The sequence below is a fragment of the Symphodus melops genome (genome assembly GCF_947650265.1).
Source record: "Symphodus melops genome assembly, chromosome: 16".
Classification (NCBI taxonomy): domain Eukaryota; kingdom Metazoa; phylum Chordata; class Actinopteri; order Labriformes; family Labridae; genus Symphodus; species Symphodus melops.
Window position 1 is genome coordinate 24,682,810 of NC_136706.1, and position 72,089 is coordinate 24,754,898.

General features: G+C 43.6%; 3 protein-coding genes across 12 annotated transcripts in view; 2 read left to right on the forward strand and 1 right to left on the reverse strand.

Annotated features, from left to right (window-relative positions):
- fktn (fukutin) overlaps window positions 1-116 on the reverse strand; it is a 14,134-nt gene extending 14,018 nt beyond the window's left edge. The window contains exon 1 of the mRNA XM_079364954.1: window positions 1-116. This exon is cut by the window's left edge and continues 154 nt beyond it. The gene's annotated coding sequence lies outside the window, so the exon portion shown is untranslated.
- A 7,064-nt stretch (window positions 117-7,180) lies between these two features.
- On the forward strand, window positions 7,181-40,308 carry apc (APC regulator of WNT signaling pathway). 3 transcript variants are annotated; one of them, XM_079364939.1, is made up of 17 exons: window positions 7,181-7,489; window positions 17,915-18,067; window positions 20,243-20,330; window positions 20,436-20,634; window positions 24,086-24,194; window positions 24,338-24,451; window positions 24,587-24,649; window positions 24,984-25,034; window positions 25,115-25,201; window positions 25,291-25,468; window positions 25,543-25,743; window positions 25,815-25,910; window positions 26,779-26,918; window positions 26,991-27,068; window positions 28,266-28,382; window positions 28,580-28,794; window positions 35,388-40,308. In XM_079364939.1, exons 2-17 carry the CDS (start codon window positions 17,933-17,935, stop codon window positions 40,273-40,275), a joined length of 6,759 nt encoding a protein of 2,252 aa, XP_079221065.1. In that variant the 5' UTR covers window positions 7,181-7,489; window positions 17,915-17,932; the 3' UTR covers window positions 40,276-40,308. The 3 variants fall into 3 exon arrangements, with proteins under 3 accessions (XP_079221065.1, XP_079221066.1, XP_079221064.1); XM_079364940.1 differs by lacking the exon at window positions 7,181-7,489 and adding an exon at window positions 7,537-7,775; XM_079364938.1 differs by lacking the exon at window positions 7,181-7,489 and adding an exon at window positions 10,828-10,892.
- A 16,575-nt stretch (window positions 40,309-56,883) lies between these two features.
- fsd1l (fibronectin type III and SPRY domain containing 1-like) overlaps window positions 56,884-72,089 on the forward strand; it is an 18,536-nt gene continuing 3,330 nt past the window's right edge. The window contains exons 1-12 of one of the 8 annotated variants that reach the window (XM_079364631.1): window positions 56,884-57,028; window positions 58,354-58,449; window positions 58,547-58,678; window positions 59,617-59,715; window positions 59,799-59,821; window positions 62,623-62,744; window positions 63,002-63,223; window positions 63,333-63,431; window positions 63,534-63,663; window positions 66,084-66,172; window positions 66,314-66,568; window positions 66,896-66,984. In XM_079364631.1, coding sequence (XP_079220757.1) covers window positions 57,011-57,028; window positions 58,354-58,449; window positions 58,547-58,678; window positions 59,617-59,715; window positions 59,799-59,821; window positions 62,623-62,744; window positions 63,002-63,223; window positions 63,333-63,431; window positions 63,534-63,663; window positions 66,084-66,172; window positions 66,314-66,568; window positions 66,896-66,984 — 1,374 coding nt within the window. In that variant the 5' untranslated portion in view covers window positions 56,884-57,010. Of the gene's footprint in view, window positions 57,029-58,353; window positions 58,450-58,546; window positions 58,679-59,613; window positions 59,716-59,798; window positions 59,822-59,957; window positions 62,745-63,001; window positions 63,224-63,332; window positions 63,432-63,533; window positions 63,664-65,751; window positions 65,784-66,083; window positions 66,173-66,313; window positions 66,569-66,895; window positions 66,985-72,089 lie in introns of those variants that run through there. The other 7 variants (XM_079364632.1, XM_079364630.1, XM_079364635.1 and 4 more) reach the window with 7 other exon arrangements.

A 72,089-nucleotide genomic window follows, 5' to 3' on the forward strand; every position in this document is an offset into this window, starting at 1 on the left:
GTGTTCAGGATCAAAGGCGGAAAAGCCGACAAACCGCCCGAAAAAAATTGCCTCACTGCGGCTTCAAGTCGCGCCGCCATCTTGAAAATAAACAAACAAGAAGAAAGCCGACTTCTTCCTTCTGGGACCTTCAAAGTAAAAGCATAGAGCTCAAAATGTTTTTTCCTCTGTGGTGTTTTATCGGCTACATCTTAGTTTCTCTATAGTTTATGTTTTATATATGTGTTTTATACAAAGCTGTTACATGAATAAACAGCTGTGCTCACTTTCTGCTTTGGATCTACAACCAAACACAGACTGCAACGGACAATCATGACTGCAGAAAAGATCATCGATGTCGACCTTCCCATAGATATATACTATATATATTTATGGACCCCATCCAGGACAGAAGCCTAATTTATACTTGGTTATACTACGTGGTCGACGCGGACCCTACACATAGATATAAACACATATGACCCTACACATAGATATAAACACATATGACCCTACACATAGATATAAACACATATGACCCTACACATAGATATAAACACATATGACCCTACACATAGATATAAACACATATGACCCTATACATATATAAACACATATGACCCTACACATAGATATAAACACATATGACCCTACACATATATATAAACACATATGACCCTATACATAGATATAAACACATATGACCCTATACATATATAAACACATATGACCCTACACATAGATATAAACACATATGACCCTATACATATATAAACACATATGACCCTACACATAGATATAAACACATATGACCCTACACATATATATAAACACATATGACCCTACATATAGATATAAACACATATGACCCTACACATAGATATAAACACATATGACCCTATACATAGATATAAACACATATGACCCTACACATAGATATAAACACATATGACCCTACACATAGATATAAACACATATGACCCTACACATAGATATAAACACATATGACCCTACACATAGATATAAACACATATGACCCTACACATAGATATAAACACATATGACCCTACACATAGATATAAACACATATGACCCTACACATAGATATAAACACATATGACCCTACACATAGATATAAACACATATGACCCTACACATAGATATAAACACATATGACCCTACACATAGATATAAACACATATGACCCTACACATAGATATAAACACATATGACCCTATACATATATAAACACATATGACCCTACACATAGATATAAACACATATGACCCTATACATATATAAACACATATGACCCTATACATATAGATATAAACACATATGACCCTATACATATATATAAACACATATGACCCTACACATAGATATAAACACATATGACCCTACACATAGATATAAACACATATGACCCTACACATATATATAAACACATATGACCCTACACATAGATATAAACACATATGACCCTATACATAGATATAAACACATATGACCCTATACATATATAAACACATATGACCCTATACATATAGATATAAACACATATGACCCTATACATATATATAAACACATATGACCCTACACATATATATAAACACATATGACCCTACACATAGATATAAACACATATGACCCTATACATAGATATAAACACATATGACCCTATACATATAGATATAAACACATATGACCCTATACATAGATATAAACACATATGACCCTACACATAGATATAAACACATATGACCCTACATATAGATATAAACACATATGACCCTATACATAGATATAAACACATATGACCCTACATATAGATATAAACACATATGACCCTACACATAGATATAAACACATATGACCCTATACATAGATATAAACACATATGACCCTACATATAGATATAAACACATATGACCCTACATATAGATATAAACACATATGACCCTATACATAGATATAAACACATATGACCCTATACATAGATATAAACACATATGACCCTACATATAGATATAAACACATATGACCCTACACATAGATATAAACACATATGACCCTATACATAGATATAAACACATATGACCCTATACATATATATAAACACATATGACCCTACACATATAGATATAAACACATATGACCCTATACATAGATATAAACACATATGACCCTACACATAGATATAAACACATATGACCCTATACATAGATATAAACACATATGACCCTACACATAGATATAAACACATATGACCCTACACATAGATATAAACACATATGACCCTATACATAGATATAAACACATATGACCCTATACATAGATATAAACACATATGACCCTACATATAGATATAAACACATATGACCCTACACATAGATATAAACACATATGACCCTATACATAGATATAAACACATATGACCCTACACATAGATATAAACACATATGACCCTACACATATATATAAACACATATGACCCTATACATAGATATAAACACATATGACCCTACACATATATATAAACACATATGACCCTACACATAGATATAAACACATATGACCCTACACATAGATATAAACACATATGACCCTACACATAGATATAAACACATATGACCCTACACATAGATATAAACACATATGACCCTATACATAGATATAAACACATATGACCCTACACATATATATAAACACATATGACCCTACACATATATATAAACACATATGACCCTACACATAGATATAAACACATATGACCCTATACATATATAAACACATATGACCCTACACATATATATAAACACATATGACCCTATACATATATATAAACACATATGACCCTATACATAGATATAAACACATATGACCCTACATATAGATATAAACACATATGACCCTACACATAGATATAAACACATATGACCCTATACATAGATATAAACACATATGACCCTATACATAGATATAAACACATATGACCCTACACATAGATATAAACACATATGACCCTACACATAGATATAAACACATATGACCCTACACATAGATATAAACACATATGACCCTACACATAGATATAAACACATATGACCCTACACATAGATATAAACACATATGACCCTACACATAGATATAAACACATATGACCCTACACATAGATATAAACACATATGACCCTACACATAGATATAAACACATATGACCCTACATATAGATATAAACACATATGACCCTACATATAGATATAAACACATATGACCCTATACATATATATAAACACATATGACCCTACATATAGATATAAACACATATGACCCTACACATATATATAAACACATATGACCCTATACATAGATATAAACACATATGACCCTATACATATATATAAACACATATGACCCTACATATAGATATAAACACATATGACCCTACATATAGATATAAACACATATGACCCTATAGCTGCAGCTTTATGTTGATTCTTTGAAACTTATGAAATCAAGGAAGGCTCTCTGTCTATGTGAGAGCTTGTCAGGTTTTGATTTTGATTGGACCTTTTATTACGTTTTTTTCTTTCTTTGTTGTTTTGTTGTATTTTTCTCTTTTTAATGAAATATATATATATATATATATAAATATATATATATATACAGTATATATTTATATATATATATATATTTATGTCTATGGCTCACGGCTTCACGTCGACGCGAACCACAAGGACTGTGATTGGTCCGCTCAGAACGTCATTTCAAGCAGTTTCTTTCCGGTCACAACGGAAATATTAAAAGTCTGTATACGGTGAAGAAAATTAGCCGAACAGGTGTATATGATGTAAACAGGTGAACAGGTGTATATGATGTAAACAGGTGAACAGGTGTATATGATGTAAACAGGTGAACAGGTGTATATGATGTAAACAGACAGGTGTATATGATGTAAACAGGTGAACAGGTGTATATGATGTAAACAGGTGAACAGGTGTATATGATGTAAACAGGTGAACAGGTGTATATGATGTAAACAGACAGGTGTATATGATGTAAACAGGTGAACAGGTGTATATGATGTAAACAGACAGGTGTATATGATGTAAACAGGTGAACAGGTGTATATGATGTAAACAGACAGGTGTATATGATGTAAACAGGTGTATATGATGTAAACAGACAGGTGTATATGATGTAAACAGACAGGTGTATATGATGTAAACAGGTGAACAGGTGTATATGATGTAAACAGGTGAACAGGTGTATATGATGTAAACAGACAGGTGTATATGATGTAAACAGGTGAACAGGTGTATATGATGTAAACAGGTGAACAGGTGTATATGATGTAAACAGGTGAACAGGTGTATATGATGTAAACAGGTGAACAGGTGTATATGATGTAAACAGGTGAACAGGTGTATATGATGTAAACAGACAGGTGTATATGATGTAAACAGGTGAACAGGTGTATATGATGTAAACAGGTGAACAGGTGTATATGATGTAAACAGGTGAACAGGTGTATATGATGTAAACAGGTGAACAGGTGTATATGATGTAAACAGAACTATAGTGCAGTAATAGAGTATAAATATATAACTTTAAGCTATCTGCAGATACTAAATAATAAAGTGATAGTGGTGCATGGCAGGAAAACAGCAGTCTGAATATATACGAGCTCTGTGTAAACAAGAAGAATACTGAAGAATAAAGTGACCATAGTGCTGTGATGGATATAAGAGCTGATATATCAGACTGAATAAAGTGACCATAGTGCTGTGATGGATATAAGAGCTGATATATCAGACTGAATAAAGTGACCATAGTGCTGTGATGGATATAAGAGCTGATATATCAGACTGAATAAAGTGGAGTAGTGCATTAAGACCATAAATTAACATAATAACAGAATCAAGTGGCTTCAGACCAGTACGAGCATAGTAACAGAATAAGTCTGGTGTGAACATAATAACAGAATAAATAAGTAGAGTAGTGCAACAGACCGGAGCGGACCGGTTCTAGATTTTTCATACTGTGAAAATATTTCTTTTTTTTTATATATCCTGCTAAAATTACATTCATACTGTGTAAATATCTATATTTTTATATTATATATACTGCTAGAATTACATGTCTTACAGTGTAAATAGTTGTATTGTTGATACCCTGCCATAGTTCACGTCTCATATAATGCACTATTTATATTTGACACCCTGCTACAGACCTGATGTCTCTACTGTGCAACAAGAAATCTGAGGTCTGTTTATCTATTTAAATGTTATTATGCTGTAAACTGTAAAGAGTCCTACCACACAGATCTTCCTTTAACCATCTCTTTTCTTTTTGACCTGGACGCTTCTGTTGTTGTTTAGTTTTTAGCTGTTTAGCTGCTTTAAGGTGAAGCCAAGTCATCTCATTGTACAATTTATATAATGACAATAAAGGCTTTCTATTCTATTCTATTCTATTCTAGTCTATTCTAGTCTTTATACTTGTCCAGGGTCAGGAAACAGGCAGGTAGCATCACTTCGGACCCCTCACACCCTGGACTCAAACTGTATAAGCTCCTCCCCTCCGGCAGGTGGTACAGATCATTGCACGCCAAAACAACCCGTCAGAGGAACGGTTTCTTCCCCCACACTGTCACTGTGGTTAAATAACCTTGTTGTTGTTGTTGTTATTATTATTATTATTATTATTATTCCTCCAGACTGTCACTGTGGTTAAATAACCTTGTTGTTATTATTATTATTATTATTATTATTATTATTATTATTATTATTCCTCCACACTGTCACTGTGGTTAAATAACCTTGTTGTTGTTATTATTATTATTATTATTATTATTATTATTATTATTATTCCTCCAGACTGTCACTGTGGTTAAATAACCTTGTTGTTATTATTATTATTATTATTATTATTATTATTATTATTATTATTCCCCCAGACTGTCACTGTGATTAAATAACCTTGTTGTTGTTATTATTATTATTATTATTATTATTATTATTATTATTATTATTATTATTATTATTATTCCCCCAGACTGTCACTGTGATTAAATAACCTTGTTGTTGTTATTATTATTATTATTATTATTATTATTATTATTATTATTATTATTCCCCCAGACTGTCACTGTGGTTAAATAACCTTGTTGTTGTTGTTATTATTATTATTATTATTATTATTATTATTATTCCTCCAGGCTGTCTCTCTGATTCAATTACCCTGTTATTATTATTATTATTATTATTGATTATATTTTTATTGTTTAATTCAAATGATCATCTACAAACACTATGATGTAAATACTACCTCATGTTTACATTACTAACCACTGCAGTATTATTTTATTTCATCTTCTACATAAATCAATCACAGCATACACACACACACACACAGCATACACACTCACACACAGCATACACACACACACACACACAGCATACACACACACACACACACACACACAGCATACACACTCACACACAGCATACACACACACACACACACAGCATACACACACACACACACAGCATACACACACACACACAGCATACACACACACACACACAGCATACACACACACACAGCATACACACACACACACACAGCATACACACACACACACACACAGCATACACACACACACACACAGCATACACACACACACACACACACACACACACAGCATACACACACACACACACACACACAGCATACACACACACACACACAGCATACACACACACACACAGCATACACACACACACACACACACAGCATACACACACACACACACACACACACACACAGCATACACACACACACACACACACACACACACACAGCATACACACACACACACACACAGCATACACACACACACACACACACACACACACACAGCATACACACACACACACACACACAGCATACACACACACACACACACACACACACACACAGCATACACACACACACACACACAGCATACACACACACACACACAGCATACACACACACACACACACACACACAGCATACACACACACACACACAGCATACACACAGACACACACAGCATACACACACACACAGACACACACACACACACACACAGACACACACAGCATACACACACACACACACACACAGACACACACACACACAGACGTACACACACACACACACACACACACACACTCACACACACACACACACACACACACACACACACACACACACACACACACACACACAGACAGACACACACACACACACACACACTCAAGATGGCGGACCGCATCAGCAGCAGTTTCTTCACAACAAAAAGGCCGAGTTAAAACTTCTGCCGGACTTTGATGAACTTTGTCGGGCTGAGCGGAGCCATGAGCGGCCCCCGCCGCCTCTAGCGGCCCGCGGATCGACTGTGTCTCCCCGCAGTGATGTTCTTTGAATCTGCGGAACTCTGAACCTTTTTAAACTGGCAGGTAAGAACGGCCGTGTTAGCTTAGCTCCATGCTAATAATTTGTTATTGAAGGATGTCGGCGTTTGGGCAGACTGCTGGCGGTAAACGACTTTAATGGAAACTGAGAGCTCAGTGAAGTTAGACTGACAGACTGCCTTTATTACCGGATTCTTTATAGTTTGGGTCAGACTGACAGGCTGCCTTTATTTATAAGATTCTTTGGTTAAGGAGCGGCAGAGAGTGCAGGACGGTGCTGTTGATGTTTAGCTAGCTAACGGAGCAGCTATAGACTACTGCACTACTTCAGGTACTAATACTGTAAACTACAGGTACGAATACTGTAAACTACAAGTACTAATACTGTAGACTACAGGTGCTAATACTGTATACTACCAATGCTGTAAACTACAGGCACTAATACTGTAGACTACAGGTACTAATACTGTAAACTACAGGTACTAATACTGTAAACTACAGGTACTAATACTGTAAACTACAGGTACTAATACTGTAAACTACAGGTGCTAATAATGTATACTACTAATGCTGTAAACTTTAGGTACTAATACTGTAAACTACAGGTGCTAATAATGTATACTACTAATGCTGTAAACTACAGGTACTAATTCTGTAAACTACAGGTGCTAATGTATACTACAGGTACTAATACTGTAAGCTACAGGTGCTAATAATGTGTACTACTAATGCTGTAAACTTTAGGTACTAATACTGTAAACTACAGGTACTAATACTGTAAACTACAGGTGCTAATACTGTAAACTTTAGGTACTAATACTGCAAACTACAGGTACTAATACTGTAAACTACAGGTACTAATACTGTAAACTTTACGTACTAATACTACATGTACAAATACTGTAAACTACAGGTACTAATACTGTAAACTACAGGTGCTAATAATGTAAACTACTAATACTGTAAACTATAGGTACTAATATTGTAAACTACAGGTACTAGTACTAATACTGTAAACTACAGGTGCTAATAATGTAAACTACTAATACTGTAAACTATAGGTACTAATATTGTAAACTACAGGTACTAATACTGCAAACTAAACCAATACGGCAAACTTTAGGTACTAATACTACAAACTACAGGTACTGATATTGTAAACTACAGTTACTGATAGTGTAAACTACAGGTACTACCATAAATTGATGCAGTACTGCAGGAACTTATACTTTAAGCTACGTAATGCTGTAAACTACTGCACTATTACAGAAACTAAAACTGTAAGTTACAGGTAGCACTACTGATTACTGTAAACTACTGCAGTACTTCAAATACTAATACTGTAAATTACAGGTATTAATACTGTAGGCTACATGGTACTAAAAATTACTGCAGGAACTTGTACAGTAAATTACATGTACTAATAACGTAAATTACAGGAACTAGTATTGGAAATTACATATACTGATGCTACAAACTAAAGGTACTGATACTGTAAACAGCAGTAATATAGTTACTAGGTCTCTGACAACAATGCAGCAGCCAGTATGTCCTCCTTCTAACTTTAGGTTCTGCTCCTGAATGCTCTGGATCTGTTTGGACCAGAGAAGGTAGGCGGGGCTTTGAAGGCCCCCCACACACACACAGCTGTTTTGGACGCCCCTGGGTTTGCCAGATATGAGAGCAGAGCAGGTCAGGTCAGGTCAAACAACAACAGGTGTTGCAGTGATGGAAGCTGGCAGTGGAACTGGTTCAGATAGAAGTGATTGTACCCGAGCTACAAAGCCTCTGCATGTTTCTAAAGCCCTGTTTCCACACAGCAGTCCGATACGGATCAGTATACTTTGGTACAGTTTGGTTTGATTAAGCCTGATCCCATTTGCGTTTCCACAGCCACTCTTGCCCTATTTGGTTGGCGGCGTGTAAGCCGGTTGATGATAGCCGCTATGTAAATAGTGTTATATAACCACTAACGGCTAACCGTTAACTAATAAATTCAACAAAGGAGAAAAACGCTACATAAACCAAACCAACGAAGAAGACATCCAGCAGGTCATCTCCTCTGTCACTGTCATGTGACTCTTTATTACAAGAACTCAATCCAGCTTTGTTTCAGAGAAGGCTGTGAGCGGCGAGGACAAATACACACGCTAACAATCAGCTGTGTATGGTTGAAACACAGGAGGGATTTGTTTACTGTATAGTCACATAGGAAGTGACGATTCTTTCGACCAATCAGTGGACTGCAGTGTTTAGCTCCACCTTTTCGGGTCGGCTCGATATTCTTGGCACCCCAACAGAAGGGTCCCAAAAAGTGGGACGGTACGGATCGGTTATTTGGGAATCTTTCCCAGGATTAGTGTATGGAAACACCGCAAAATGCGCGCTGTACCGAGATCTGATTCGAACCGCTCGGTGGAAATGGGGCCTATGGGAACTCTAGACTGTTATGCGCGCTGTACAGAGACGTACCGTCCCGGACCGCTCGGTGGAAACGGGCTTAATAAGCTCCAGCAGCAGAAAGCTGCTCAAACTAGGATCAATGTTGGAGATGAAACATGGAGAGAGGTTAGAACGCAGAAAGCTTTACAGACCCATGCAGAGCTGGCTAAACACTGAAGCTACAGTGTCCACCACATGCAGAGCTGGCTAAACACTGAAGCTACAGTGTCCACCACATGCAGAGCTGGCTAAACACTGAAGCTACAGTGTCCACCACATGCAGAGCTGGCTAAACACTGAAGCTACAGTGTCCACCACATGCAGAGCTGGCTAAACACTGAAGCTACAGTATCTCTACATGCAGAGCTGGCTAAACACTGAAGCTACAGTGTCCACCACATGCAGAGCTGGCTAAACACTGAAGCTACAGTGTCCACCACATACAGAGCTGGCTAAACACTGAAGCTACAGTGTCCAGCACATGCAAAGCTGGCTAAACACTGAAGCTACAGTGTCCACCACATGCTGACCTGTGTGAGCATCCACTCTGGAGAGGAGGGGGCAGCTATATTGATCTGTTAAGTCAGACAGAGAGAAAAGGCAAGCTTCAGTCAGACTGGATAGAGAGAGAGTGTGTTATGTGCTTTAATCACAGTACGACATAAACTTTAATGTGTGATGAGGTGAATACCATATGATTATATAAAGTCTTGTTATTTCCAGAAACACATGAAGAGGAGTCCAGTATTGATTAGTGTGTGTGTGTGTGTGTGTGTGTGTGTGTGTGTGTGTGTGTGTGTGTTGGTAACCCAGTCAGTCTGCCTGCAGCAGCTACTGCAAAGAATCCTGGGAGCAGGAGGGGGAGGAGGAAGCAGCCCACCCCTCCTCTCTCTCTCCCTCTCTCTCTCTCTCTGTCTCCTGATTGGCTGCTTGTTTGCCCAGCTGACTGCCTTCTGTCAGACAGAGAGAGAGAGAGAGGGAGGGTGATGGAGGCTTCAGCGATGGGGTGAGCTGCCATTTTCTCTCTTTATCCTGAATCTATTCTTCCTCTTTGCATCACTCTTTTCTCTCTGCTTTGATTCTGGGATGGATTTTCTGACGGCATGGGAAGGAGGGATGGAAGGGAGGAGGGGGTAGAGATTAAGGATGGTGCGAGGATGATGGAGAAGAAGGATGGGGGGGGTTATGTTTTTCGTCTTTCATTGTCTATTGTTCCCCTTCGAGGTTTTCTTCTTCTGTGGCTGTTTACATTTTTATCTGTTTCCTGTGATGGAGAATGGAGGGGAAGGAGGAGGGGTGGTGGTGATGGAGTGAGGAGAGGAGGTAGAGAAAATGGCCGACGGGTGATGCAGGGAGGAGACGGGGGGAGGAGATAAAAAAAAGGAGAGAGGGGACAAGGCTCAATGATGACCATAACTTATTAGAATTAATGCTATTAATGCTAAACAGTCTTGTACTGTGAGATTCTGTAGCTCTTTAAGGTTCTGTAGCTCTGTGAGGTTCTGTAGCTATGAGGTTCTGTGAGATTCTGTAGCTCTTTAAGGTTCTGTAGCTCTGTGTAGTTCTGTGAGGTTCTGTAGCTCTGTGAGGTTCTGTAGCTCTGTGAGGTTCTGTAGCTATGAGGTTCTGTGTAGTTCTGTAGTTCTTTAAGGTTCTGTAGCTCTGTGAGGTTCTGTAGTTCTTTAAGGTTCTGTGAGGTTCTGTCGCTATGTGAGGTTCTGTAGTTCTGTAGCTCTGTTAGGTTCTGTAGCTATATGAGGTTCTGTTTAGTTCTGTAGTTCTTTAAGGTTCTGTAGCTCTGTGAGGTTCTGTAGCTCTGTGAGGTTCTGTAGTTCTGTAGCTCTGTGAGGTTCTGTTTAGTTCTGTAGTTCTTTAAGGTTCTGTGAGGTTCTGTCGCTCTGTGAGGTTCTGTCGCTCTGTTAGGTTCTGTCACTCTGTTAGGTTCTGTGTAGTTCTTTAAGGTTCTGTAGCTCTGTGAAGTTCTGTGTAGTTCTTTAAGGTTCTGTGAGGTTCTGTCGCTCTGTGAGGTTCTGTGTAATTCTTTAAGGTTTTGTAGCTCAGTGAGGTTCTGTCGCTCTGTGAGGTTCTGTCGCTCTGTGAGGTTCTGTCGCTCTGTTAGGTTCTGTGTAGTTCTTTAAGGGTTTGTAGCTCTGTGAGGTTCTGTCGCTCTGTTAGGTTCTGTGTAGTTCTTTAAGGGTTTGTAGCTCAGTGAGGTTCTGTAGCTCTGTGAGGTTTTGTGTAGTTCTGTAGTTCTTTAAGGTTCTGTGAGGTTCTGTCGCTCTGTGAGTTTCTGTGTAGTTCTTTAAGGTTCTGTGAGGTTCTGTCGCTCTGTGAGGTTCTGTGTGGTTCTGTAGCTCTGTTGGGGTCTGATCTACCAATTGAGAACCTTGAATTTTGTCCCGGCATTAATCAGGGTTCTAAGTATAATGAGGTCCTACTGGATCATGTTCAGGTGTTCAGTTGATCTGTGGAGCTCCAGCTTGGTTTAAACTGATGAAGGGTTAGGGTTTAAATGTCTCTGATGAAGGGTTAGGGTTTAAATGTCTCTGAAGGGTTAGGGTTTAAATGTCTCTGATGAAGGGTTAGGGTTTAAATGTCTCTGATGAAGGGTTAGGGTTTAAATGTCTCTGATGAAGGGTTAGGGTTTAAATGTGTCTGATGAAGGGTTAGGGTTTAAATGTCTCTGAAGGGTTAGGGTTTAAATGTCTCTGATGAAGGGTTAGGGTTTAAATGTCTCTGATGAAGGGTTAGGGTTTAAATGTCTCTGATGAAGGGTTAGGGTTTAAATGTGTCTGATGAAGGGTTAGGGTTTAAATGTCTCTGATGAAGGGTTAGGGTTTAAATGTGTCTGATGAAGGGTTAGGGTTTAAATGTCTCTGATGAAGGGTTAGGGTTTAAATGTCTCTGATGAAGGGTTAGGGTTTAAATGTCTCTGATGAAGGGTTAGGGTTTAAATGTCTCTGATGAAGGGTTAGGGTTTAAATGTCTCTGAAGGGTTAGGGTTTAAATGTGTCAGATGAAGGGTTAGGGTTTAAATGTCTCTGATGAAGGGTTAGGGTTTAAATGTCTCTGAAGGGTTAGGGTTTAAATGTCTCTGATGAAGGGTTAGGGTTTAAATGTCTCTGATGAAGGGTTAGGGTTTAAATGTGTCTGATGAAGGGTTAGGGTTTAAATGTCTCTGATGAAGGGTTAGGGTTTAAATGTCTCTGATGAAGGGTTAGGGTTTAAATGTCTCTGATGAAGGGTTAGGGTTTAAATGTGTCTGATGAAGGGTTAGGGTTTAAATGTCTCTGATGAAGGGTTAGGGTTTAAATGTGTCAGATGAAGGGTTAGGGTTTAAATGTCTCTGAAGGGTTAGGGTTTAAATGTCTCTGAAGGGTTAGGGTTTAAATGTCTCTGATGAAGGGTTAGGGTTTAAATGTCTCTGAAGGGTTAGGGTTTAAATGTGTCTGATGAAGGGTTAGGGTTTAAATGTCTCTGATGAAGGGTTAGGGTTTAAATGTGTCTGATGAAGGGTTAGGGTTTAAATGTCTCTGATGAAGGGTTAGGGTTTAAATGTGTCTGATGAAGGGTTAGGGTTTAAATGTCTCTGATGAAGGGTTAGGGTTTAAATGTCTCTGATGAAGGGTTAGGGTTTAAATGTCTCTGATGAAGGGTTAGGGTTTAAATGTCTCTGATGAAGGGTTAGGGTTTAAATGTCTCTGATGAAGGGTTAGGGTTTAAATGTCTCTGATGAAGGGTTAGGGTTTAAATGTGTCAGATGAAGGGTTAGGGTTTAAATGTCTCTGAAGGGTTAGGGTTTAAATGTCTCTGATGAAGGGTTAGGGTTTAAATGTCTCTGAAGGGTTAGGGTTTAAATGTGTCAGATGAAGGGTTAGGGTTTAAATGTCTCTGATGAAGGGTTAGGGTTTAAATGTCTCTGATGAAGGGTTAGGGTTTAAATGTCTCTGAAGGGTTAGGGTTTAAATGTGTCAGATGAAGGGTTAGGGTTTAAATGTCTCTGATGAAGGGTTAGGGTTTAAATGTCTCTGAAGGGTTAGGGTTTAAATGTCTCTGATGAAGGGTTAGGGTTTAAATGTCTCTGATGAAGGGTTAGGGTTTAAATGTCTCTGAAGGGTTAGGGTTTAAATGTGTCAGATGAAGGGTTAGGGTTTAAATGTCTCTGAAGGGTTAGGGTTTAAATGTCTCTGAAGGGTTAGGGTTTAAATGTCTCTGAAGGGTTAGGGTTTAAATGTGTCTGATGAAGGGTTAGGGTTTAAATGTCTCTGATGAAGGGTTAGGGTTTAAATGTCTCTGAAGGGTTAGGGTTTAAATGTGTCTGATGAAGGGTTAGGGTTTAAATGTGTCTGATGAAGGGTTAGGGTTTAAATGTCTCTGATGAAGGGTTAGGGTTTAAATGTCTCTGATGAAGGGTTAGGGTTTAAATGTCTCTGATGAAGGGTTAGGGTTTAAATGTCTCTGAAGGGTTAGGGTTTAAATGTCTCTGAAGGGTTAGGGTTTAAATGTGTCTGATGAAGGGTTAGGGTTTAAATGTCTCTGATGAAGGGTTAGGGTTTAAATTTCTCTGATGAAGGGTTAGGGTTTAAATGTCTCTGATGAAGGGTTAGGGTTTAAATGTCTCTGAAGGGTTAGGGTTTAAATTTCTCTGATGAAGGGTTAGGGTTTAAATGTCTCTGATGAAGGGTTAGGGTTTAAATGTCTCTGAAGGGTTAGGGTTTAAATGTCTCTGATGAAGGGTTAGGGTTTAAATGTCTCTGAAGGGTTAGGGTTTAAATGTCTCTGATGAAGGGTTAGGGTTTAAATGTCTCTGAAGGGTTAGGGTTTAAATGTCTCTGATGAAGGGTTAGAGGACAGCTGTGAAGAAGTCTCCAGGCCTCACTGAACGTTCTGACAGAGAGCAGAATAGAACAATGAACTTGTAACAGATGGGGCACGCTCACACCGTGTCAGAACGCAGAACCCCTAAAGTCCAGTTCGTTTGGTTGGTGTGAGCGCTCAGAGACTTCCCTGAGTGTTTGTCTGTCTCTCACTAACGTGTCTCACATGTTCTGCGTGTTGTTCTCAGATGTGCAAACTTGGACTTGTCACCTCGTTCCTGTGATTTTTTTATTGTTTTGAGTCGGCTTGTTGGTAAACTATGCGTGTGTTGTTTTACAACGTTATATACAACAGGTGCTCAGGCCAGGATAGTCCTGCAGTGTGAGTGCAGTGAAACAGGGAGGGGCCTAGTGTGCCCTTAGTGTGAGGTCAGAGTTCACCCTGAAGATACCTCCAGAATCACAAGTCCTGATCACACATGACTGTTGTTGTTTTATAACAAACTAACCCTAACCTCATGAGTTGGGTTTAAAGGTACAGTCAGCTGATCATGTGACCTTCAGACAGTGGGACAGAGAGGACACATCACATGTGCACACAGTGGGACAGAGAGGACACATCACATGTGCACACAGTGGGACAGAGAGGACACATCACATGTGCACACAGTGGGACAGAGAGGACACATCACATGTGCACACAGTGGGACAGAGAGGACACATCACATGTGCACACAGTGGGACAGAGAGGACACATCACATGTGCACACAGTGGGACAGAGAGGACACATCACATGTGCACACAGTGTGACAGAGAGGACACATCACATGTGCACACAGTGTGACAGAGAGGACACATCACATGTGACCTTCAGACAGTGGGACAGAGAGGACACATCACATGTGCACACAGTGTGACAGAGAGGACACATCACATGTGACCTTCAGACAGTGGGACAGAGAGGACACATCACATGTGACCTTCAGACAGTGGGACAGAGAGGACACATCACATGTGACCTTCAGACAGTGGGACAGAGAGGACACATCACATGTGACCTTCAGACAGTGGGACAGAGAGGACACATCACATGTGACCTTCAGACAGTGGGACAGAGAGGACACATCACATGTGCACACAGTGGGACAGAGAGGACACATCACATGTGCACACAGTGGGACAGAGAGGACACATCACATGTGACCTTCAGACAGTGGGACAGAGAGGACACATCACATGTGACCTTCAGACAGTGGGACAGAGAGGACACATCACATGTGCACACAGTGATATTTCAGCACCTCCTCCTAACCCTAAACCTGCGCTAAGCAGCACCTCCTCCTAACCCTAAACCTGCGCTAAGCAGCACCTCCTCCTAACTCTAAACCTGCGCTAAGCAGCACCTCCTCCTAACCCTAAACCTGCGCTAAGCAGCACCTCCTCCTAACTCTAAACCTGCGCTAAGCAGCACCTCCTCCTAACCCTAAACCTGCACTAAGCAGCACCTCCTCCTAACCCTAAACCTGCGCTAAGCAGCACCTCCTCCTAACCCTAAACCTGCACTAAGCAGCACCTCCTCCTAACCCTAAACCAGCGCTAAGCAGCACCTCCTCCTAACCCTAAACCTGCACCAAGCAGCACCTCCTCCAAACCCTAAACACCTGAATGTGACACCGTAGCCCTGTCGTTTCAAGCTGCCATATTTACATACTTTTGACATTTTGCCTTTTGCGATCAACTTGAGGTGTAACATGGCGGTGAAGTGACCCCTCTCTGTACCGCCTTGAGAGGTAGTAGCACAGGCGTTACAAACGAGAGACGGGATCAGCCGAGGCAGTGGGGGATGAACAGTGCTGTGTGTGTGTGCACGTCTGTGTATGTGGAGCTCCCACAATGTTTTAACACAGTATGAATTCACAGACTGGGACACCAATATTAACCGTCACCGAATCAATATGTAGTCCTGACTGGAGAACTTACCATAGTCCAATATGTAGTCCTTACTGGAGAACTTACCATAGTCCAATATGTAGTCCTACATGTAGTCCTGACTGGAGAACTTACCATAGTCCAATATGTAGTCCTTACTGGAGAACTTACCATAGTCCAATATGTAGTCCTTACTGGAGAACTTACCATAGTCCAATATGTAGTCCTACATGTAGTCCTGACTGGAGAACTTACCATAGTCCAATATGTAGTCCTTACTGGAGAACTTACCATAGTCCAATATGTAGTCCTTACTGGAGAACTTACCATAGTCCTACATGTAGTCCTTACTGGAGAACTTACCATAGTCCTACATGTAGTCCTTACTGGAGAACTTACCATAGTCCTGCATGTAGTCCTTACTGGAGAACTTACCATAGTCCAATATGTAGTCCTTACTGGAGAACTTACCATAGTCCAATATGTAGTCCTTACTGGAGAACTTACCATAGTCCTACATGTAGTCCTTACTGGAGAACTTACCATAGTCCTACCTGAAGTCCTGACTGGAGAACTTACCATAGTCCTACCTGAAGTCCTGACTGGAGAACTTACCATAGTCCTACCTGAAGTCCTGACTGGAGAACTTACCATAGTCCTACCTGAAGTCCTGACTGGAGAACTTACCATAGTCCAACATGTAGTCCTGACTGGAGAACTTACCATAGTCCAACATGTAGTCCTGACTGGAGAACTTACTTAGTCCTACCTGTTGTCCAACCTTAAAGGGATACTTCACCTATTTGCATTAAGCTTTGTATCGTGGTATTATTTTTGAATGGTCGTGCATTGCGGCCTCATTTTGTATTTCATTTCTGAAAATGAGCCTCTGATGAAGTGAACATCTTCCATTTATGTCATCAGAAGCTGCTTTGGTTAGAAGGGGTGAAACAAAGTCACTGGTACCTCATGTTTTGGACCACTGAAGCTACAGACCTATTACAGAACTATGAGCAGGACCTCTGCCATATTGCTTGGAAGTGTGCTGTGCATTCTGGGAGTAGTTGCCTTTCATCCACATGAGCCAAAAAGACACTTTCTGCCTTTTTTTCGGTCAAGAAGGCACCAACATCAAAAATGATTTCACATTTCTACAACATATATGACCCAATGATAAAACAGATTTCATGTTTCAACGGGTGAAGTGTCCTAATACAGTTAAATATAGTTTTACAGTACTTCACAACTACAGCTGTGATGGATGTGATTGGGTTTCTGCAGGTCAGCCACGGATCAAACATGGCGGCAGCGTCGTACGACCAGCTGCTAAGACAGGTGGAAGTGTTAAAGATGGAGAATTCCAACCTGAGACAGGAGCTGCAGGACAACTCCAACCATCTGACGAAACTAGAGACTGAGGCGTCCAACATGAAGGTCGGTCCTCACACATGATTGTAATAGTTATGTTAAACTCACTCTGACACATGTGATTAACATGTTATTCTCAAACTGACATGTGATTAACATGTTAAACTCACTCTGACACATGTGATTAACATGTTATTCTCAAACGGACATGTGATTAACATGTTAAACTCACTCTGACACATGTGATTAACATGTTAAACTCACTCTGACACATGTGATTAACATGTTAAACTCACTCTGACACATGTGATTAACATGTTATACTCACACTGACACATGTGATTAACATGTTATACTCACACTGACACATGTGATTAACATGTTAAACTCACTCTGACACATGTGATTAACATGTTATACTCACACTGACACATGTGATTAACATGTTATACTCACTCTGACACATGTGATTAACATGTTAAACTCACTCTGACACATGTGATTAACATGTTATACTCACACTGACACATGTGATTAACATGTTAAACTCACTCTGACACATGTGATTAACATGTTATACTCACACTGACACATGTGATTAACATGTTATACTCACACTGACACATGTGATTAACATGCTAAACTCACAATGACACATGTGATTGACATGTTATACTCACACTGACACATGTGATTAACATGTTAAACTCACTCTGACACATGTGATTAACATGCTAAACTCACAATGACACATGTGATTAACATGTTATACTCAAACTGACATGTGATTAACATGTTATACTCAAACTGACATGTGATTAACATGTTAAACTCACACTGACATGTGATTAACATGTGATACTCACTGACACATGTGATTAACATGTTATACTCAAACTGACATGTGATTAACATGTGATACTCACTCTGACACATGTGATTAACATGTTATACTCACACTGACACATGAGTAACATGTTATACTCACACTGACACATGAGTAACGTGTTACACTCACACTGACACATGTGATTAACGTGTTACACTCACTCTGACACATGTGATTAATGTGTTATACTCACACTGACACATGTGATTAACGTGTTATACTCACACTGACACATGTGATTAACGTGTTATACTCACTCTGACACATGTGAGTAACATGTTATACTCACACTGACACATGTGATTAACATGTTACACTCACACTGACACATGTGATTAACATGTGATACTCACTCTGACACATGTGAGTAACATGTTATACTCACTCTGACACATGTGATTAACATGTTATACTCACACTGACACATGTGATTAACGTGTTACACTCACACTGACACATGTGATTAACGTGTTACACTCACACTGACACATGTGATTAACGTGTTATACTCACATGTGATTAACGTGTTATACTCACACTGACACATGTTATTAACGTGTTATACTCACACTGACACATGTGATTAATGTGTTATACTCACACTGACACGTGATTAACGTGTTATACTCACACTGACACATGTGAGTAACATGTTATACTCACACTGACACATGTGAGTAACATGTTATACTCACACTGACACATGTGATTAACATGTTACACTCACACTGACACATGTGAGTAACATGTTATACTCACACTGACACATGTGATTAACATGTTACACTCACACTGACACATGTGATTAACGTGTGATACTCACTCAGTGAAGGACTCAGTCACACACATTGTTAAGTTTTCTGGAGAACCAGCAGGCGCTGTGCTGCTGTTTACGTCCACTTGCTAAGTTATTTAGTTTCCTGTATCTGTTATTTGAATTTCTTCACATAATATATCAGCTTGATCGTTTCAGAGATCGTTGGAATTATTAGTGGATTTCAGTCTTTTTAGTTCATGGTTTTGTGTTTGGTTGTTTTTACCCTTGGTTGTTTCTTTCTATTGTCCTGTCGTTTCCTTTTCCTGTTTCCTGTATTATGTGGATGAGCAGAAACACACACATGCACTCACACTGACTGAGTTAGATGAGTCTGCATCATGTCGCTATTCGAACGCTGTACTTTCATCGTGGTGAGTGAAGAACAAGACGCACAGATGTTACTAATAATGTTGATGTTTGATGAGTATCTAACAGGAGAATAGTGTCTCGTCTGTGATTTAGATGTCCCCAATGTTCATATCAGGAAACATGCTGCTGTATGCTGTGATGTCACATGACTTTACTCCTCAAACAGGAAGTGCTGAAGCAGCTGCAGGGCACCATAGAAGAAGATTCTGGGGAGGCTTCTGGATCTCAGCTCGAGCTCATCGAGAGACTGAAGGGTGAACATACAAACACACACACACTACATAACATACACTTTGTATACACACAGTACATGTATAACAATATCCTAAATGTATGACCTAATGTTTTCTAACCTCTAGAGATGAGCCTGGACTCAAAGCCCAGATCGAGGCCTTCTCTACCCCCTTCTTCCTCCTCCAGCTCAGCTTCCTCTAGTTCTGGAGCTACTGCAGGACCAACCGCAGGCCCCCCCACCCCAGCTGCATTCTCCAGAAGAGGGCTGCCATCTGCAGGCAGAGACAGCCACGACCGCTGCCTGGAGGAGCTGGAGAAGGAGAGGTAATGTTGGTTGTTGTTCTTATCATGTAAGTACTTTCACTGCAGCTTTAAGAGCACTTTGACTGTGTGCTACAATCACTGCAGCTTTGAAAGTACTGTAACTGTTTTCTTAAAAAAAATTACTTAGAGCTTCAATTTGTTATATTTGGTTGATCTCGAGGAATTGGAGTGGAGGAGCAAAGATAAATAATTACTAAGAATATTATTGGTGGCCTGTAAGAAGTCCATATCCAAGAAATGGCTGAAGAGGGAGGTTACCAGTGTAGATGAATGTATTATTATTGTGCACAGCATCTATGTGATGGAAATAATTACTTTTAATCTAAGAACACAAAAGGAGGTATTTATTTTAAAATTGGAAAAAATGGATTACACATGTCTCTACCATTAGACCAGACTTCAGGTAATCTTTTTCTGTACTGTTATTACTTTGATTTACTTAACTTCAATTTTTATTTCATTTTATTTCTTTTTTCTTCACTGTATTATTTTATAACTGGAGGTGTTTACCAGTCTCCTTGTGTATGTTTGTACCTTTCTCCCTGCTGTTTTAGCACTTTACTTAAGGTGGTTTTGTTCATTGTTTTGTTCTTTTGTGTGTACAATTAATAGTCAATAAAAAGTAAATGACCAAAAAAAAGTACTGTAACTGTGTGCTACAGTCACTGCAGCTTTAACAGCACTGTAACTGTGTGCTACAGTCACTGCAGCTTTAACCGCACTGTAACTGTGTGCTACAGTCACTGCAGCTTTAACCGCACTGTAACTGTGTGCTACAGTCACTGCAGCTTTAACAGCACTGTAACTGTGTGCTACAGTCACTGCAGCTTTAACAGCACTGTAACTGTGTGCTACAGTCACTGCAGCTTTAACAGCACTGTAACTGTGTGCTACAGTCACTGCAGCTTGAAGAACACTGTAACTGTGTGCTACAGTCACTGCAGCTTTAACAGCACTGTAACTGTGTGCTACAGTCACTGCAGCTTTAACAGCACTGTAACTGTGTGCTACAGTCACTGCAGCTTTAACAGCACTGTAACTGTGCTACAGTCACTGCAGCTTGAAGAACACTGTAACTGTGTGCTACAGTCACTGCAGCTTGAAGAACACTGTAACTGTGTGCTACAGTCACTGCAGCTTGAAGAACACTGTAACTGTGTGCTACAGTCACTGCAGCTTTAACAGCACTGTAACTGTGTGCTACAGTCACTGCAGCTTTAACAGCACTGTAACTGTGTGCTACAGTCACTGCAGCTTTAACCGCACTGTAACTGTGTGCTACAGTCACTGCAGCTTTAACCGCACTGTAACTGTGTGCTACAGTCACTGCAGCTTTAACAGCACTGTAACTGTGTGCTACAGTCACTGCAGCTTTAACAGCACTGTAACTGTGTGCTACAGTCACTGCAGCTTTAACAGCACTGTAACTGTGTGCTACAGTCACTGCAGCTTTAACAGCACTGTAACTGTGTGCTACAGTCACTGCAGCTTTAACAGCACTGTAACTGTGTGCTACAGTCACTGCAGCTTTAACAGCACTGTAACTGTGCTACAGTCACTGCAGCTTGAAGAACACTGTAACTGTGTGCTACAGTCACTGCAGCTTGAAGAGCACTGTAACTGTGTGCTACAGTCACTGCAGCTTGAAGAACACTGTAACTGTGCTACAGTCACTGCAGCTTGAAGAGCACTGTAACTGTGCTACAGTCACTGCAGCTTGAAGAGCACTGTAACTGTGTGCTACAGTCACTGCAGCTTTAACAGCACTGTAACTGTGCTACAGTCACTGCAGCTTTAACAGCACTGTAACTGTGCTACAGTCACTGCAGCTTTAACAGCACTGTAACTGTGTGCTACAGTCACTGCAGCTTGAAGAACACTGTAACTGTGTGCTACAGTCACTGCAGCTTTAACAGCACTGTAACTGTGTGCTACAGTCACTGCAGCTTGAAGAACACTGTAACTGTGTGCTACAGTCACTGCAGCTTTAACAGCACTGTAACTGTGTGCTACAGTCACTGCAGCTTTAACAGCACTGTAACTGTGTGCTACAGTCACTGCAGCTTTAACAGCACTGTAACTGTGCTACAGTCACTGCAGCTTGAAGAACACTGTAACTGTGTGCTACAGTCACTGCAGCTTGAAGAGCACTGTAACTGTGTGCTACAGTCACTGCAGCTTGAAGAACACTGTAACTGTGCTACAGTCACTGCAGCTTGAAGAGCACTGTAACTGTGTGCTACAGTCACTGCAGCTTTAACAGCACTGTAACTGTGCTACAGTCACTGCAGCTTGAAGAGCACTGTAACTGTGTGCTACAGTCACTGCAGCTTTAACAGCACTGTAACTGTGTGCTACAGTCACTGCAGCTTTAACAGCACTGTAACTGTGTGCTACAGTCACTGCAGCTTTAACAGCACTGTAACTGTGTGCTACAGTCACTGCAGCTTGAAGAGCACTGTAACTGTGCTACAGTCACTGCAGCTTGAAGCGCACTGTAACTGTGTGCTACAGTCACTGCAGCTTGAAGAGCACTGTAACTGTGCTACAGTCACTGCAGCTTGAAGAACACTGTAACTGTGCTACAGTCACTGCAGCTTGAAGAGCACTGTAACTGTGTGCTACAGTCACTGCAGCTTTAACAGCACTGTAACTGTGTGCTACAGTCACTGCAGCTTGAAGCGCACTGTAACTGTGTGCTACAGTCACTGCAGCTTGAAGAGCACTGTAACTGTGTGCTACAGTCACTGCAGCTTTAACAGCACTGTAACTGTGCTACAGTCACTGCAGCTTGAAGAGCACTGTAACTGTGTGCTACAGTCACTGCAGCTTGAAGAACACTGTAACTGTGTGCTACAGTCACTGCAGCTTTAACAGCACTGTAACTGTGCTACAGTCACTGCAGCTTTAACAGCACTGTAACTGTGTGCTACAGTCACTGCAGCTTTAACAGCACTGTAACTGTGTGCTACAGTCACTGCAGCTTGAAGAGCACTGTAACTGTGCTACAGTCACTGCAGCTTTAACAGCACTGTAACTGTGCTACAGTCACTGCAGCTTGAAGAGCACTGTGATGGATTAAGCTGGGCTCTTGTAATATAGTAATAAGTAAGGTCCTTTGCCTGGTTTTTCTTAAACGTAACGATGAGCATGGTCTTTTTACCTGCTCTTTTGTAATGTTAATAGACAAAGAGTAATGTCCTCTACTTGCTGTTTGTAAAGTGTCTTGAGATAACACAATTGACGCTATACAAATAAAGATTGATTGATTGATTGATTGACTGTGCAACAGTCACTGCAGTTTTAAGAGGATAATAAACAGAACTACTGTTTTCTACTGTTTGTCTTGTTTTCAGTTATTAAGACTATGACTATAGTTTAGTGGCCATGTTTGTAGTTCTTGGCATGTTTGTAGTGGCGGGGCCCTCTGTGACTGGCTGCTGTGTCACAGGTCTCTCCTATTGGCCGAGCTGGAGAAGGAGGAGAAGGAGAAGGACTGGTATTACGCTCAGCTGCAGAATCTCACGAAAAGGATCGACAGCCTGCCGCTCACGGAGAACGTAAGTCTTAAATCACATAACTTTTGCCTACTCTTAAAGTTTCCAGAGTCATACTATAGTTTGCTCCAGTTTTCCCTCCCTACATACTACAGTTCCAATCATCTCAAGATGATGTTGCCACGGTTACACTGTGTTGTTTGTAGTTTACTCTGCAGACAGACATGAGTCGTCGTCAGCTGGAGTTTGAAGCTCGTCAGATCCGCTCAGCGATGGAGGAGCAGCTGGGATCATGTCAGGAGATGGAGAGGAGGGCTCAGGTAAGACTCACTGAGGCACAGCAGTGGGCGGGGCCAAAGGAAAAAAAAACAATAACTTGATTGATGCCAGACGTTCAGTACAACCCAGGTATCTGATGTTGTATCAATGCTTTTCAAACCTGCTGGTGTGTGCAGGCTCGTGTGTCTCGTATTCAACAGATAGAGAAGGACATCCTGCGACTGGGAGCTCGTCTACATGTGAGCTTAACAACCTTTCTCTTTTGTTATGAGGGTTAGAGTTTCACACAACTGCATTCACAACCATAAATATGAACACATAGGTGCATCCTGGACAATTGCTGTTCACAGGAGCAGTATGTCTATGTGGCCGCCATCTTGGAGAGGTGAATGTCAGTCTATGACGGCAGGACGTCCATGAACAATTAAAATATTCACATTGCTATGAAGTATGACAGCCGAATTGTATTTATAAATCAGAAACTTTGTCAAATAAAAATGGATGTTACAGATCTTACAGAATCGTACATTAAATACACTACTTCAACTTTCTTTTTTTCTCTCTCTTTGTCAGGTGGAGGAAGCTCAGGGGGCGAGCGACAGCAGTGGATTAGCAGGAGCTCAGGTGAGAGCTGGCATTTTTCATCTTTTTTTATATTATTGTGTGTTTGACAAATGATCATTGGCCTTTTTTTTTTGCCACAGACCTCCAGCAGCCGATTGGACCATGAGCCAGCCAATGAGGCGAGCTACTCTGTTCCTCGACGAATTACCAGCCATCTGGGAACAAAGGTTGCTATTTCATAACTCATAACACTGCATAGAAAACTTGTTAGCTTCCAACATTTTTAATCACCTGTTATCACTGTCGCCCCCTGCAGGTGGAGATGGTGTATAGTCTTCTGTCAATGTTGGGGACTCACGATAAAGATGACATGTCACGGACGCTGCTCGCCATGTCGAGCTCTCAGGACTCGTGCATCGCCATGCGTCAGTCCGGCTGTCTGCCTCTGCTCATCCAGCTGTTGCACGGCAACGACAAGGATTCCCTGTTGCTAGGTAACTGTTTTTTTTCTTGCTGTGTGTTTACTTCATACAGTTGTGATTTTAATGTTGTTCCACCGATTGTCTAGGTAACTCTCGGGGTAGTAAAGAGGCACGTGCACGGGCATCGGCGGCGCTGCACAACATTGTTCATAGTCAGCCAGATGATAAGCGAGGGCGCAGAGAGATCAGAGTGCTCCACCTGCTGGAACAGGTGCGTCATTACTGCGAAGCATGCTGGAGCTGGCAAGAGAACCATGAAAGGGGCGTCGACCAGGAAGACAACCCCAGTGAGTGACCAATCAGGAGCTCAGACTTTGCGTGTATTTGTCTGTCTGTTTACATTTTTGTGTGTGTTTAGTGCCGTCTCCTGTGGAGCATCAGATCTGTCCCGCTGTCTGCGTCCTGATGAAGCTGTCATTCGACGAAGAACATCGCCACGCCATGAACGAGCTGGGTGAGTGAATCCCCAACTGTTTCTAACTGTGACTGACTGTTTATTACTGACTGACTGTTTATTACTGACTGACTGTTTATTACTGACTGACTGTTTATTACTGACTGACTGTTTCTAACTGTGACTGACTGTTTATTACTGACTGACTGTTTATTACTGACTGACTGTTTATTACTGACTGACTGTTTATTACTGACTGACTGTTTATTACTGACTGACTGTTTCTAACTGTGACTGTTTATTACTGACTGACTGTTTATTACTGACTGACTGTTTATTACTGACTGACTTTATTACTGACTGACTGTTTATCACTGACTGACTGTTTATCACTGACTGACTGTTTATCACTGACTGACTTTATTACTGACTGACTGTTTATCACTGACTGACTGTTTATCACTGACTGACTGTTTATCACTGACTGGCTGTTTATCACTGACTGACTGTTTATCACTGACTGACTGTTTATCACTGACTGGCTGTTTATCACTGACAGACTGTTTATTGCTGACTGACTGTTTATCACTGACTGACTGTTTTCTTACCGGCTGTTTATCACTGACTGACTGTTTATCACTGACTGACTGTTTATCACTGACTGACTGTTTTCTTACCGGCTGTTTATCACTGACTGACTGTTTGTCACTGACTGGCTGTTTTCTTACCGGCTGTTTATCACTGACTGGCTGTTTTCTTACCGGCTGTTTATCACTGACTGGCTGTTTTCTTACCGGCTGTTTATCACTGACTGGCTGTTTTCTTACCGGCTGTTTATCACTGACTGGCTGTTTTCTTACCGGCTGTTTATCACTGACTGACTGTTTATCACTGACTGACTGTTTTCTTACCGGCTGTTTCCCTGCAGGTGGTCTTCAGGCTGTAGCAGAGCTGCTGCAGGTGGACTGTGAGATGTTCGGTCTGAGCAGCGATCATTACAGCGTCACGCTGCGGCGCTACGCCGGCATGGCGCTCACCAACCTCACCTTTGGAGACGTCGCAAACAAGGTGAGAAAAACACAGGTAAGCAAAATGATTGACAGCTGGAATCAGTGAGGTCACAGGTGTGTTTCCTTTCAGGCCACGCTGTGCTCCATGAAGGGCTGCATGAGGGCCATGGTCGCCCAGCTGAAGTCTGACAGTGAAGACCTGCAACAGGTAAACTCACCTGTCTCCATGGCAACCGTCTGAATGAAATATCCTGAAGCTTCAGGGGTCAGTACTACGAGCAGAGGTCAGGGTACCCGGGTCTGTTTGGGGGATCTGGATCAGGATGAACAGTCACATGAAGCTGCTTATCAACCTGATGGGTAAACTCAGCACGCTGATAGAAAAGGGGCGGAGTTATCTCTGATGACAGAAACATCCGAGAGGATTCAAACTACGGCTTCTTCTGTTCTCTTCCCGTCCGGAGTTCACCTCGGACCGGAGCACAACGTGTTGCTCCGCCTCTGCTCTGACATCACAAACAGCTCTTCATCATTCAGCCTCAATCAGCTCACACAACAGCAACACATCTGATTGGTCAGTGGGCGGAGCTTATCTCCAACATAACAGCGTCAGTTACCATGGTGATAAACCCGCGTAAGACGTGAACGACCCTCGTAGGACAGAAAACCCAGAGTCAACCCCGAGTGACCTCGCTGAGCCCAAATCCTGCTTCGTAGTCCAGACCCCTGGGGTCACTCCAGACCCCTGGGGTCACTCCAGACCCCTGGGGTCACTCCAGGCCCCTGGGGTCACTCCAGACCCCTGGGGTCACTCCAGGCCCCTGGGGTCCTTCAGGTGTGCAGTTGCACCTGTGTGACTCCCTCAGGTGTGCACCTGTGTGACTCTCTCAGGTGTGCACCTGTGTGACTCCCTCAGGTGTGCACCTGTGAGTCCCTCAGGTGTGCACCTGTGTGACTCCCTCAGGTGTGCACCTGTGAGTCCCTCAGGTGTGCACCTGTGTGACTCCCTCAGGTGTGCAGCTGTGTGACTCCCTCAGGTGTGCACCTGTGTGACTCCCTCAGGTGTGCACCTGTGTGACTCCCTCAGGTGTGCAGCTGTGTGACTCCCTCAGGTGTGCACCTGTGTGACTCCCTCAGGTGTGCACCTGTGTGACTCCCTCAGGTGTGCACCTGTGTGAGTCCCTCAGGTGTGCACCTGTGTGACTCCCTCAGGTGTGCAGCTGTGTGACTCCCTCAGGTGTGCAGCTGTGTGACTCCCTCAGGTGTGCAGCTGTGTGACTCCCTCAGGTGTGCACCTGTAGAAGGTTGTCTCCATGGTAACCTTCACACTTTGATGCTTTGGCTTTATTTAGTTGATTTGAATCATTGAAGTGTTTCTTTAACTTCTGTTTGAATCCTTTGTCAGGTGATTGCGAGCGTGCTCAGAAACCTGTCATGGCGTGCTGACGTCAACAGTAAGAAGACGCTGCGTGAGGTGGGCAGCGTGCGAGCGCTGATGGGCTGCGCGCTCGAAGTGCAGAAGGTAAAAAAAACAAAGTATTTCCTGTTTGTGGGAGAACTTCCTGATAGAAGAGAGAGTTCTCAGTAAGGTTCTTTACCTGCTTTAATAAAGTGTCTCCAGATAACACCTGTTATGAACTGACGCTATATAAATAAAGATTGATTGATTGATTGATTGATTGATTGATTGATTGATTGATTCCTGTTCTCGTGTTTCAGGAGTCGACTCTGAAGTCTGTACTGAGCGCGCTCTGGAATCTGTCCGCTCACTGCACGGAGAACAAGGCCGACATCTGTGCCGTGGACGGAGCGCTCGCCTTCCTGGTGGGAACGCTGACGCACTGCAGTCACACCAACACGCTCGCCATCATTGAGAGCGGCGGGGGAATCCTCCGGAACGTGTCGAGCCTTATCGCCACCAATGAGGCGCACAGGTACAGAAACACCTGTCGTAATAACAACACATTTACCTGACACGTTTCAACCTTGAAGGTCATGGAGGGCCTTGAAGGTCATGGAGGGCCTTGAAGGTCATGGAGGGCCTTGAAGGTTATGGAGGGCTTGAAGGTCATGGAGGGCCTTGAAGGTCATGGAGGGCCTTGAAGGTCATGGAGGGCCTTGAAGGTCATGGAGGGCCTTGAAGGTTATGGAGGGCCTTGAAGGTCATGGAGGGCCTTGAAGGTCATGGAGGCCTTGAAGGTTATAGAGGGCCTTGAAGGTCATGGAGGCCTTGAAGGTTATGGAGGGCATTGAAGGTTATGGAGGGCCTTGAAGGTAATGGAGTGCATTGAAGGTTATGGAAGGCCTTGAAGGTTATGGAGGGCCTTGAAGGTTATGGAGGGCCTTGAAGGTTATAGAGGGCCTTGAAGGTTTTGGAGGGCTTGAAGGCTTTGGAGGGCTTGAAGGTTATGGAGGGCCTTGAAGGTTATGGAAGGCCTTGAAGGTTATGGAGGGCCTTGAAGGTTATGGAGGGCCTTGAAGGTTATAGAGGGCCTTGAAGGTTATAGAGGGCCTTGAAGGTTATGGAGGGCCTTGAAGGTTATGGAAGGCCTTGAAGGTTATGGAGGGCCTTGAAGGTTATGGAAGGCCTTGAAGGTTATGGAAGGCCTTGAAGGTTATGGAGGGCCTTGAAGGTTATGGAGGGCCTTGAAGGTTATGGAGGGCCTTGAAGGTTGTGATAGGGAGCCAGTGGAGCTGCTGGAGAACAGGGGGGATGTGGTTCTGGTGATGATCCGGGCTGCAGCGTTCTGAACCAGCTGGAGTTTATGACGGGACCAGAGAGAAGGGAGTTACAGACGGGAGGTGACCAGTGAGTGGACCAGTGAGTGGACCAGTGAGTGGACCAGTGAGTGGACCAGAGAGTGGACCAGTGAGTGGACCAGAGAGTGGACCAGAGAGTGGACCAGTGAGTGGACCAGAGAGTGGACCAGTGAGTGGACCAGTGAGTGGACCAGAGAGTGGACCAGTGAGTGGACCAGAGAGTGGACCAGTGAGTGGACCAGAGAGTGGACCAGTGAGTGGACCAGTGAGTGGACCAGTGAGTGGACCAGAGAGTGGACCAGAGAGTGGACCAGAGAGTGGACCAGTGAGTGGACCAGAGAGTGGACCAGAGAGTGGACCAGTGAGTGGACCAGTGAGTGGACCAGAGAGTGGACCAGAGAGTGGACCAGAGAGTGGACCAGAGAGTGGACCAGTGAGTGGACCAGAGAGTGGACCAGAGAGTGGACCAGTGAGTGGACCAGGATGGCGGTGCTGGGAGGGGTGAGGGAGGGATGGAGGCGGTTGATGTTTTGAAGTTGGAAGTAAGCAGACCGAGTAAAGACGAACGATTTCAGGAAAAGATTGAATTTAGATTTTTCTGGCAGAAATTGCGATTTCGATTTTGATCACGATTTTCTTCAAATCAAACTCGTACAACGTTCTCAATGTAACGTTTACAAACATGACAGGAAATGACATCATACCAGTTAACACTTTAAAATAATTCTTAACTTCAGTTTTCAGTCTATTAATTTAAAGTTCTGGCATTTAATATATTTATTCTGAAGAAACACAGACGTGAGATGTTCTTGTTTTTAGAGTCAGTTTGACAGAAATCTGCTCTGAAGTGTTGAGATATATTTTGGGCCTTTGTTGTTGCCGTAGGTGACTTAGTTCACAGAAGTTATGCAACAAGAGAAGCTAACATTAGCATATTATGAGATGAACAACTTCTGTTTGTTTAGTTTAACAGCTTCCTTTATTAAAGACACACACACACACACACACACACACACACACACACACACACACACAGAATGAACAGCTCCTGGGTCAGTAAAGAGAAGCGCTGCCAAAAACTGCGGCTTTGACGATCATAGTTTTTGAAATCGCGATTTCGATCAGAAAGCGATAAATCGTTCAGCCTGAAGACCGAGTTATTGATTTGTGTTTGGAAGGACGGAGACCTGAGCGCAGACAGAAGAGCTGTGAAGATGTTTGTTTCTGTGAGACGATCTCAGTTTAGTTTGAGAGCGTTGGAAGAAAAGCAGGCAGAACGTCACAGAGGGAGAGCAGGGCGTCGCCTACAGGTAAACTGCTCCACATAAACACCTGTACAGGTAAACTGCTGTACATAGACACCTGTACAGGTAAACTGCTGCACATAAACACCTGTACAGGTAAACTGCTGTACATAGACACCTGTACAGGTAAACTGCTGCACATAAACACCTGTACAGGTAAACTGCTCCACATAAACACCTGTACAGGTAAACTGCTCCACATAAACACCTGTACAGGTAAACTGCTCCACATAAACACCTGTACAGGTAAACTGCTCCACATAGACACCTGTACAGGTAAACTGCTCCACATAAACACCTGTACAGGTAAACTGCTCCACATAGACACCTGTACAGGTAAACTGCTGTACATAGACACCTGTACAGGTAAACTGCTGTACATAGACACCTGTACAGGTAAACTGCTGTACATAGACACCTGTACAGGTAAACTGCTGTACATAGACACCTGTACAGGTAAACTGCTCCACATAAACACCTGTACAGGTAAACTGCTGCACATAAACACCTGTACAGGTAAACTGCTGCACATAAACACCTGTACAGGTAAACTGCTGCACATAAACACCTGTACAGGTAAACTGCTCCACATAGACACCTGTACAGGTAAACTGCTCCACATAAACACCTGTACAGGTAAACTGCTCCACATAAACACCTGTACAGGTAAACTGCTCCACATAGACACCTGTACAGGTAAACTGCTGCACATAAACACCTGTACAGGTAAACTGCTGCACATAAACACCTGTACAGGTAAACTGCTCCACATAGACACCTGTACAGGTAAACTGCTGCACATAAACACCTGTACAGGTAAACTGCTGCACATAAACACCTGTACAGGTAAACTGCTCCACATAAACACCTGTACAGGTAAACTGCTCCACATAGACACCTGTACAGGTAAACTGCTCCACATAAACACCTGTACAGGTAAACTGCTGCACATAGACACCTGTACAGGTAAACTGCTCCACATAAACACCTGTACAGGTAAACTGCTCCACATAGACACCTGTACAGGTAAACTGCTCCACATAAACACCTGTACAGGTAAACTGCTGCACATAAACACCTGTACAGGTAAACTGCTGCACATAGACACCTGTACAGGTAAACTGCTGCACATAGACACCTGTACAGGTAAACTGCTCCACATAAACACCTGTACAGGTAAACTGCTCCACATAGACACCTGTACAGGTAAACTGCTGCACATAGACACCTGTACAGGTAAACTGCTGCACATAAACACCTGTACAGGTAAACTGCTGCACATAAACACCTGTACAGGTAAACTGCTGCACATAGACACCTGTACAGGTAAACTGCTCCACATAAACACCTGTACAGGTAAACTGCTCCACATAGACACCTGTACAGGTAAACTGCTGCACATAAACACCTGTACAGGTAAACTGCTCCACATAAACACCTGTACAGGTAAACTGCTCCACATAAACACCTGTACAGGTAAACTGCTCCACATAAACACCTGTACAGGTAAACTGCTCCACATAAACACCTGTACAGGTAAACTGCTGCACATAAACACCTGTACAGGTAAACTGCTCCACATAAACACCTGTACAGGTAAACTGCTCCACATAAACACCTGTACAGGTAAACTGCTGCACATAAACACCTGTACAGGTAAACTGCTCCACATAAACACCTGTACAGGTAAACTGCTGCACATAAACACCTGTACAGGTAAACTGCTGCACATAAACACCTGTACAGGTAAACTGCTCCACATAAACACCTGTACAGGTAAACTGCTCCACATAAACACCTGTACAGGTAAACTGCTGCACATAGACACCTGTACAGGTAAACTGCTGTACATAGACACCTGTACAGGTAAACTGCTCCACATAAACACCTGTACAGGTAAACTGCTCCACATAAACACCTGTACAGGTAAACTGCTCCACATAAACACCTGTACAGGTAAACTGCTCCACATAGACACCTGTACAGGTAAACTGCTCCACATAAACACCTGTACAGGTAAACTGCTCCACATAGACACCTGTACAGGTAAACTGCTGTACATAGACACCTGTACAGGTAAACTGCTGTACATAGACACCTGTACAGGTAAACTGCTGTACATAGACACCTGTACAGGTAAACTGCTGTACATAGACACCTGTACAGGTAAACTGCTGTACATAGACACCTGTACAGGTAAACTGCTCCACATAAACACCTGTACAGGTAAACTGCTGCACATAAACACCTGTACAGGTAAACTGCTGCACATAAACACCTGTACAGGTAAACTGCTGCACATAAACACCTGTACAGGTAAACTGCTCCACATAGACACCTGTACAGGTAAACTGCTCCACATAAACACCTGTACAGGTAAACTGCTCCACATAAACACCTGTACAGGTAAACTGCTCCACATAGACACCTGTACAGGTAAACTGCTGCACATAAACACCTGTACAGGTAAACTGCTGCACATAAACACCTGTACAGGTAAACTGCTCCACATAGACACCTGTACAGGTAAACTGCTGCACATAAACACCTGTACAGGTAAACTGCTGCACATAAACACCTGTACAGGTAAACTGCTCCACATAAACACCTGTACAGGTAAACTGCTCCACATAGACACCTGTACAGGTAAACTGCTCCACATAAACACCTGTACAGGTAAACTGCTGCACATAGACACCTGTACAGGTAAACTGCTCCACATAAACACCTGTACAGGTAAACTGCTCCACATAGACACCTGTACAGGTAAACTGCTCCACATAAACACCTGTACAGGTAAACTGCTGCACATAAACACCTGTACAGGTAAACTGCTGCACATAGACACCTGTACAGGTAAACTGCTGCACATAGACACCTGTACAGGTAAACTGCTCCACATAAACACCTGTACAGGTAAACTGCTCCACATAGACACCTGTACAGGTAAACTGCTGCACATAGACACCTGTACAGGTAAACTGCTGCACATAAACACCTGTACAGGTAAACTGCTGCACATAAACACCTGTACAGGTAAACTGCTGCACATAGACACCTGTACAGGTAAACTGCTCCACATAAACACCTGTACAGGTAAACTGCTCCACATAGACACCTGTACAGGTAAACTGCTGCACATAAACACCTGTACAGGTAAACTGCTCCACATAAACACCTGTACAGGTAAACTGCTCCACATAAACACCTGTACAGGTAAACTGCTCCACATAAACACCTGTACAGGTAAACTGCTCCACATAAACACCTGTACAGGTAAACTGCTGCACATAAACACCTGTACAGGTAAACTGCTCCACATAAACACCTGTACAGGTAAACTGCTCCACATAAACACCTGTACAGGTAAACTGCTGCACATAAACACCTGTACAGGTAAACTGCTCCACATAAACACCTGTACAGGTAAACTGCTGCACATAAACACCTGTACAGGTAAACTGCTGCACATAAACACCTGTACAGGTAAACTGCTCCACATAAACACCTGTACAGGTAAACTGCTCCACATAAACACCTGTACAGGTAAACTGCTCCACATAAACACCTGTACAGGTAAACTGCTGCACATAAACACCTGTACAGGTAAACTGCTGCACATAAACACCTGTACAGGTAAACTGCTCCACATAAACACCTGTACAGGTAAACTGCTCCACATAAACACCTGTACAGGTAAACTGCTGCACATAAACACCTGTACAGGTAAACTGCTGCACATAGACACCTGTACAGGTAAACTGCTGCACATAAACACCTGTACAGGTAAACTGCTCCACATAAACACCTGTACAGGTAAACTGCTCCACATAGACACCTGTACAGGTAAACTGCTGCACATAGACACCTGTACAGGTAAACTGCTGCACATAGACACCTGTACAGGTAAACTGCTCCACATAAACACCTGTACAGGTAAACTGCTCCACATAGACACCTGTACAGGTAAACTGCTGCACATAAACACCTGTACAGGTAAACTGCTGCACATAGACACCTGTACAGGTAAACTGCTCCACATAAACACCTGTACAGGTAAACTGCTCCACATAGACACCTGTACAGGTAAACTGCTGCACATAAACACCTGTACAGGTAAACTGCTCCACATAAACACCTGTACAGGTAAACTGCTCCACATAAACACCTGTACAGGTAAACTGCTCCACATAAACACCTGTACAGGTAAACTGCTGCACATAAACACCTGTACAGGTAAACTGGTCCACATAAACACCTGTACAGGTAAACTGCTCCACATAAACACCTGTACAGGTAAACTGCTGCACATAAACACCTGTACAGGTAAACTGCTCCACATAAACACCTGTACAGGTAAACTGCTGCACATAAACACCTGTACAGGTAAACTGCTCCACATAAACACCTGTACAGGTAAACTGGAGGTATTAACACTTTACTCTATGCTTGTTGTCTTGTAGGCAGATTCTTCGGGAACATGGCTGCCTGCCGACTCTGCTGCAGCACCTGAAGTCTCACAGTTTGACCATCGTGTCCAACGCCTGTGGGACTCTTTGGAATCTGTCCGCCAGAGACGCCAAAGACCAGGAAGCATTATGGGAGCTGGGTGCTGTGGGCATGCTGCGTAACCTCATTCACTCTCGGCACAAAATGATCGCCATGGGAAGTGCTGCTGCCCTCCGCAACCTGATGGCCAACCGGCCAGCTCGCTATAAGGATGCCAGTGTGTTGTCCCCAGGTGCCGGCGCCCCGTCACTGCACGCTCGTAAACAGAAGGCCTTGTTCGAGGAGCTGGACGCCCAGCAGTTGTCAGAAACCTTCGACAACATCGACAACTTGAGCCCCAAGGCGGGACAAAGGAAGGGGCGGGGCTGTAACGGTGTAGGAGGAGCAGGTAGCACAACACGCTCATATGCAAACACTCCAGTGCTTTCCAGCCCAAAAAATGGAGACCTATCTAAAAGGACGGGCGAGGATGCGGGGTACGCCCGCCCCGTGTTCCCGCCCAGCGTGCGAGCATCAAGCGATAGCCTCAACAGTGTGACGAGTGTGGATGGTTACGGAAACCGGGGCAAGACCAAACCGTCATCTGAACCGTTCTACCCGTCAGATGAGGGCGAAGCCAACAAGTGCTGCATCTACAGGAAGTACCCAGCTGACCTAGCACACAAAATCCGGAGTGCCAACCACATGGCTGATGACGATGGGGCGGAGCTTGACACCCCCATCAACTACAGCCTGAAGTATTCGGATGAACAGCTGAACTCTGGGAGACAGAGTCCTAATCATCGCAGTGCTATCGAGAGTGACGAGGACGACCAACAGGAGGGCCGGCTCAGGAGAAGGAATGAAGGTGCAGACTCGGCAAACAGCGGCCGCATGGCGTCGGTTCCACCTCGCTATGTTGCTGCCAACGCCACATCAAACTTTGATGGCGACGCAAACAGCGAGCAGCCGATTGACTACAGTCTGAAGTACATTTCTGACGCTCCCCGCAAACAAGTGTTCAAGTCTGATGAATCTGCTGCCACCTCTGTAGCCCCTCCCCAGCCATCCTCTGCCAACAAGCTCCGCCCCCCTCCACCGTCAACCAATCGTGCAGCAACAAAAAGCAACCAGGAGTCCACTCAGACGTACTGTGTCGAGGACACGCCCATTTGCTTCTCCAGAGGCAGCTCTCTGTCTTCGTTGTCCTCAGAAGAGGAGGAAGAGGACAGTGATGTCATCGGGAGGAAGAGGAGAGGCGGGACTGTAGCAAGTGGTCGCGCTGGAAGTAACGACTATCCAACACTTCCTGTCAGTGAGAAGGACGCACACGAGCAGCACGAGAGGCAGCAGAAGGAGGCAGAGAGCCAAACTGCTGCCGCCGCCGCCGCCGCCGCCGCCGCTCCTTCCACACGCGTAAGACGTGGTCATCATCATCATCACGGGCACGCCCACCACCACCATCACCACCATCATGTGACATCTTCTGGCGCCAGGACTCCAAAGAGTCCTCCGGAGCTGCCGTACGCTCAGGAGACGCCGCTAATGTTCAGCCGCTGCACGTCAGTCAGCTCCCTCGACAGCTTCTCCACCTCCTCCATCGCCAGTTCTGTGCGTTCGAGCGAGCCATGTAGTGGCGTGCCGAGCGGCGTCGTCAGCCCCAGTGACCTACCTGACAGTCCAGGACAGACCATGCCACCGAGCCGTGCCAAAACGCCGCCGTTACCAGCAGCGACTCAAAAAGCAAAGGAAGCTGGAAAAGCCATAAAGAAGGAGGAGGAGGAGAGCGGCGCTGATATCCTGCTGCATTTCGCCACAGAGAGCACGCCACATGGCTTCTCCCGAGCCTCCAGTCTGAGCGCGCTCAGTCTGGACGAGCCGTACATCGCAGCAGAAATGAAGAAGGAGGAGCAGGAGGAGCGGGAGGAGGAGAGAAAGGAGGAGGCAACACAACCCATCCTCGACGAATCAGACGACGATGATGACATCGAGATCTTGGAGGCGTGCATTAACATGGCCATGCCTAAATCGTCACGGAAACCAAAGAAACAGCAACAAGCAGCACCACGGAAACCCAGCCAGCTTCCTGTTTACAAGCTCCTCCCACCTCAAAGTCGGGCTCAAGCACAGCCGAGGAAAGAACCGCCGCCGCCACCGTCAGAGGAGGTACCTAGAGTTTACTGTGTGGAGGGAACGCCACTCAACTTTTCCACCGCCACATCTCTTAGCGACCTCACTATTGACTCTCCGCCTAATGAGATAGCAGTAGCTCCGCCCCCATCTGCCCTAAAAAGGCGGGCAGGACTTCCCGAGGGTGAAAATGGCGACGACATCCTCGCAGAGTGCATCAGTGCAGCCATGCCGAAAGCTAAACCAAGAAAACCAATCAGAGCCAACTCTGAGACCCTGCAAGCCCCGCCCCTCCCCCCACCTCTTCCTCCTCTGGCCCCGCCTCCTCAGCAGCAGAAGAAAAAGCCGACTTCACCTGTGAAGCCGATGCCCCAGCGGGCAGCCTACAACGTTGCCACGGCAACAGCTGCCAAAGCAAAGCCAGGATTTGCCTTTGACTCCCCGCGACACTACACACCGATCGAGGGAACGCCGTGCTGCTTTTCCCGCAACGACTCCCTGAGTTCACTCGACTTCGACGAAGATGACGGCGTCGAGAAAGATGAAGAGGAGAAGAAAACAAAAGAAGAAGAAGGCAGGAAGAGGAAGCAGCAGACTGCAGCCGTTTTCCCTCGAACAAAACCCACGACAAACACAAGTGACGAGAAGCAGAAGTTTTCCATCGAGGACACGCCCGTCTGCTTCTCCAGGAACTCGTCTCTGAGCTCGCTCAGCGACATCGACCAAGAGAACAACAACAAGGAGTTTGCTCCGCCTCCACCGCTGCCTGAAAGGCAGGAGGCGGGCAAAGCAGTGACGGAGCCACTTCCTCCTCCAGCAGATCTGAAGCCCCGCCCCCCTGCTGCCAGTGGCTACACCCCCAAAGCGTTTCATGTGGAGGACACTCCCGTCTGCTTCTCCAGGAACTCGTCCCTCAGCTCGCTGAGCATCGACTCGGAGGACGACCTCCTGCAGGAGTGCATCAGCTCCGCCATGCCCAAGAAGAAGAAGAAAGCTGCTTCTCTTCCTGAACCCAAAACTGAAGATGGCATTCTGGCCGAAGAGGAGCCGCCAGAGGTGCCTCGAAGCCCCGCCTCCCCTGATTCTGAGTCGTTTGACTGGAAGGCAATCCAGGAAGGAGCTAACTCCATCGTCAGCAGCCTGAACGCCGCCGCCGCCTCTTCCCTTTCACGCCAGCCATCATCAGACTCCGACTCAGTGCTGTCCCTTAAGTCTGTTGGCTCGCCATTCCGCCTGCCAGCAGCCAGTAAGTATCCAGAGGAAGAGAACGGGAAGGAGGGGAAGCGAGGGGGCAGGATCCTGAAGGCGGGAGAACGCACCACGTTGGAAGCAAAGAAGAAAAAGGAGGAGGAAGAAGAAGAGGAGGAGGCGAAGGCCGTGAGAGGCGGAAAGAAAGTGTACAGGAGTCTGATCACAGGTAAACCGAGGGCGGAGCCAGCAGCCAGGGGGCGGAGCAAACCAAGAGCAGCAGCTGTGGCTAAAGCTCCAGGTAGCAGTGACGGAGCTGACAGGGGGGGCGGGTCTTCTCGAGACTCAACGCCATCACGCTCCTCCACAGCAGCCAATCAGAAAGGAGGAAAGCTGTCACAGCTGCCACGCACGGGGTCTCCAGGAAGTGCATCATCATCCTCGTCAGCCTCAAAAACAGCCAAACAAAGTGGAGCGGCACGAAGCATCCCGCGCAGTGAATCTTCATCGCGGGTCAGCAGCTCCACGGCCACCAAGAAGCAGAAGGCGGAGCCAGAGAAACCAGCTCTGGTCCGTCAGTCGACCTTCATCAAAGAGGCGCCGAGTCCAACGCTGAAGAGGAAGCTGGAGGAGTCTGCGGCGGTGACTTTAGAGTCACCGTCCAGCCCAGAGACGCCGTTACCATCAACAACCAGGAGGCAGGATATCAACCGCTCGCACTCTGAAAGCCCGTCACGCCCACAAGAGGTGACATCATCACGCTTCAGCCGCACCGGCACCTGGAAGAAGGAAAGCAGCGGCGGCGGGGGAGGAGCTGCAAGTGGCAAGCATTCGACATCCCTGCCTCGCGTGGGAACGTGGAAGAGGACAGGAAGCTCGTCTTCTGTGCTGTCGGCGTCGTCCGAGTCCAGTGAGAAGGGGCGGAACGAGGAGGAGAGCGCCGCCCGCTCGAAGGGAACCTGGAGGAAGACGAAGTGTGGCAGTGGCGGCAGTGACGTGTCGGGTGGGAGGAGCTTCACAGATAAATCAGAGGATGTTTGGGTTCGTCTGGAGGATTGCCCCGTCAACAACCCACGATCCGCCTCAGCCTGTTCAGCTCGCTCTCCTACCACTGCCAATGCCCCGCCCATCATCGACAGCCCCGCCCCCTCCAAGATCCCCCCCCCCTCCTCCTCCTCTTCCTCCTCGTCCAACCTCAACCTGCGACGGAGCTGCGAGAGCCTTGACGATAAGCCCCCGCCCGAGTGCAATCAACAACAAAATCAACAGCCACCCTCGCAGCATCAGCGTGGTCAGCAGCGTAGCGGTGCCGTGGCGGCTCGAGTCAGCCCGTTCAACTACACGCCGAGCCCAAGGAAGAGTAACCCTGATGTCACCACCACAGCCCCGCCCACAACGACCACAACCTCATCCACCACACCGACACGACCTTCTCTCATCCCGACGCCAGTCACTAAGAAACGAGAGCCCAAAGGCGGGGAAGGTGGCGCCAGCGGCGGCGGCGGCGGCGGCGAGCGCGGCTCTTACATTGTGACTTCAGTGTGAGATGATTTGGCGCCGCTGCGAGGACAGATGTGTAAATATGACAGTGAGAAAGTGCTCGCCCCTTTTCTCTTACCCGCCTTCTCTTTCCTCATTGGCTGCTTTCACCTGTCAGTCAAGCTTCTTAATTCAACCAGAGAACTTTACAAATTAACTTTTTATGTTTTTATACCACTAAAATGATGTGTAGCGCTTAGATCCGCCCTTTTCTGCCTGTGTCCCTGCATGGTCCCGCCCCCTACCGTAACCATGACAGTTACCATGGTGACATAATGATGATTCAATGTTACTGCTAGCTGTAGCGTGTTTTGGAAGATTTTCTGGGGTTTTTCTGGAGTTTGATGATGAAAAGTCGAGTTTTTCTCCACGTTCGTTAAAATGCCTCGTGATCGATCTTCATCCTCTTTTCATTTGAACAAACTCGGATAAAAATTCCATTTTTCAGAAGTTCTTCTCACAAACTTTGAGTTTTTATTCAGAGAGGGAAGTTTGCTGAAACTTGAAGACACTTCCTGTCGTTTCTGCAGGTCTGTAAACTTCACACTCTGTCGCCTTGGCAACAAATAACACTGTAAAAATGTAAGTTATTGCTGTAAAACCTTTTAACTTTGAAGCACATAATTTAAAACAAAAACTGTTTTTTGCCAAAAATGTTTGACAGTGTTGCTGATGGCTGAAACTGTTTTTATGTTTGAGATGAAAATGTTAAACGAAAGATGAACAAACAATAAAATTCAACAGTTTAGGTGCAAAGCGACTCGTGTGGTTCACTGCGCTTCGGGGCGTCGCCACTTCTGCTGAACACGCACCAGGAACGTGTCTGACAGCGGCCACTCCGGTCACATAAGACCCGTTTCCACCGAGCGGTCCGGAGCGGTCCGTCTTTTTACAGCAGCGTTTCCACAGACTGATCCCGGGAAAGATTCCCAAATAACCGATCTGTACCGTCCCACTTTTTGGGACCCTTCCGTTGGGGCGCCAAGAACATCAATCTGACCCTAAAAGGTGGAGCTAAACCCTGCAGTCCTCTGATTGGTTGAAACAATGGTCACTTCCTGTGTTAGGTGGTGGGCGTGTTTAAAGCATTGATTGTTAGCGTGTGTATTTGTCCTCGCCGCTCACAGCCTTCTCTGAAACAAAGCTGGATTGACTTCTTGTAATAAAGAGTCACATGACAGTGACAGAGGAGATGACCTGCTGGATGTCTCCAGCGTTGGTTTGGTTTGTGGAGCGTTTTTCTCCTTTGTTGAATTTATTAGTTAGCGGTTAGCTGTTAGCAGTTAGCTGTTAGCTGCTATCATATGACGCTACTTAACTGAACCAAACCGGACTGCTGTGTGGAAACAGGGCTTTAGTACCCCCTCCCACAGTTCAGTTCAGGGCCCCCTTAGGGACTGCTCGTTCTACTGTAATGCTCTTTTTGACCCCAGATGATAAAAGGAGATCTCATGAACCCTTCAGATTCAAACGCTCTTCAGAAGTAACGCGAGGATAAACCTGAACGATGAAGGAAAGCCCTCGCCTTAAAAACAAGAGTTTCCTAACGGGCTTTACTTTGAAGGATAGCTGAGATATTTTAGGGTAAATTTATAACATATTTCATGAAATAATATTGAATTATTTTAAGCCTTTATATAGTTTGGTGCTTCGAAATCATTTAAACAATAAACTAAAGAAATTAACATTTAAATCTTTGAACTTTCGTACAACTTTTCAGTAAGAAAAAATCCTTTTCAAACATTTCAATTTGTAATAACAGTAAAACAAAGATGACATCCCCCCGTGTCCCTGCAGGGGGCGCTGGAGTCCCCCCCGTGTCCCTGCAGGGGGCGCTGGAGTCCCCCATGTGTCCCTGCAGGGGGCGCTGGAGTCCCCCGTGTCCCTGCAGGGGGCGCTGGAGTCCCCGTGTGTCCCTGCAGGGGGCGCTGGAGTCCCCCGTGTGTCCCTGCAGGGGGCGCTGGAGTCCCCCGTGTGTCCCTGCAGGGGGCGCTGGAGTCCCATGGATGGCGGTCTCCGTGCTGGAAATGCTGGGCCTTTTTCAAACCAACCCCGACACACCCCCCCTCCGTGACTCCGTCAGAAGTCCCACTCAGCTGAATGAAGTCTCCTCCATCCAGGTGGAGGGTAGAAATACAGCAGCAGGCTTTGGGACAAACTTCACTCTCTCAGGTGGAAACAGGAAGTGTGTGTTACCATGGTTACTCAGCGGCATCCTGGGGGAACGGCTTATTATTAATGTACGTAATTTGCATTCTGTAAAAGTCTTTATGTAGTAAATTTATATTAGTGTAGACTTATAACAAAACCATCAGATGGAGCCACATTCTTTATTATAATTTATAATGTTTAATTTATTATAATATCAAAGAACAGGTTGACTTCAATGAAAGCAGACAAGGAGACATCAACAGTAAAACAATGATCAATAAATAAAAGTGAGAAGATATCAGTAACATGATTTAATATTCTTTAGTTTTTGTCCCTTTTAAATATAAAACACAATGAAATAAACAGGTGAACAGAAGGAAGAAAAGAAGAGGAGGACAGGTCACTCCTTCTTTAGTACAGGTCACTCCTTCTTTAGTACAGGTCACTCCTTCTTTAGTACAGGTCACTCCTTCTTTAGTACAGGTCACTCCTTCTTTAGTACAGGTCACTCCTTCTTTAGTACAGGTCACTCCTTCTTTAGTACAGGTCACTCCTTCTTTAGGACAGGTCACTCCTTCTTTAGTACAGGTCACTCCTTCTTTAGTACAGGTCACTCCTTCTTTAGTACAGGTCACTCCTTCTTTAGTACAGGTCACTCCTTCTTTAGTACAGGTCACTCCTTTAGTACAGGTCACTCCTTTAGTACAGGTCACTCCTTCTTTAGTACAGGTCACTCCTTCTTTAGGACAGGTCACTCCTTCTTTAGTACAGGTCCCTCCTTCTTTAGTACAGGTCACTCCTTCTTTAGTACAGGTCACTCCTTCTTTAGTACAGGTCACTCCTTCTTTAGTACAGGTCACTCCTTCTTTAGTACAGGTCACTCCTTCTTTAGTACAGGTCACTCCTTCTTTAGTACAGGTCACTCCTTCTTTAGTACAGGTCACTCCTTTAGTACAGGTCACTCCTTCTTTAGTACAGGTCTCTCCTTCTTTAGTACAGGTCACTCCTTCTTTAGTACAGGTCACTCCTTCTTTAGTACAGGTCACTCCTTTAGTACAGGTCACTCCTTTAGTACAGGTCACTCCTTCTTTAGTACAGGTCACTCCTTCTTTAGTACAGGTCACTCCTTCTTTAGTACAGGTCACTCCTTCTTTAGTACAGGTCACTCCTTCTTTAGTACAGGTCACTCCTTTAGTACAGGTCACTCCTTCTTTAGTACAGGTCACTCCTTTAGTACAGGTCACTCCTTCTTTAGTACAGGTCACTCCTTCTTTAGGACAGGTCACTTCTTTAGTACAGGTCACTCCTTCTTTAGTACAGGTCACTCCTTCTTTAGTACAGGTCACTCCTTCTTTAATACAGGTCACTCCTCCTTTAGTACAGGTCTCTCCTTCTTTAGTACAGGTCACTCCTTCTTTAATACAGGTCACTCCTTCTTTAGTACAGGTCACTCCTTCTTTAGTACAGGTCACTCCTTCTTTAGTACAGGTCTCTCCTTCTTTAGCACAGGTCACTCCTTCTTTAGTACAGGTCACTCCTTCTTTAGTACAGGTCACTCCTTCTTTAGTACAGGTCACTCCTTTAGTACAGGTCACTCCTTCTTTAGTACAGGTCACTCCTTCTTTAGTACAGGTCACTCCTTCTTTAGTACAGGTCACTCCTTCTTTAGTACAGGTCTCTCCTTCTTTAGCACAGGTCACTCCTTCTTTAGTACAGGTCTCTCCTTCTTTAGCACAGGTCACTCCTTCTTTAGTACAGGTCTCTCCTTCTTTAGTACAGGTCACTCCTTCTTTAGTACAGGTCACTCCTTCTTTAGTACAGGTCACTCCTTCTTTAATACAGGTCACTCCTTCTTTAGTACAGGTCACTCCTTCTTTAGTACAGGTCACTCCTTCTTTAATACAGGTCACTCCTTCTTTAGTACAGGTCTCTCCTTCTTTAGTACAGGTCACTCCTTCTTTAATACAGGTCTCTCCTTCTTTAGTACAGGTCACTCCTTCTTTAGTACAGGTCACTCCTTTAGTACAGGTCACTCCTTCTTTAGTACAGGTCACTCCTTCTTTAGTACAGGTCACTCCTTCTTTAGTACAGGTCACTCCTTCTTTAGTACAGGTCACTCCTTCTTTAGTACAGGTCTCTCCTTCTTTAGTACAGGTCACTCCTTCTTTAGTACAGGTCACTCCTTCTTTAGTACAGGTCACTCCTTCTTTAGTACAGGTCACTCCTTCTTTAGTACAGGTCTCTCCTTCTTTAGTACAGGTCACTCCTTCTTTAGTACAGGTCACTCCTTCTTTAGTACAGGTCACTCCTTCTTTAGTACAGGTCACTCCTTCTTTAGTACAGGTCACTCCTTTAGTACAGGTCACTCCTTCTTTAGTACAGGTCACTCCTTTAGTACAGGTCACTCCTTCTTTAGTACAGGTCACTCCTTCTTTAATACAGGTCACTCCTCCTTTAGTACAGGTCACTCCTTCTTTAGTACAGGTCACTCCTTCTTTAGTACAGGTCACTCCTTCTTTAGTACAGGTCACTCCTTCTTTAGTACAGGTCACTCCTTCTTTAATACAGGTCACTCCTCCTTTAGTACAGGTCACTCCTTCTTTAGTACAGGTCACTCCTTCTTTAGTACAGGTCACTCCTTCTTTAGTACAGGTCACTCCTTCTTTAGTACAGGTCACTCCTTCTTTAGTACAGGTCACTCCTTCTTTAGTACAGGTCACTCCTTCTTTAATACAGGTCACTCCTCCTTTAGTACAGGTCACTCCTTCTTTAGTACAGGTCACTCCTTCTTTAGTACAGGTCACTCCTTCTTTAGTACAGGTCTCTCCTTCTTTAGTACAGGTCACTCCTTCTTTAATACAGGTCACTCCTTCTTTAGTACAGGTCACTCCTTCTGTGACGACCGGACGCAATAGGCGTTACACGTGATCATCGAGTGGGCCTCGGTGCAGACTCTCTGGCGGAGGGTTTTATGACCCACTACCACTCCCCGCTAAGTGGTTTGAGACGGACTTAATATGGCGGGCCCTCCGCGTGGACGCGAGGGGTCGTGGGGAGGGCGAGGGTGTAGTGGACGGTTTGAAAAAAAAGACCCTCTGTCTCAGGCTAACTTTGAGTCAAGCTAACGACAGGCTGAGAGCTGAGGCGGGTTTTAAGCCTCCTGACAAACCGTTACACGGCGCCCACCTGTCAATCATCTCAGCTACACGCCTTATTGTGAATAACTCTGATCCTTCATCCAATCAAAACTGCTGAGTCATCAAAACATTCCCCCCGTACAGTGTGTGTGGATGGAGACATGAGCTAATCACACCTATTTGGTTTTTTGAAGCAGGCTGTAAACATGTTCATGTCTGCTGTAAAAACAGGCTGTTTGAATGGGTGTGTATGTGACTTCCTGTGCTGCTGCAGCCAGCCTCTAGTGGACACTCCAGGTACTGCAGCCAGCCTCTAGTGGACACTCCAGGTACTGCAGCCAGCCTCTAGTGGACACTCCAGGAACTGCAGCCAGCCTCTAGTGGACACTACAGGTACTGCAGCCAGCCTCTAGTGGACACTCCAGGAACTGCAGCCAGCCTCTAGTGGACACTACAGGTACTGCAGCCAGCCTCTAGTGGACACTCCAGGTACTGCAGCCAGCCTCTAGTGGACACTACAGGTACTGCAGCCAGCCTCTAGTGGACACTCCAGGAACTGCAGCCAGCCTCTAGTGGACACTCCAGGTACTGCAGCCAGCCTCTAGTGGACACTGCAGGAACTGCAGCCAGCCTCTAGTGGACACTGCAGGAACTGCAGCCAGCCTCTAGTGGACACTCCAGGAACTGCAACCAGCCTCTAGTGGACACTCCAGGAACTGCAGCCAGCCTCTAGTGGACACTCCAGGTACTGCAGCCAGCTTCTAGTGGACACTGCAGGAACTGCAGCCAGCCTCTAGTGGACACTCCAGGTACTGCAGCCAGCCTCTAGTGGACACTCCAGGAACTGCAACCAGCCTCTAGTGGACACTGCAGGAACTGCATCCAGCCTCTAGTGGACACTCCAGGAACTGCAGCCAGCCTCTAGTGGACACTCCAGGAACTGCAGCCAGCCTCTAGTGGACACTCCAGGAACTGCAGCCAGCCTCTAGTGGACACTCCAGGAACTGCAGCCAGCCTCTAGTGGACACTCCAGGAACTGCAGCCAGCCTCTAGTGGACACTCCAGGAACTGCAGCCAGCCTCTAGTGGACACTCCAGGAACTGTAGCCAGCCTCTAGTGGACACTCCAGGTACTGCAGTCAGCCTCTAGTGGACACTCCAGGTACTGCAGCCAACCTCTAGTGGACACTCCAGGAACTGTAGCCAGCCTCTAGTGGACACTCCAGGTACTGCAGTCAGCCTCTAGTGGACACTCCAGGAACTGTAGCCAGCCTCTAGTGGACACTCCAGGTACTGTAGCCAGCCTCTAGTGGACACTCCAGGAACTGCAGCCAGCCTCTAGTGGACACTTTATGAACTGCAGCCAGCCTCTAGTGGACACTCCAGGTACTGCAGCCCGCCTCTAGTGGACACTTTATGAACTGCAGCCAGCCTCTAGTGGACACTCCAGGAACTGTAGCCAGCCTCTAGTGGACACTCCAGGTACTGCAGCCAGCCTCTAGTGGACACTCCATGAACTGTAGCCAGCCTCTAGTGGACACTCCAGGTACTGCAGCCAGCCTCTAGTGGACACTCCAGGAACTGCAGCCAGCCTCTAGTGGACACTCCAGGTACTGCAGCCAGCCTCTAGTGGACACTCCAGGTACTGCAGCCAGCCTCTAGTGGACACTTGGGGTACTTCAGAATGTTACACTTTAGCATCAGCTTACATTTTTAGGAGACTTCATAAAAGATTAAGGAAAGGCGACCTCATTTCCACTTGGTGATGTCATAATGTGACGGCGGCTGAGTTTAGTAAGGCGGGGTCTGCCATGGTGAAACTACAATGTTCAGGAAATGAACTACAAAAAGCTCTTTTAAACATGTTTCCTCTGAGCCTTCTTAGCAATAAAATAATTTATATAACACCACGAGGTGTTAAATAAAGGAAGCTCCCACAATCCTTCACTTTGATGACATCATGAAATCAAACGTGACTCAAAGGGTGCATCCCATGTCCCTTATTTGCAGTCTCCTCGGTCCTCGGTCCTTGGCCGAACAGGAAGTAGTTCCAAAGCCGCCATGTTGAGGATCGTCCCAAAGCTCTTATAGCGAACGGAGGAGAGAGGATGGAGGATCGAGGAGGCTGATCCGAGGAGCGATGACCGAGGAGACACGAGAGCTGACTTCACGGAAGTCTTTTCACTGACAGACACGCCCCCTTCTCGTATATCACTCACTGATTGGACGCTGCACAGGATCAGACTTCAGTGAAACAGAGTTTAATAGGGGAGAAAAGAGGGAGATTAAAAAGAGGCTAAACGGAGCGTGGGACATTTAAACAGATGATGAACATCAGTGAGTTTGTAAAGAGTCGCTCTGTGATGAGCTGCCATTAAAAAGAGTCTGACATGAAGATTAACAACCAAATATGAAGCTCTACAACTTCTATCAATACATCCTTCATCTTCATCATCCCTCACACTGTTTGAATGTCTGATGATGATGATGATGAAGGTCTGATCCCTCACACTGTTTGAATGTCTGATGATGATGATGAAGGTCTGATCCCTCACACTGTTTGAATGTCTGATGATGATGATGATGATGATGAAGGTCTGATCCCTCACACTGTTTGAATGTCTGATGATGATGATGATGATGATGATGATGATGAAGATGAAGGTCTGATCCCTCACACTGTTTGAATGTCTGATGATGATGATGAAGGTCTGATCCCTCACACTGTTTGAATGTCTGATGATGATGATGAAGGTCTGATCCCTCACACTGTTTGAATGTCTGATGATGATGATGATGATGAAGGTCTGATCCCTCACACTGTTTGAATGTCTGATGATGATGATGATGATGATGAAGGTCTGATCCCTCACACTGTTTGAATGTCTGATGATGATGATGATGATGAAGGTCTGATCCCTCAGACTGTTTGAATGTCTGATGATGATGATGAAGGTCTGATCCCTCACACTGTTTGAATGTCTGATGATGATGATGATGATGATGATGAAGGTCTGATCCCTCAGACTGTTTGAATGTCTGATGATGATGATGATGATGATGATGAAGGTCTGATCCCTCACACTGTTTGAATGTCTGATGATGATGAAGGTCTGATCCCTCACACTGTTTGAATGTCTGATGATGATGAAGGTCTGATCCCTCACACTGTTTGAATGTCTGATGATGATGATGATGATGAAGGTCTGATCCCTCACACTGTTTGAATGTCTGATGATGATGATGATGATGAAGGTCTGATCCCTCACACTGTTTGAATGTCTGATGATGATGATGATGAAGGTCTGATCCCTCACACTGTTTGAATGTCTGATGATGATGATGATGATGAAGGTCTGATCCCTCACACTGTTTGAATGTCTGATGATGATGATGATGATGATGAAGGTCTGATCCCTCACACTGTTTGAATGTCTGATGATGATGATGATGATGAAGGTCTGATCCCTCACACTGTTTGAATGTCTGATGATGATGATGATGATGAGGATGACAGTTTGATGAAGATTATTATTATTAGTGTATATATATCATTATTATTATCCAGTGATGATGATCATAGTGAATGAGCTCAGCTCCTGGTTCAGGTGTGTGACCATAAAGTGAGAAACACAGCTGATGCTCCAGAAGGAAGGAGATCATCCCAAAGATGGTATATGGTGCAGAGAGTGCTCACTCTCTATAAACAAGCAGGGCCTTCACAATGCATTCACACTAACGAGCTAGCTAAGTAGCATACTGTGCAAGCTAGGTTTGTATTAGTTAAACAGGGAGCACGTGCTTCATTACATGGGACTCTCTGCTGTTAGCTGTTAGCTGCTAGCTGCAGCTAACTCATTATTACTAGCAGCAGAGAAGAAAACTTACAGGGTACACACACACACACACACACACACACAGGGTACACACACACACACACACACACACACACACACACACACACAGGGCACACACACACACACACGCGTGCTGCAGGAGTGTAAGCGTGGGCGGTCTCTATGTGAACAGGTGGATTGGATAAGAGCTTCTCTCTACCTGACACCATGAAGTGAAGCATCATGACAGCTTATATATTTAATTTAAGTTCATATTCTGTCCACTCTGTATTGAATTTGTCAGCACGTTTTATTAAAAAAACATTTTTTTTTAAATAAAAACACCAAATTATTTTAGGGGGGCTTCAGACTTCCACTTCAGCCCCACTAAAATAGGACTAATGACGCCTCTGATTTCAACAATGAACTCTGTATTTTACAAACCGTATTAAACTCTGTTTCACTGAAGTCTGATCCTGTGCAGCGTCCAATCACTGACTGATATACGAGAAGGGGGCGTGTCTGTCAGTGAAAAGACTTCCGTGAAGTCAGCTCTCGTGTCTCCTCGGTCATCGCTCCTCGGATCAGCCTCCTCTCTCCTCCATCCTCTCTCCTCTGTTCGCTATCAGAGCTTTGGGACGATCCTCAACATGGCGGCTTTGGAACTACTTCCTGTTCGGCCAAGGACCGAGGACCGAGGAGACTGCAAATAAGGGAAGTGAGACACACCCTAAGACGCAAGTGGAAGAGACAACTTAGAGGACACTCGATGCAAATAAGAGAAGTGAGACATGATCTGCGTTCCTTTTCTTTTTTATTAACAAGGTTTTTATCATGGACGCCACTTCAACACTTCCGGGTCAGTTCACTCAGTTTGAACCTTCCTGAGAGAAGGAGACGATTATATACAGCCCACCTTATATTTTAATTCACACCTCGTGTTTATAAAGCGGGACGTTTTCCCCGAGGTTAAGGTGAAGAACAACCCGCTGCCAAAGACTTCAACCACTACAGGCCCTTAAATCACACCTGATGAAGACCCTGCAGAGGTTTGTCCTTCAACATCTGCTCCCCCTGGTGAGCTCATCAATGGACCAGCTGCAGTTTGCCTATGAGCCAGGCATCGTGGTGGATGATGCTGTCATCTCTCTCACACCTGGAGAGGCAGCCCTGTGAGGATCATCCAGTGCTTTTAACACCACATGCTTCTGAGGGACAAGCTGCAGCTCACAGGAGTCGACCTGCACCTCACATCGTGGCTCCTGGATCACCTGACCAACCGGACACGGGACTTTGTGTTTCTGACCTGGTTACCTGCAGTACAGGGGCCCCACAGGGGACCGTCTTGGCTCCCTTCACCCTGTATACTGCAGACTTCTCCACAACACGACCAACTGGCACCTGCTGGAGAGGCAGCCGGCACTGTGAGCGACGGCTGCCTCTCCAGCAGCTCTCTCTCTTTACTTTTTTCTTAACGTTTTTGTAAAACTTTTTAGCCTTTTGTTTACTCTTCCCTGCGAAGAGATCGTGTGCTTTATATATCCTATGGATACACTTAAGTTTAATACCCGACCAGGAGCCAGGTTTCTCACTTTTACTCGGGAGAAACTGCTGGCTCTAAGAACAATGGGACAAGCGGGGATACGACACCCCATCCCGGAGGAGTTGAGGAGGAAAACGAGGGGCTGCAAGGCCGGAGCCAAGGTAAAAGCCGAGAAAGCGGAGAAACGGAGGCGATACAAGCCATCGATTCCCTCCGTCATCATGGGGAATGTGAACTCACTGCCGAACAAGATCGACGAGCTGTCCGCACTGAACAACCAGCGGATCTACCGTGAGAGCAGCTTGTTTATCTTCACGGAGACATGGCTAACTAACCTAGTACCGGATGCTAACGTAAACATGTTGGGATTCACTGCCGTGAGAGCCGACAGAGTCGAAAGCGACCGGGAAAAGTAAAGGTGGGGGACTCATCATGTATGTCAACAACCGCTGGTGTAACCCAGGACATATCTCCGTAAAGACAGTCTCATGTTGCCGGGACCTCAAGCTGCTAGCTGTTAGCCTGCGGCCTCACTATCTACTGAGGGAGTTCAGTCACGTGATCGCCATCTGTGTTTACATGCATCCGAGTGCGGACGCAGCCACTGCATGTGAGAAAATCCATTCTGTCACTGCGAGGCTGCAGACACGGCACCCTGAGGCACTTATGATCATTTCTGGGGATTTTAACCATGCAACTCTGGACTCAAGTTTGGCTGTTTTTAATCAAGTTGTGGACTGTCCTACACGAAACAACAGGACAATAGATCTCCTGTATGTTAATGTGAAGGAGGCATACAGAGCGACTCCCCTCCCCCCATAGCGCATGGTGATCCCTGGACTCTTTTTTCACTTTTTTCTCACTCCTCATCTGCACTGCTGACCTCAGAGTCAGCCCCCAGTTGGACAATGTAATGCATATTGATAGTCACTTTACTGAGCACTGGTCACTTTAATGATAATCACCCTAATCATGTCTGGTTTCTTCCTACTGTTGTGTTATGCTACACCTGTAATGGTTGACATGATCACCCTAATTAGGTCAAGTTTCACTCTATTGTCTTTGACACTTAATGCTAATCTGCTCCCCAATAGTTGGGTACTCAATGATAATCACCCTAATCACTCCTGGTTTCACCTTATTGTTTTGGACACTTAATGCAAATCACTGCTCCTTTAAGTTGGTGAGCCATTTTACATTCCTGCATTGACTGTTTAATGACTGTACTCACACCTCTGGCACTACCTCAAACACCTCTGTACATGCACATGGAACTAGTTTCTAGAAGGTCAGCACTTTGTTTCTAAGGCTCTTTAACTGTTTACAGGTCTCTTTTAACCAGCACATGTTTTTCTCTCCTCACAGGTTATGTACATTATGCTATATAAGTTTAAGTCTAATGCTAATGCTAACTGCACAGGTTCAACACATAATTATATTTACTCTTAGTCACATAGGGGCTGCTAAATCTTGTTTGGGGGATTATTGTATACAGAGGGGAGGGGGGACAGCGGGTGTGTATTGTAACTAATGTCTTGTGTCCTGTCTGTCTGTATACTGCTACTGGATGCCTTGAATTTCCCTCGGGATCAATAAAGTATCTATCTATCTATCTATCTATCTATTAGGGAAGTCTGATCACAACTTGGTTCACCTACAGCCATCTTACACCCCCCTGGTCCAAAAGCTGCTTAAAACCCGATCCATCAGGAGGTGGTCCCCAGAGATGGAAAGTGCCCTCAGAGACTGTTATAACACCACAGCCTGGGAGGTGCTGATGGATCCGCATGGTGAGGATATAGAAGGGATGACACACTGTGTGACGGATTACTTGAACTTCTGCGTCGACGTGGTCGCCCCTGTTAAGACTGTACGCTGTTTCCCTAATAACAAGCCATGGGTAACGCGGGACGTTAAGGCTGTCCTTAACAAAAAGAAGGCTGCCTTCAGGAGCAGAGACAGGGAGGCCATGAAGGCAGCACAGCAGGAGGTCAAGCGCTGTGTGAGGGAGGCAAAGGACACCTACAGGAGAAAGGTGGAACAAAAGCTGAGGGAAAATAACATGAGGGAGGTCTGGGAAGGTGTGAGGACCATTACAGGTCACAACACAAAGACCAGATAGATAGATAGATAGATAGATAGATAGATACTTTATTGATCCCGAGGGCCGCAGGGGGAACAATGGAGAGGGCAAACGAACTGAACGACTTCTTCAACCGGTTCGACCAGTCCCTGCCCCCCCTCTCCCACCCTCACCACAGCCATCTCTCCTCCTTCCGTCTGCACACCTCCCCCCGGAAACCACAACACCCCCCTCCTCAACACAATCTCCGCCCCATCTTACCACAGACCAGGTCAAAGGACAGCTGAGGAAGCTCTGTCGTGGAAAATCCTCCTTTTACGAGGTGGAGAGTTGCTAATTCTCAAAGAAGAACTTCACGGCGGCGCTTGAATCAGATCTCTTTAATAAAACGTGCAGCACGGAGGAGAGGCCAGAGCATCTTCTGTCTAACCTTTACATTACAAGTCCCTTTATGCAGTACAGAGAGATAGAGGGAGGTGACCTTACACTTAACAAATGGTGATCTCTACATTACAATGGTTATTTGAAGTTTCCTGTATCCTGTCCGTCTGGAGACAGTGACTCTGTGATAATAAAATAACATTTACATTCGTATGGTGCTGTCTGAGAAAGATGTTGCCCTCCTGTGGCTCTCTGACACCTTTGTTCATTTGGTGGCTCCAGGAAGTCTCAGGAAGTCTAGGTAATTTCCCACAGCTCCAACCCAGGAAAGCAGCAGGTCCGGACGAAGTGTGTCCAAGGCTGCTGAAGACCTGTGCTGATGAACTGGGGGAACCACTACAACGGCTCTTCAACCTTAGCCTGCAGCTAGGGAGAGTGCCCACCCTATGGAAGACATCATGCATCGTTCCGGTTCCAAAGAAGAACCGGCCCAGCGAGCTGAATGACTTCCGACCGGTGGCACTCACTTCACACCTAATGAAGACGCTGGAGCGACTCTTCCTCAGCCTACTCAGACCCCAGGTACAACACGCCCAGGACTGCCTGCAGTTCGCGTACCAGCCAGATGTTGGTGTGGAGGATGCCATCCTGTACCTGCTACATCGAGCCCACTCCCATCTGGATAAGGGAAGCGGCACAGTGAGGATCCTCTTCTTGGACTTCTCCAGTGCTTTCAACACTATCCAGCCCCCCCTGCTCCGGGACAAACTGAGCGGGATGGGAGTGGACCCCCACCTAGTGAACTGGATCTCGGACTACCTCATGTGCAGGCCTCAGTACGTCAGGCTGATGGACATCACGTCTGACACTGTGGTCAGCAGCACGGGAGCCCCCCAGGGCACAGTGCTGGCCCCTGTTCTCTTCACCCTGTACACCTCAGACTTCTGCTACAACTCCGAGCTGTGTCACATACAGAAGTACGCTGACGACACAGCCATTGTCGGGTGTATCAGGGATGGCAGGGAGGAGGAGTACCGGACACTGGTGGGGGACTTTGCTGCATGGTGCCACACGAACCAGCTGCAGCTCAACACCTCTAAGACCAAGGAGCTGGTCATTGACTTTGGGAGGTCCAGACAGAGGATGCAACCTGTTCTGTTAGAGGGAGCTGAAGTGGAGGCTGTGGACTCCTACAAATACCTCGGGCTGTGTCTAGACAATAAACTGGACTGGACAACACACACCAACCACCTGTACGGGAAGACACAAAGCAGGATGTACTTCCTAAGGAGACTGCGGTCCTTTAACATCTGCAGCAAGCTGCTGGGGATGTTTTACCAGTCCGTGGTTTCCAGCGTGCTTTTTTACACCGTGGTATGCTGGGGGGGGGCAGCATATCCAAACAGCACACATCCAGACTGGACAAACTGATCAGGCGGGCCGGCTCTGTGGTCGGCATGAAGCTGGACTCTCTGGTGACGGTGGCAGAGAAGAGGACACTGAACAAACTACTGGATATTATGGACAATGCCAGCCACCCTCTGCACACTGTCATCAGTAACCAGAGGAGCCGGTTCAGTGAGAGACGGCTCCTTCCCAAGTGCAGAACCAACAGACTCAAAAACTCCTTTGTCCATCAGGCCATCACGCTCTACAACTCCTCACCTGGGGGGGGGGGGGGGGGGGGACGGGGACTAGAGCACACGGGTCAGAGGGGTAGGAGCTGGAGCGTCTTTCCTTCTGTGCAATAACACATGGACACTTTTTACTCGTATGTGCAATAATAATCTCAACCAAGTGCAATAATCACAACAATAATCAATCATTGCCTTTTTTTGGTATATTTTGCTTCCTCCATGCATATTTCTGTTTTTTTTCCTTCCAATGGAAGAGTGTTCTATTATTGATGCTGTATTATTCTGTATATTGTTACTTACAATACTTTTTGTATTTTGTGTTACATTTTTATCTTTATGTTTTACTCTTATTGTACATGCTGCTGGAACCTTACATTTCCTGAGGGAGTCATCCCAAAGGATCAATAAAGTTTAGTCTAAGTCTAAGTCTAAGTCTCTAAGTCGGCCTCATTCCCAATGGGGACGAGGGGGACTACAGAGAACTCAACAGGGACTTTGTGGACTGGTGCCAGCGGAACTGCCTCCAGATCAACGCGGCTAAAACCAAAGAACTGGTGGTGGACTTTCACTCCCCCCACACCGGTGAACATCCAGGGAAAGGACTGTGAGATAGTGGACTCTTATAAGTACCTGGGTGTTCACCTGAACTATAAACTGGACTGTACTGATAACACACAGGCTCTCTACAAGAAGGGTCAGAGCAGACTTCACCTGCTGAGGAGACTCAGGTCCTGCAGAGTGCAGGTAGACCTCCTGAAGACTTTTTAAGACTCAGTGATGGCATCACCTGTCTTTTACAGAGTGGACCACTGCAGACAGGAACAGACTGAACAAACTGCTGAACAAGGCCAGCTCTGTCCTGGGCTGCCCCCTGGACCCTGTGGAGGTCCTGGGCTGTCCCCTGGACCCTGTGGAGGTCCTGGGCTGCCCCCTGGACTCTGTGGAGGTCCTGGGCTACCCCGTGGATCCTGTGGAGGTCCTGGGCTGCCCCCTGGACTCTGTGGAGGTTCTGGGCTGCCCCCTGGACCCTGTGGAGGTCCTGGGCTACCCCGTGGATCCTGTGGAGGTCCTGGGCTGCCCCCTGGACTCTGTGGAGGTCCTGGGCTGCCCCCTGGACTCTGTGGAGGTGGAGGGAGACAGGAGGATGATGAAGAAGCTCTCATCCCTGATGGAGAACGTCTCCCACCCCCTGCATGGTCCTATACAGCAGGTCCTTCAGTGACAGGCTCCGCCCCCCGCCCTGTCTGAAGGAGAGATACCGCAGGTCCTTCAGTGACAGGCTCCGTCCCCCGCCGTGTCTGAAGTAGAGATACCGCAGGTCCTTCAGTGACAGGCTCCGCCCCCCGCCGTGTCTGAAGGAGAGATACCGCAGGTCCTTCAGTGACAGGCTCCGCCCCCCGCCCTGTCTGAAGGAGAGATACTGCAGGTCCTCCCTTCCTGCTGCAGTCAGACTGTTTAACCAATCAGCTCCCAGTAGATCATAAAACACCAAACTGGAGAATTTGCTTCTTCTTCTTCTTGTGCAGTAATAATGTTATAAGATGTCTCCTGATCTTATCTGTATTTTTATTATTATTTGATTACATTGTAATATTTATTTATGGGACAGTTTGTGCACTAACATCCTTATGTTCACTGTGTGCATGATCGTGTTTATGCTGTTTATACATCTTTAACTTACTGACATTTCAACTGTTCCTTTTTGATGCATATTTTTCTACTCGCTCTTGATTATTGTTTTGATGCATATTTTTTTCTTTCTACACTTTTATTTTTATCTATTTTAATTTTTTGCTGTCACACAGTAAATGTCTCTGCTTGCGAAAAGAATAAAGGATTATCTTATCTTATCTTATTTTGACACTCCAAACAGGAAGTTTGAGGCTGTGAGGGAATAACTTCCTGTCTGTTTACGTCCTCCACCTCTCTCTCTTCTTCGCTCCCTCTCCCTCTCCCCCTCTCTCTCTCTCTCAGATGATGGACACTCAGAAGGTAAGGACCTGATGTATTGATCAATAACTTAATCAGTCCGCTGAGGGTGAGTCACATTTACTAACAGAGAGAGAGAGAGAGAGAGGGAGAGAGAGAGAGAGAGAGAGGATTAGTTAGCTGTTAGCTGTTAGCAGCCAAAGTCCTCTCTCTCCTACCATTCTTTCTCTATGTCACTCACCCTGGCTTCCTTTTAATTCTGCTTCACCAGAGATATAGGTCACTGCACTGTAAAGCTACTACACTGTAAAACTGTTACACTGTAAAACTGTTACACTGTAAAACTACTACACTATAAAACTGTTACACTGTAAAACTACTGCACTGTAAAGCTACTACACTGTAAAACTGTTACACTGTAAAACTGTTACACTGTAAAACTACTGCACTGTAAAGCTACTACACTGTAAAACTGTTACACTGTAAAACTGTTACACTGTAAAACTACTGCACTGTAAAACTGTTACACTGTAAAACTACTGCACTGTAAAACTACTACACTATAAAACTGTTACACTGTAAAACTACTACACTGTAAAACTGTTACACTGTAAAACTGTTACACTGTAAAACTACTGCACTGTAAAACTACTACACTATAAAACTGTTACACTGTAAAACTACAGCACTGTAAAACTGTTACATTGTAAAATTACAGCACTGTAAAACTGCTGCTCTTAAAAACTACTACACTGTAAAACTGTTACACTGTAAAACTACAGCACTGTAAAACTGCTGCTCTTAAAAACTACTACACTGTTAAACTATTACACTGTAAAACTGTTACACTGTAAAACTACTGCACTGTAAAACTGCTGCTCTTAAAAACGACTACACTGTAAAACTACTATATTGTAAAACTACTGTTTTTAAAACCATTAAACTGTAAAACTACTACACTGTAAAACTAGTGCTCTTCAAAACTGCTGCTCTTAAAAACTACTACACTGTAAAACTACTACCATGTAAAACTACTAAACTGTAAAACTACAACACTGTAAGACTACTCATCTAAAAACTACTGCATTGTTAAACTATGATATAAAATTATTGCACTGTAAAATTTCTGCTATAAAATCTTCTGCTCTAAAACCACTGCTCTAAAAACTACTGCATTTTAAAACCCGAGGTCCAACCCACCCTAAAGTCATTTTCATACAATGTTAGAGTATTCGTAGAGACTGTGTAAATTAAAGTTTTTCATTCAAAAAGTGAGAGTGAAAAATCGAGCTGTTAGCATTCTTAAACTCTGAGAATGTTTTCAATGGACTTCACTGTAAAAACTATCACAAACAATAATCTGATTTGTGTTCTTGTGTGATAAACAGGAAGCTCTGTCCAGGATCATCTGCACTCTCGCAAATAAGAATGAGGAGCTACAAAACTTCCTGGAAACAGTTGACAATACACTGACAGGACTGCAGGTCAGCAGCTGATTGGTTGAGTTAGAGAGAAGGCAGGGGCTATATGGAGGGCCAGAATGATGCAAATAACAAATTACGTTTATTTCCATCCAATCAGGAGGAATCATGTAAGGTGTTGTCTGAGCTGGAAGCAGAGCTTGAACAGCTCAGTTCTGCCCTAGATTGGAAGGGGGTGGAGCTTCGTGGAATTATCAAAGAGGAAAAGCAAAGAAAAGAGGTGGAGCTTCAGGTAAAGAAAAGTTGATTATTTTGTCTCTTGCAGTTTTTTGTAGTTATTTGATTTAAAAAAAAAATTGTAATGTTTGTGGTTGATTTCATAAATGTTCATCTTGACTCTACTTGTTGTTTTGATAAGTACAATATTGTTATGGACACAGACTTAACCCTTAGATGCACCTTTAAAATACTTACGTTAAAGTAAGTAAGTAGTTACACTAAAAAGTGTAAATAAAAACTCAAGCTAAATTTTTTTTATAAATTATAGTTGTTTTTTTTTTTTTTGATGTTATAAATCAGCATCAGTCATAATCATACATATCAAATGTTAATACATTTGTTTATTTTTTAACCCTTAAATTGCCATGTTTTTGTCATGATGCAACCCTATTTTACGGTCTAAAATACACAAGTGATATATTTTCAATATACTTCATGACAACTTGATTATTTATGGCTTGATTATTGCAGCCTGGTATATGTGAAAGATTAGCAACACAATTTATTTATATGCATTATTATTTTTTGTTCAGTTTCAAATACTCACACTATGTAACCTTAACCCTTACCATATATGGTAAAAATGACATCATCATGAAGGGACTCCCTCAGAGCACACACTTAAAGCCCCAGGCTTCAAATTAAGGGGAGAAATGAGAAGATGCATGTTTTTTACTTTATTTTCAAGCAGGATCAAAAATAGTGATTTGAATGGGTTTCAATGAAAGAGTGCTTAACGTGAGTATTTCATGCTATGTTGTTTTCAAAATGCTAAAAATAGAAAATGCATGACAAAATTATAGAACACTCAAAAATGCACAACCTTGAATAAATCATCAACAATATGCATGAAAAAAGGATAAAATATGCAAGAAACAAAGAGTCCAAAACACTAAAAAGTGCAAAGGTGCGATAGAGGGTTAAATGTACTTCTATGTGATTTCTCAGAAGCAGCTGTCAGAGGGAAAGTTTGCTCTGCTGTCTTGTGAAGAACTTCTTGAGTTTGCAAATCAAACTCTGAATATCAGCGACGAAGAAGAATTCCTGAAGGTCAGAAACGTAAAAAAGTTTTTACTTTTTTGTTTAACCAACTTTTACTGGAAAATAGCTGAAAGAATAAATTTCCTTTTCAGGCTGCGAAACAGATCAAAGAAAGGTCAGTGCACTGTAAAATGTCATCTTCATGGATAATGTGTTGATTTGTTTGTTTTCTTACCCTGTGTGTTCTTTGTTTACATTGTTCATATTCTTGTTCAATTTCTCATTTTGTTCATTCTTTCTTCAAGATTAACCTAAACAAATATATGCATTAATTTTTTAACACAAGTTCAAGACAAATGTATTGTCTTGAGACTCTCCACCCCATTACATTACTTGTACAGGATCTGATCCCCTGCTCATCAGAGTCCACAATTTCTTTAAGACACCAGGCTCGATGCCCCACAGCTCATCTATAAGGGGGTTATGGTAACCATCACATACTCTACCAATGAGGTGTGTTGCAATCTCTGATTCTGATTCGTTTCTGATGGCTTCCCACTCAAGGTGGTTCTGTGAGAAGCCACATTTGCGGCTGTTTCCCCATACCGACCCATGCTGTGTGCAGACTCATCTAACAGCAGGGACACCATTCATTGTTCCTGGCATAATCAGTAAAAGGTATTAAAGAGAGGTAACTGCTGTGCACCCATGGCTGTTACTTCTGGTGTTGCACTGGACTGTAAGCTTGGGTCTGCATCTGAACCTGGAAACACAAGCTCTAGCCTTCCTATGTGGTAACAGTCAGGGTGTTTGACCCCAGGAGGGTGATGGTTTCTCTTATCCCTGAGAGACAGTTCTGGGTGTGTTCAAACTGTCACTATCTTATTGTCAGGACTGCCAATCCAGCTGTCTGCTTAGATCAGCTGTGTAGCATATAACTTTAGTTATAAGAAGAATATCTAACATATTTACCCCGATCAAAATATTGGGGCACCACCTCCTTTTTACAGTAAAAAAGAAAACTTTAGTTAATGTAATCAATCAATAACTTCAGTGAATAATGTTTATAAGATAACAAGGAAAATGTAACGTGAAATGATTAACAAGAGGTCTTAATCTAAAATGACTGATGTGGTTTAAAATTATGGCAAAATGTGATGGGATAAAATGAAATAAAAAAACAGACATCTTACAGAGAATAAAGTGAAATTGGAATTCTGAATTTGGATTCTGAATTTAGGATTGGAGTTCAGATTTTTAGATGAGAATCCTTTTTATCGTCTTGACACCAAGCTGTCACTGAATATTCTTCATGGTTCTGACGATCCCCTCCAGGGAGTCCGGCTCAGATGCCCACGAGTAGTTAGAGGCACCGGGAATATCTAATGGCCAATTGGCTGCCACGGCAAGCCTGGTAGGGGTCACTTAACAGCGTCAGTGGAGATGTTGACGGGTCATGTCTTGGCGTCAGCTGCTCCGGATAGACTGAACTGTATTCTCCCAAAAATGACAAATCTTGATGGCCGATCTTAATCAGCTCAAATTATAAAAATGTCTTTGTAAAAGAAGACATCCAAAAACTAACTTCAAAACACTTTATACTTTAGAAGTAAAGAAAAGTATAATTAAAGTTGAGGCAGGACAACAAAGGAAAAGTTTCATTGTGTGACCAAAAAAAAGGAGACAACTAAAAGAAAGAGAGAAGACACTGAACTGAAGACAAAAACATAAACTAAAGAAATATTGCCTCTCATCTGTGAGAGAAAACAACACTGCGCCCACATTTCGATTTAACAAAGGAACTTCCATCATTTTCACACATGAAGTAAAAATAGACTGAGAGAAATAACAGTTTAAACATATTAGATGAGTGATTATTAAGAATCGATCAATCATCTTTTTTTCTAGTGTTATCGAGAAAGGAAAAAGAGAGAGAGAGAGGAATTGATAGATCAGGCTTATTGGATCTTTTGCCATGTTCGAGGCTTTGCCCCTTGCAAACCAACTTACCCAGCCCCTCTGCCGATTGGGCATGGTTCTTATGGCCTCACCCTGGTTGGCATGGCAACAGTGTACATTAGTGTTTTGGATAATTGTCTGTACATGTGATCTAATAGGGTGGAGAAAGTCTTGAAATGATGTTGAAGGCAGGGTTACATTGTAACCTCAGAGACTATCTCTCCAGCCTCTCGGCGCTTGATGGCAGGTTTAAACTATCAGTGATTGATGAGCTGTGTGGCATTTAGTAAAATCCACGGACTCTGGTGAGCAGGAGTGATGCCATAAAGGTTCTGTAAGTGGTGCAGAGATAATGTTTTAACTCATGTAACCCCATGTTCACCACAGCTTTGGGCCCCTAACCCAGCAAACTCCGCCCCTAACATAATAAAACATGCTCCTCGAACATATATATACTCCCCTCCCTGTAACAATAAGTCCCGCCTCTAACACAAGAAACCCCACCTCTTACAAAATAAGCCCCGCCTCTAACACAAGAAACCCCACCTCTTACAAAACAAGCCCCGCCTCTAACACAAGAAACCCCACCTCTTACAAAATAAGCCCCGCCTCTAACACAAGAAACCCCACCTCTTACAAAATAAGCCCCGCCTCTAACACAATAACCCACACCTCTTACAAAATAAGCCCCGCCTCTAACACAAGAAACCCCACCTCTTACAAAATAAGCCCCGCCTCTAACACAAGAAACCCCACCTCTTACAAAACAAGCCCCGCCTCTAACACAATAACCCACACCTCTTACAAAATAAGCCCCGCCTCTAACACAAGAAACCCCACCTCTTACAAAATAAGCCCCGCCTCTAACACAATAACCCACACCTCTTACAAAATAAGCCCCGCCTCTAACACAATAACCCACACCTCTTACAAAATAAGCCCCGCCTCTAACACAATAACCCACACCCTTAACACAACTAATCCTGCTTTTGCTGGACTGGAACCTTCTGTTGCCAGGGTTACCATGGCCCCAGCCTTTCGGTTAACGACACGACCAGTCGTGTCTGAGAACATGTCGCAGTTTACAGTTGACTTCAGCACAGAGAGGGCGGGGCTTCAGCGTCTTCACTTCCTGCCAGGTGAGTCAACATTTCTGCTGTACACTGAGAGATGATAATAAAATCCCTCTACGTATGAACAAACACTACCTTTGACTGTGTCACGCGGTTTACTGTTGTTAACTTAGTGGGTTGTCATGGAAAGCAGAATAAGAATCAACCATCTGCTGTAAACATTTGTGTTAAATATATTAAATAAAATATACAGTTTTGGAGTCCCAATCGTTTAGCACCCACTCATTTTACTTTGTGTTGTTGTCTCTGATTGTTTTTAATAGTTCCAAGAGCTCCAGAGATTGATGTCACCAACTGCCTTGTCTGTGACAACACCATCTCTATTGCCTGGCAACCAGCTAGTGATGCTGACAGCGACACTGAAAAAATTGAACGCTATGAAGTTGAATACCGAAAAACAAACCGCAACTCCTCGCTGAGAGTAGCAGGAGAGGCATGCTGGGAAAAAATCCATGACATCAAAGATACAAAGGTCACAATTTCAGGTAAGAAGCCAAAGTTCACATTAAAGGGTCAGAGGTCCCAATAAGTTATGATGTTAGTATGTAGCTTTATGTTAGCTTATAGCATTTAGCATTTATTTTTCTGGTTCAGGTCTGAAGTTTGACTCTTTCTTCGTTGTTGTTCGAGTTCGAGCAAAAAACAAAACTGCTGCTGGCGAGTTCTCTGAGCCGGTTGCCATGGAAACCAGAGGTAAACATGGATGAGTGAGTTTAGTATGTGAGGACAAAGACAATGCTGGTGTAAATGTTGAAAGACTTTTGTGTTTTTTTATAAATCTATTTTTTTTTGTAGCATATAATTTCGGCTTTGATGCTGCTACAGCTCATGCCGAGCTGAAGGTCACAGGTGATACGGTAACCTGGGAGCCACAGGGGGTCAAGGGTCATGACCCCCGCCTTAAAAGCAAAGAGAATAAAAACAGGTGAGTTACTGGTCATATGCGAAGACAGGGTTATCATATCATCATGGCAGTGTAAGTCACTGAATGGTTGCAGGTGGGCGACCCGGGTTCGAGTCCGACCTCTGGCTCCTTTGCCACATGTTGTTAAACAGACTGTCCTCGTTTAAAGGCAGAATAAAGCTTTAAAAAAGTGTAAAATAGTTAAGTACAGCCACTCAGTGGACACAAAGAGCCTTTAAGCCCCGTCAGTCTCGAACGTTTCAAATGTGAACCGAGATCAGACAAACGCCGTCGCTCAAGAGTTCAACTCTTCTGTCATTTGTTTTATTTTAAGTCTGAAGAGTTAATCACACCTGAGAGCGGCTGACTGAAAGTATCATCTAAGGCAGGGTTTCTTAACCTTTTTGACCTTGGGGCCCAACATTTTCAGGGCAAGGTCGTCTGGGGCCCAATCGAGTGAATGGTTCTGATTTAACTTTTGTGGTCATTTTTATTTAATAGCTATTTGTGTCACTATGTTGTAATAATGAATCCTGTTCTTCATTTGTATGTTTTTAAATCAATATATAACCTATACATTGGCTAATTATGCATAAAACCTTGCACAAGTTAAGATCATTTAATTAATTTTGCTCATATAAAACCATGTTTTAGTGCATGTTTGTCAAATAAGTAACACAATATAAACTTAGCAACAAAAGCAATAAAATGAGGTGCTCAATGAAGTTCGGTAGATTTGGTGAAATTAAAAAGAGCATTCTGTTTTGTGTAGCGCTGCGCTGCCCCCCCCCCCCCGTTGCTGTCATTATTTTTTCGTTTTAAGAACCTCTCCATCACGTTTCCATTCAGATTCAGGCGCCGTTTCCACGGAGACGCTGTGACAGTAAGACGAAACATTTGGACATGCGCAGTAGTCGACAACAAACAACAATGGCGGCGGCTGTGTGCTTCAGCAGCTATTGGTGTTGTATCGTCTTTTAAAACAGAACCTTGATATGATACTTCGTGTATGTCGCCGCCGAAAGACCAACGAACACCTGCAGCAAACAGTTCAACCTTTACCCGAGCACAGGGCGACCATACGCAGCGTTTAGCTAAGACCTGGGAGAACTCGCCGCACAGGGCGACCATACGCAGCGTTTAGCTAAGACCTGGGAGAACTCGCCGCACAGGGCGACCATACGCAGCGCTTAGCTAAGACCTGAGAGAACTCGCCGCACAGGGCGACCATACGCAGCGTTTAGCTAAGACCTGGGAGAACTCGCCGCTAAACAGGATGTTGTGGAGGAAGTGGTTATATTGGTGAGTGTCGCATTGTAAAGTTCCACTGCCCTCATATGCCCTGCCGTGTAGACGGTCTGTAGTTCGAATCCGGAGTGGAGTCGTTTCGATGCGTTTCTGTCACAGCGTCTCCGTGGAAACGGGTCCTCAGGGTCGTCACCTAGCAGAGTTGAGACTTCTTCATAGACGTTAAGCTAAATATTCTTCTCCTTCTCGTGATGTAGGCCTACTTCTAACTGATGATACTGCCTCTGGTGGTCGGAGAGTATATTGCAGGCCAACGATCACGGCCCTTACGGCCCACAGATGCAAACATATTATCCCCTCGCGGCCCTGCAGGTGGCGCTCGCGGCCCTTCGAAGGGCCGCGGCCCCATGGTTAAGAAACCCTGATCTAAGTGAATTTATTAGATTATGTATAATCTTATTGTTATATTCTGAAGTTCTAACCTGCTCAACGTCCTTATTTTTAATCAGCACACTAATTGATTGAATTGATTTTTTAACTGATTTTTGGCCGTGTGAACCTGAACACATTGTTGCCCTCTGATTATTGATATATGATCATCTATCTTCTTTATAATATTTATGTGTCGCTATGAACTTTTCTTTCTATGATACCCTGTTTAACTCTGAGGTCACTTCCTGTAAGCTGAGTGTCATATGAACATTGGTGAAACAGACCCTTACCGTAACGTGATTCTGTGATATGATTACAATGTAATAATAACAATAAGGATTTATGTGTGTAATGATACAACAATGTTGTTGTAATGATTTAACTGTTTCTTTGATGTGTTTGTGTGTTTTGACTTTTGTCCCTTTGCAGTCTCCGTACTGCCTCCTCTCCGTCATGCTCAGGTAGTCTTTGATAACTGGTTGCCTAGCAACAACCAGGCCACCAATCACTTTCTCCACCCACCATCTCTCACAACATGCAGCCAATCAGATCACTGCTGACATCACTGCTGACATCAACAACACATCTTTGTTTTTTGACAGTGAATCTCGTTCTCCAACAACTTCCTGTTTTGATTTAATAAATCTGTTGCATCATCGCTTTCACACGACTTCATTGGCTGTTTCACTCGCTTTCCACTTTTACTTTGAAAGGGTTTTTTTGCTTTTCCCCCATCTGAGATAGTTTTTTGTTTTTCTCAGCAGCAGAAGTGCGACGCCTTCGCCTAATAAGACAACAGGAGGCCGAGGAGGACGCGACCGATTTGCTGGAGAATCATATACAGTGCTGGGTAATAAAATAAATTACTATATTTATTTTCATTTTTAATTGTGGAACTGATTTTTTTCATTTCTTTTAATATTAAAGTTGTTCATTTTGATAAAGTCAATGATCTCTTCTGAATGACCAATTCATTGATTCTGTCTCCTAGGTGACCATGACATGACAAGCGGCTGTCACTACTGGGAGCTCCGCCCCATCGCTGACTGGAAATCATTCAGTGTGGGCGTGGCCTATAGGCTAAGCCTGGGCCGATATGACCAATTAGGAAAGAGTGTGGGTTCGTGGTGTCTCCATGCTAGCCGATGGCTGCAGAGCTCTCTCGCTGCAAAGCACAACAACCGAGCCAAGGCACTCGATTGGCCGCTGCCACAACGAATTGGAATCTACTGTGACTATGAAAACGGTACTTGGTGAAAACATGGTTGTCATGTGACTGTCTCTGTGTTTCAGGTGGTCATGTGACTGTCTCTGTGTTTCAGGTGGTCATGTGACTGTCTCTGTGTTTCAGGTGGTCATGTGACTGTCTCTGTGTTTCAGGTGGTCATGTGACTGTCTCTGTTTCAGGTGGTCATGTGACTGTCTCTGTGTTTCAGGTGGTCATGTGACTGTCTCTGTTTCAGGTGGTCATGTGACTGTCTCTGTTTCAGGTGGTCATGTGACTGTCTCTGTTTCAGGTGGTCATGTGACTGTCTCTGTTTCAGGTGGTCATGTGACTGTCTCTGTGTTTCAGGTGAGCTGGCATTTGTTGATGTCGACCGACTTCAGCTTCTTCACTCTTTTAAAACAAAGTTCAACCAGCCGCTTGTCCCTGCTTTCACTGTGAGTATGAATTTTATACATAATTTATATGAATATAAATATCTACACTTTAATTAAACACTATATATAAAAACATCAGTTCATGTTTCTTACTGTACGTCAGTCATACTTTAGGTATACATCAGACATACATCAGTTATACATCAATCATATGTCAGTCATACTTCAATCATACTTCAGTCATACTTCAGTCATACTTCAATCATACTTCAGTCATACTTCAGTCATACTTCAGTCATACTTCAATCATACTTCAATCATACTTCAATCATACTTCAGTCATACTTCAGTCATACTTCAATCATACTTCAGTCATACTTCAATCATACTTCAATCATACTTCAGTCATACTTCAATCATACTTCAGTCATACTTCAATCATACTTCAGTCATGCTTCAATCATATGTCAGTCATACTTCAGTCATGCTTCAATCATATGTCAGTCATACTTCAATCATACTTCAGTCATACTTCAATCATACTTCAGTCATACTTCAGTCATACTTCAATCATACTTCAGTCATGCTTCAATCATATGTCAGTCATGCTTCAATCATACTTCAGTCATACTTCAGTCATACTTCAGTCATACTTCAGTCATACTTCAATCATACTTCAGTCATACTTCAATCATATGTCAGTCATACTCCAGTCATGCTTCAATCATATGTCAGTCATACTTCAGTCATGCTTCAATCATATGTCAGTCATACTTCAATCATATGTCAGTCATACTTCAATCATATGTCAGTCATACTTCAATCATATGTCAGTCATACTTCAATCATATGTCAGTCATACTTAAATCATACTTCAATCATATGTCAGTTATACTTCAATCATATGTCAGTCATACTTCAGTCATGCTTCAATCATATGTCAGTCATACTTCAATCATACTTCAGTCATATGTCAGTCATACTTCAATCATATGTCAGTCATACTTCAATCATGTCAGTCATACTTCAATCATATGTCAGTCATACTTCAGTCATACTTCAATCATATGTCAGTCATACTTCAATCATATGTCAGTCATACTTCAATCATGTCAGTCATACTTCAATCATATGTCAGTCATACTTCAGTCATACTTCAATCATATGTCAGTCATACTTCAATCATGTCAGTCATACTTCAATCATATGTCAGTCATACTTCAATCATATGTCAGTCATACTTCAATCATATGTCAGTCATACTTAAATCATACTTCAATCATATGTCAGTCATACTTCAGTCATGCTTCAATCATATGTCAGTCATACTTCAATCATACTTCAGTCATATGTCAGTCATACTTCAATCATATGTCAGTCATACTTCAATCATGTCAGTCATACTTCAATCATATGTCAGTCATACTTCAGTCATACTTCAATCATATGTCAGTCATACTTCAATCATGTCAGTCATACTTCAATCATGTCAGTCATACTTCAGTCATGCTTCAATCATATGTCAGTCATGCTTCAATCATATGTCAGTCATACTTCAGTCATACTTCAATCATACTTCAGTCATACTTCAATCATATGTCAGTCATACTCCAGTCATGCTTCAATCATATGTCAGTCATACTTCAGTCATGCTTCAATCATATGTCAGTCATACTTCAATCATATGTCAGTCATACTTCAATCATATGTCAGTCATACTTCAGTCATGCTTCAATCATATGTCAGTCATACTTCAATCATACTTCAGTCATATGTCAGTCATACTTCAATCATATGTCAGTCATACTTCAATCATGTCAGTCATACTTCAATCATATGTCAGTCATACTTCAGTCATACTTCAATCATATGTCAGTCATACTTCAGTCATACTTCAATCATATGTCAGTCATACTTCAATCATATGTCAGTCATACTTCAGTTATACTTCAATCATATGTCAGTCATACTTCAATCATGTCAGTCATACTTTAATCATATGTCAGTCATACTTCAGTTATGCTTCAATCATATGTCAGTCATACTTCAATCATACTTCAGTCATATGTCAGTCATACTTCAATCATATGTCAGTCATACTTCAATCATGTCAGTCATACTTCAATCATATGTCAGTCATACTTCAATCATATGTCAGTCATACTTCAGTCATACTTCAATCATATGTCAGTCATACTTCAGTCATACTTCAATCATATGTCAGTCATACTTCAATCATATGTCAGTTATACTTCAATCATACTTCGGTCATACTTCAATCATATGTCAGTCATACTTCAATCATACTTCAGTCATACTTCAATCATGTCAGTCATACTTCAATCATATGTCAGTCATACTTCAATCATATGTCAGTCATACTTCAGTCATACTTCAATCATATGTCAGTCATACTTCAGTCATACTTCAATCATATGTCAGTCATACTTCAATCATATGTCAGTTATACTTCAATCATACTTTAATCATATGTCTGTCATACTTCAATCATATGTCAGTCATACTTCAATCATATGTCAGTCATACTTCAGTCATACTTCAATCATATGTCAGTCATACTTCAATCATATGTCAGTCATACTTCAATCATATGTCAGTCATACTTCAGTCATGCTTCAATCATATGTCAGTCATACTTCAATCATATGTCAGTCATACTTCAGTCATACTTCAATCATATGTCAGTCATACTTCAATCATATGTCAGTCATACTTCAGTCATGCTTCAATCATATGTCAGTCATACTTCAGTCATATGTCAGTCATACTTCAATCATATGTCAGTCATACTTCAATCATGTCAGTCATACTTCAATCATATGTCAGTCATACTTCAGTCATACTTCAGTCATGCTTCAGTCATACTTCAGTCATACTTCAGTCATATGTCAGTCATACTTCAATCATATGTCAGTCATACTTCAATCATATGTCAATCATACTTCAATCATATGTCAGTCATACTTCAATCATACTTCAATCATATGTCAGTCATACTTCAATCATATGTCAGTCATACTTCAATCATACGTCAGTCATAATTCAGTCATACTTCAATCATATGTCAGTTATGTCAGTCATACTTCAGTCATACTTCAATCATACTTCAATCATATGTCAGTCATACTTCAATCATATGTCAGTCATCATATGTCAGTCATACTTCAATCATATGTCAGTCATACTTCAATCATATGTCAGTCATACTTCAGTCATACTTCAATCATGTGTCAGTCATACTTCAATCATACTTCAATCATATGTCAGTTATGTCAGTCATACTTCAGTCATACTTCAATCATACTTCAATCATATGTCAGTCATACTTCAGTCATCCTTCAATCATATGTCAGTCATACTTCAATCATATGTCAGTCATACTTCAATCATATGTCAGTCATACTTCAGTCATGCTTCAATCATATGTCAGTCATACTTCAGTCATACTTCAATCATATGTCAGTCATACTTCAATCATACTTCAGTCATACTTCAATCATACTTCAGTCATACTTCAATCATACTTCAGTCATACTTCAGTCATACTTCAATCATACTTCAATCATATGTCAGTTATGTCAGTCATACTTCAGTCATACTTCAATCATATGTCAATCATATGTCAGTTATGTCAGTCATACTTCAGTCATACTTCAATCATACTTCAGTCATACTTCAGTCATACTTCAGTCATACTTCAGTCATACTTCAATCATACTTCAGTCATACTTCAGTCATACTTCAATCATACTTCAATCATATGTCAGTCATACTTCAGTCATACTTCAATCATATGTCAGTCATACTTCAATCATATGTCAGTCATACTTCAATCATATGTCAGTCATACTTCAGTCATGCTTCAATCATATGTCAGTCATACTTCAATCATATGTCAGTCATACTTCAGTCATACTTCAATCATATGTCAGTCATACTTCAATCATATGTCAGTCATACTTCAGTCATGCTTCAATCATATGTCAGTCATACTTCAGTCATATGTCAGTCATACTTCAATCATATGTCAGTCATACTTCAGTCATGCTTCAATCATATGTCAGTCATACTTCAGTCATATGTCAGTCATACTTCAATCATATGTCAGTCATACTTCAATCATATGTCAGTCATACTTCAGTCATGCTTCAGTCATACTTCAATCATACTTCAGTCATACTTCAGTCGTACTTCAGTCATGCTTCAGTCATACTTCAATCATATGTCAGTCATACTTCAATCATATGTCAGTCATACTTCAGTCATGCTTCAGTCATACTTCAATCATACTTCAATCATACTTCAGTCATACTTCAGTCGTACTTCAGTCATACTTCAGTCATACTTCAATCATATGTCAGTCATACTTCAATCATATGTCAGTCATGCTTCAATCATATGTCAGTCATACTTCAGTCATATGTCAGTCATACTTCAATCATATGTCAGTCATACTTCAGTCATGCTTCAATCATATGTCAGTCATACTTCAGTCATATGTCAGTCATACTTCAATCATATGTCAGTCATACTTCAATCATATGTCAGTCATACTTCAGTCATGCTTCAGTCATACTTCAATCATACTTCAGTCGTACTTCAGTCATACTTCAGTCATACTTCAGTCATATGTCAGTCATACTTCAATCATATGTCAGTCATACTTCAATCATATGTCAATCATACTTCAATCATATGTCAGTCATACTTCAATCATACTTCAATCATATGTCAGTCATACTTCAGTCATACTTCAATCATATGTCAGTCATACTTCAATCATACGTCAGTCATAATTCAGTCATACTTCAATCATATGTCAGTTATGTCAGTCATACTTCAGTCATACTTCAATCATACTTCAATCATATGTCAGTCATACTTCAATCATATGTCAGTCATCATATGTCAGTCATACTTCAATCATATGTCAGTCATACTTCAATCATATGTCAGTCATACTTCAGTCATACTTCAATCATGTGTCAGTCATACTTCAATCATACTTCAATCATATGTCAGTTATGTCAGTCATACTTCAGTCATACTTCAATCATACTTCAATCATATGTCAGTCATACTTCAGTCATCCTTCAATCATATGTCAGTCATACTTCAATCATATGTCAGTCATACTTCAATCA

Excerpts from the sequence above, each read along its gene's own strand:
- apc (XM_079364939.1), top strand. The coding sequence starts at position 17,933 with ATGGCGGCAGCGTCGTACGACCAGCTGCTAAGACAGGTGGAAGTGTTA. Across the intron at positions 24,195-24,337 it reads GCCTGCCGCTCACGGAGAAC|TTTACTCTGCAGACAGACAT; the intron begins GTAAGTCTTAAA and ends TGTTGTTTGTAG. Across the intron at positions 28,795-35,387 it reads GCCACCAATGAGGCGCACAG|GCAGATTCTTCGGGAACATG; the intron begins GTACAGAAACAC and ends GTTGTCTTGTAG.